Source organism: Anomaloglossus baeobatrachus, chromosome 2 (genome assembly GCF_048569485.1).
Source record: "Anomaloglossus baeobatrachus isolate aAnoBae1 chromosome 2, aAnoBae1.hap1, whole genome shotgun sequence".
Classification (NCBI taxonomy): Eukaryota; Metazoa; Chordata; class Amphibia; order Anura; family Aromobatidae; genus Anomaloglossus; species Anomaloglossus baeobatrachus.
Genome location: NC_134354.1, coordinates 792,040,351 through 792,112,439, shown reverse-complemented (window position 1 = coordinate 792,112,439; position 72,089 = coordinate 792,040,351). Strand labels below are relative to the sequence as shown.

General features: G+C 45.9%; 2 protein-coding genes across 3 annotated transcripts in view; both read right to left on the bottom strand.

The window, feature by feature from the left end:
• The window catches only part of LOC142292360 (uncharacterized), an 85,796-nt gene extending 79,839 nt beyond the window's left edge, over nt 1-5,957 (bottom strand). Inside the window, exons 1-6 of the mRNA XM_075337679.1 lie at nt 5,896-5,957; nt 2,697-2,807; nt 2,416-2,583; nt 2,211-2,334; nt 1,995-2,092; nt 1,577-1,634 (exon numbers count right to left, since the gene is read on the bottom strand). Coding sequence (XP_075193794.1) covers nt 1,577-1,634; nt 1,995-2,092; nt 2,211-2,334; nt 2,416-2,583; nt 2,697-2,807; nt 5,896-5,949 — 613 coding nt within the window. The 5' untranslated portion in view covers nt 5,950-5,957. The remainder of the gene's footprint in view (nt 1-1,576; nt 1,635-1,994; nt 2,093-2,210; nt 2,335-2,415; nt 2,584-2,696; nt 2,808-5,895) is intronic.
• A 31,009-nt stretch (nt 5,958-36,966) lies between these two features.
• Nucleotides 36,967-65,483, bottom strand: LOC142292356 (uncharacterized). Of its 2 annotated transcripts, none has more exons than XM_075337674.1 (7): nt 65,396-65,483; nt 59,002-59,123; nt 58,722-58,889; nt 58,515-58,638; nt 58,299-58,396; nt 57,949-58,006; nt 36,967-39,296 (listed from the first exon to the last, which is right to left on the bottom strand). In XM_075337674.1, the coding sequence occupies exons 2-7, from the start codon at nt 59,077-59,079 to the stop codon at nt 38,113-38,115; spliced, it is 1,710 nt and encodes a 569-aa protein (XP_075193789.1). In that variant the 5' UTR covers nt 59,080-59,123; nt 65,396-65,483; the 3' UTR covers nt 36,967-38,112. The 2 variants fall into 2 exon arrangements, with proteins under 2 accessions (XP_075193789.1, XP_075193788.1); XM_075337673.1 differs by having other exon boundaries at nt 65,402-65,483.
• Nucleotides 65,484-72,089: the final 6,606 nt, after the last annotated feature.

The window sequence follows — 72,089 nt, the reverse complement described above, 5'->3', positions numbered from 1 at the left end:
GCAATGGCATGAAACTGAAAGGGAGAAGATACAGATTAGATATTAGAAAAAAAATAAATTTTGACAGTTAGGGTTGATTAATGCGTGGAAGAACTGCCATGATGTCTGCTCAGGCCACCACTGCTAAACCCCCTCAGGGAGAAAATACCTTTATCAAAATGACTGGGAAAAATTCGGCACTGGTGTCCTTTTGAAAGTCTACCCTAGGGGAACCCGCTCTGGATCCAGAGGAGCCAGACCATTTGAAAAACCCATATAAGCAGTGAATGTGACTAAGAGCATTATCCCCCAAGGCTTATGGAGAGTGGAGAAAAAAAGATGGCCTGGAAAGGGAAAGCCACCTGAGAAATGGCTGTTGTACTTCAAACCTTGTTAGTCCTGTTGTAATGAGAGGATAGTTCCATAGAGTGCTCCAAGAAGCTGGAAGCAGAAGAGTCTTAGTTGAGGGACAGTTACTGTAAGCCCTTGAGGCTGGAAGAGGCCTGTGTGTAGTTGAAGGACTGTTTTAAGGAAGGGATTGTGTTTTATGTCCATCATGGGCGAGTGGGCCTGGATTCTACTTTTTTAAGTCGCCCTCCAAGATTTGGTGCTTGTTGCGCATTTCCCTGCTGGATTGTGGGACTTTGCCACATGAACTGTTGCCCAATTCACATCATACTCTGTTCCTTACCTAAAGTCATGGACTTGGCCCAATCAGCAATACATTTTGCCCCTACAAGGACTGTGCCATAGTCCCATGGACTGTAACTGGAGTTAAGAGGGATAGGGGCGGATGACCAGATGTTCTGACCAGGTCAGGAACATTGAATTGTACTCTTATAGAGGAAGGGCTGCTGCTATGTTGACCTGTGGACCATTGTTTAAAAATTAACTTGGACACCAGGTTCCGGGGTCGAAACGTAGTGGGACTGGAGTCACAGTGAACCAAGAAGAGAAGAACACCATCCATGTTCAGGGAGCAACCATTATTTTAATTATATTTTATGGTGTGGTGTTGCTTTGGTGTCTTAGGTTTATGGCTGTATGGAGCTGCTCGGCCATTAAGCTCCTGGTGGGGCCCAGTGTTTGTGCTGCTGCTACCAGTGGAGGTCTGGATTCTGCAGTTACGGGGTCAGCAGAGCGGTGGAGACTTTTCTGCCCTTTGCGCCTCAACACTCGGCCCCCCGCTCTGTAACGCTACAATGAGGGAAAATAGAGAAGGAAGAAATGTCATGAACAGACTTGTTACCCCGATGGCTCTGCACCACCAGCCACCTTGTCATATTAGCAGAGGTAGACAGCATGGCGAGGGGCTGCATGATAAACCCAAATTAATTTCAATTATACATTTTCAATACTTTCCTCCATATAATTTACATCCCCAGCCTGAAAATATCAGATATTATTCTCTGCCTTGCACTGAAATAAGATGCTGATATTAAATGACGTAACTCCATGGATGAAGAATTCAGAGACATCAGCAGGTTTCTGTCATCTACATCTCCTCCACTGATATTCGGGAGCAGGTTTTAGGTAAAGTCAATCTCTGTAAATTACACGAATAGAAGAAAGCATAGAGTTTATGGAAGGTTCTCACCATTCACCGACATGGATAAGGGATCTTCAAGTCCACTCGTCGTTCCACCAAGACTTTCCTGCAAAAATTCCACATGAGACATAAGAAAAAGAAAGAAAAATGAACTCCAGTTAATCTCTTATTATCTGACAGTAACAACCTCTAGAAGCCACAAGTCAATGAGAAAGAATCAACATTCACGCATGGCATTGTGCTGTTATTTCCTTCTACACAGCAGAACTGACCATTTATTCTCAACCATTATTATTGGCCCAGTGAGTGTTCAAATTTTTGGAAACTTAACCTCTCATGAAACTAGAAGCCATCTGTAGTCATTACCAAACCCAGCGGACATGGTGCCTACACTCCACCGCTGCTAGCGATCACTAGAAAGCTTCACTACATCAGTCTATAGAGGATTTCCAGAAATCTCATCTACCTGATGATTCAGAAGAACATTCGGCTTTTCCTCTGGAGGATCCTGGGAATATAGAGGACTGGGACTTCTCTCTGGTGGATTTCTCGGACTGGACCCATCTATAGGAAATATACACAGTGACTGAATACATCGTCTACATGTGATGATCAGATGATGGGGGGTCCAGGTGACCTCAGACCCGGCCTCTCCTCTATAATCAGGACGGTCTCCTCTTACCCGGAGATGTGAGGGGCTGGAGATTCTCCATCATGACGTCCTTGTACAGATCCTTGTGTCCTTCTAGATACTCCCACTCCTCCATGGAGAAATAGACAGTGATGTCCTGACACCTTATAGGAACCTGACACACAATGAGCCGTCATTAGCAGGCCCCTCCCCCGGTGTTGTTATATAATGTCCCAGCATTCCCGGCAGCGCTCACCTCTCCGCTCAGCAGTTCAGTGATCCTGTGGATCAGTTCCAGGATCTTCTGCTCATGTATCAGTGAATGAGGTGGAGGCTCGGTGATGGCACTTGGGGTCCTGCTCCGTCCTCCTGACACACGGGGTGCCACACACTCCCCAGACGACGTCTTCACTACTGTGTGATCCTGTGTATGGGGGAAACGCCGGTCACTACATCTATTCTGAAGATCCTTCACCTTCCCCGTCATTTCCCTGCTCTATTCCTAGAGATCAGAGTGATGTGATGTAAAGTTCTCACCTCTCCAGTGATCCAGTAGATTATCTCCAGGGTGAGGTCTAATATCCGAGCAGCCATGTGGTCTCTGTCCAACTCCATCCTCAGAGGGTCATCGATGTAATGGGTCATCAGCTATTAAAGTAAATTTTAGGCATAAAAAACTGTAGGAATGAAGAGGAGTGAGTGTGTAAAATTGGAAATACATCTTAAATGTTATATAAAGTGCCCCAGAGATTGGGAAGATGCCTCAGAACATCACTCCATCTTTCTCCTTCTAGACCTGTCCTCTGACCTTTACCATAATTCACATCCGAACTGACCACTAAAAGGTATGTATAGAATCAGCCAGATTAGGCCTGTATAGCACTGGCCTTAGGTTATATAGGAAAATCCTGATAATTTGTGCGCTTTAATGACCGATAGAAAGAACTAAGGAGCAAGAAAAGTGCACCAGAGTGATACAATATAGATAAGGGATATGATCCTCCGATTTAGTGGTGTGATCAGCGCTGCCGGTCACACGAGGGATGAGGCAGGAGAGTTGTAGGAAATATGCGCGACTTATCTGCGCTGCTGAAAATAACCGTTAAAAATGATGCCGGGTACACGAGATGATTCTGGAGGATTATTGTCTACGTGTTTCAAGGTATTCCATCGTCTTCATCAGGAGAAAAGCACATTTTTTTTCCTGATGAAGAGGTTGGAATACCGTATATTATTTATTTTTTTGCCTTCTCTGCTTTTCAACAGCCTTTAAGTTTTTATTTTTTTCACTGACATGGCTGCATGAGGATTTTTTTTTATACAGAAAAATATGTATTACTTTTTTGCACTGTTTTGTGGCACATATTAATTACGGTGTAACTGACCTAAATGTAGATTGGTCAGAGTCAACTTTACCATCAGAGCCTCATCAGTTTTTCTTGTATTAAAAAAAAAACAAACAAAAAAACGTGATGGAGTCTGAAGTAGCAAAAACGTCACTAGAAGTGTGATATGCCGCTGCTGCTTTTTCACACTTAGGCCCGTTTCACACATCCGGCATTTTGCCAGAATACGGCACACTCCAGTACAGTGTTAATACTGTACAATAGCATCGGGGCAAGCTCCAGTCACATGCTCCGTTCACATGACGGCATATGACCGAAGGTAGCCGCGATGCCGTTGTACTGTTACACTGTACTGGCGTGTGTCGGATCCGGTAATCCAGTGAAATGCCGGATGTGTGAAACGGGCCTTAAAGGGAACCTGTCAGGTACAATATGCAGTTCTGGGTGTATATTACTACGGTAATCCCTGCCTAACCATCCCTGTATACACTAGCATAGATAAAGAGATCTATAGAAAAGGGATTTCTAAAGATCTTTTACCGTATGCTAATGAGCACAGGGACTAGTCCCAAGGACGTTATTTCCCTGCAACTAGTCCGCCCTCTTAGTATGTAAGTACACCCACAGGGGCGTGCTAACATGCTATTCAATGCCCACTGCCCAGCGTTAAAAAAAAGGGAGAGAAAGAAAGAGGGGGGAGATGAGAGTGTGTCGCGGGCGGCGGGGCGCTGCGCTCGCTAACGCTCGGGTCCGGCGCTGCGGCTGCTGCTCGGTGGCTCAAGCGGTGGGCCGGATCCGGGGACTTGAGCGGCGCTCTTCGCCCGTGAGTGAAAAGGGGGTGGTTTGTTTGGGGATTTAGTCCGTGACGCCACCCACGGATTGTGGTGAAGATGGGCACCACCACTGCTGGTGACGGAGATCCCGGGAGCTATGGTAGGGAGCAGCTGGGATGTTGTTTTCCCCCTCCGTGGGTAGGGGTTGGTGGTCCCGGGTTCCGGTGGTTTGACGGGGAGGCAGGGTCGGTGAGGTGCAGGGTTGCAGGGACAGCGCGGCGCGGTGCCGGATGGCACGGGTGTACTCCCTCAGCAATAGATGCACAAAGTCTCCGGTAAACCAAACTGCTGGATGTACGGGTCCCGCAGCCGGCTGCAGTGTCTCTCCCCAGACAGGTGATGGTGGCTATCTCTCCCTGCACCTTTGTGTATTGTGATGACTCCAATGGCTTCCCAACGGTAGTCCGCTCCCCGGTATATAGATACCGGTGGAGCCCGTTCTGCCCGCAAGCGCTGGCCCTCGGATCTCTATCCGGTGGCGGTGGCTGTATATCCCCACGGTGTGCGCTGTTGCCTTCAATCGGGACTTAGTTGTTAGGGAACCCCGGGGGGTTCCTGTCACATTCGGATTTGACTATTGACGGCGGCTCCAAGCCTGGTCGGGGTCCGATGGCCCTGCCTGTGTGCTTAGCTTCACTCCGTTTCCCGGTCCGGTACCGGTGGGCCACCGCCCAGCCCCGGTCCTTACGGCTCTGCGGAGTTCCACCAACTCCTGCAGACGGCCACCACTGTCTGCCAACCTTGCTCTCAGTGCCTGGGCTCCAACCCAGACACTTGCAGTACGTGACCTCTCACTTTCACCTCCTGGACTCAACTACTGCTTTCCCGCCTCCAGGCCTGTGAACTCCTCGGTGGGCGGGGCCAACCGCCTGGCTCCACCCCACCTGGTGTGGACATCAGACTCTGGAGGGAGGCAACAAGGGTTTTGTGTCTGACTAATGTAACTGTCCGGGGGTGGGGGTGTGTTTTGTCTGTGGCTACCTGGCTAGTCCAGGGCACCACAAGTGCACAAAGGGGGGGGGGGGAGGTGGCAAAAATAGGCTGGGTGCAGAGAGATGGCGCACGACGGAGGGGGGAGAGATAGCGGACGCAAGGGAGGTGAGGCAGCGGGCGCAGAAAGGAGGGGGGAGAGACGACGCACGACGGAGGGGCAGAGATGGCGGGCGCACGACCGAGGGGGGAGAGACGGCAAGTGCACGACCGAGACGGGAGAGACGGAGCACGAGGGAGGGGGGAGAGACAGAGCACGAAGGAGGGGATAGAGACGGCGCATATTGAGTATTTGGTGAGTTCTTTTACTTCAGTATTTGTAGCCAAACCAGGAGTGGGTGAAAATGCAGAAGTGGAGCCCGAGCTCAGATTATACTTTTCCCTCTGAATGATCCTCTCTCGATTTTGACTTACAAATACTGAGGTAAGAAACTCACCAAATACTGAATGTGTGCACAGGGTCCAAGAGTTATATACTGCACATTACACCCGAGCTCCAGCGCCGGAGACTCCGGGGATCAGTCACTTGTTCAGGGAGAGGAGGGCGAGGAGGAAGCGCACATATACCGGAGACGTGTCACTGCGTCTTCTCTGATCTCCGAGGTTTTCTTTGCACTGCATGTGAGGCAGGAAGTTTGACAGGAAATGGTGAGTTTCAGGCTGTAGACTTCCTGTCCCTGCAGTGGGAGCGGCCATCTTGTTGGTGGGAGTCTCCTAGTTACCAGGACTCCCTGTATTACACATGGTGGCTGCTGCTCCTGAGCTCAGGGACACAGGAGATGGAGTATTTGTGACAGAAGCCATTATCCCAGCACTATATATATACACATACAGCTCCTGCAAAATTGATGAGACCACTGCACAGTTGTATAAAAATCAGCTTCTCTCCATGTCTGACAGCCATTCCATTCCAGTGTCAGTTGAAATTTGGTGGAGGATCGGTGATGGTCTGGGGATGCTTCAGAAAGGCTGGAATTGGGCAGGAATTTGGCAGAATAAACTTTTCTAAGGACGTATGACTCAAGCCGCATACAAGGTTATCCTGGAAAAACAGCTGCTTCCTTCTGCTCAGGCAATGTTCCCCAACTGTGAGGACTGTTTTTTCCAGCAGGACAATGCGCCATGCCACACAGCTAGGTCAATCAATGTGTGGATTAAGGACCACCACATCAAAACCCTGTCACGGCCAGCCCAGTCTCCAGACCTGACCCCATTGAAAACCTCTGGAATGTAATCAAGAGGAAGATGGATAGTCACAAGCCATCAAACAATGAAGAACTGCTTACATTTCTGTGCCAGGAGTGGCATAACGTCACCCAAAACCAGTGTGACAGACTAGAGGAAAGCGGCCAAGACGCATGAAAGCTGGGATTAATAATCATGGTTATTCCATCAAATATTGATTTCTGAATCTTCCTGAGGTAACACATGATTATATTGTTGTGTAAATGATAATGAGCTTGTTTTCTTTGCATTATTTGTGCATTGTTCTGTTATTTTCACCATTTCTCATTTTCAAAAAAAAAAAAAAATACAATATTTATTGCTGGAAATTGGAGACGTCGTCAGTAGATTATAGAATAAAGAACAATTTACATTTTACTCAAAAATATAAAGAGAAAAATCAGAAAAACTAACAATTGTGCAGCGGTCTCTTAAGTTTTGCCAGAGCTGTATATCATCAGAGCGGCAGGTTACACGGCACATGGCGGCACCCAGCTTTCCGTAGATCCTGAGAGGTAATATTAAAACACGCACTGACTTGTTACCCGGCTTCTCTGATCTGATACCGGTGTCCGCACCGCACGATGCAATAACAATCTTCTCTGATTATTGAGTTTTTGCTGCATTTTTTAGCCCTTTCTCCGTATTCGATGTTTTCGGTGCAGATACGAAGCTGATTTTTTTTATAATACAGAAAAGCTTTGATTTCTTCAAACTCCACATAGAAGTTTATAAAGAAAAAAGCATCAAATCCGCAGAGTTCAGAAACGTTTCCTCTCCCCTGACACATCCCCAAAAATAGTAACACCCTCCCTCCTTAAAGGAAGCCGGAAGCCTGTCACCCCCATAATGCATATTCCAGGGGTTGTCCTGTCTGCAGTCCCTCTGTGTCTCTATGTGACTGCGGACTTGTGAGTCCTCCCGGCTCTCGCACTGTGTTCTCCGAGGATTAACCAGTGTCTGAGCCGGGAGCGTCGGTCACGTGACCGCAATTATGCAATATGCATGTTCACGGCCATAACCTGACTACTTAATGCATCCTCACTCAATACAAGCGTCATTGTAGAGTGGACAAACCCTGTAAGCTAAGGTTAGAAGGAAATGGAGGACACAGAAGCGTTATACACTTACTAAATAGAAAGGTTTATTAGTTACTACATACACAAAGTGCGTAGTGCATTAATAAAAAACAAAACAGATCTTGTTTGTAGCACAATATCATAATTACCTAAATATTTACACCCGTGCCATGGTGCCAAAATATCTATGCAAAGCTTATAAAAAGGGCTTTTGCTTGTAGCAACAACCTAACAGATATTGCATTAACAATGGGAGAGAATATGTCGCGCGGCCCACCATCCTGAGCCGTCTACATGTACATGCCCCTCATAGAAAGGCTTCTGCTGCAACTGCAAAGATGTCAGGAAAATCCTCCTAGAACACCTAAACGTTCTGTGGGGTTATCAGCTGTAAGGCCCCTACCAGACGCCCGTGTTTAAACAGGTGCAAGCTACATGTACCGGTACCGAGTTTCATACATGTGACATCAGTGTGATCAGTGTGACAAATTCATGATACTGAAATTAATGTTTTTTTAATGTGTAAAAGATGGGCAAAGCCAGAAAAAATATAGAAAGACTAGCTATAGTACCCGGCATTGCCCATTATAGTAACTGTCTCTCTCCCAGTCTCTGTCTGACTGTCTGTCTCTCTATCTGTCTCTTGGCTTGTCAGTCTCTGTCTGTCTGTTTCTTTCCCTGTCTGTCTCTGTATCTCTTTGTTGGTCTCTGTCTATCTCTCTCTGTCTTTCTGTCTCTCTGTTTCTGTCTGTCTTTCGCTGCCTATTTGTCTGTCTCTGTCTACCTGTGTGTCTGTCTGTCTGTCTATCTCTGTCTGTCTCTGTATCAGTCTGTCTGTCTCACTCTCTCTCTGTCTGTCTCCCTGTCTATTTCTCTATCTCTCTGTTAGTGTCTCTCTCTTTCTCTATTTTACTGTCTGTCTCTTTGTAGTGATCACTATTTTTGCTTTTCTCCTCTGTGCTCTTTTTCTTCTGCCAATACAATTTCCCTTACCCCCTTTTTCTTCTCTCCCTCAGCTATCTCCAAACGGAGGGCTCTAAATTCTTGCTACTACTCTGCATTTATATTACGTTACCATCTCATTACATACCAAGGTGAGCGTCCTTACCATGCACTCTGTGCGGTCACTCCACAAATACTTGTGTCTCACCTCCACCCTGCTACCTTGTAGTATTACCACCACAACTATGAGGTCCCATATATTTAAAGTACATAGTGCTTCAATGTTACAATATCTGTATAATGTACCCTTGCTCCTATGTTTCTGTCATCACTCATGACCCTCCCTGTTGTTCCTAAATTTTGCCTATTGTACCCAGATGAACATACCTATCCAATGTCATTAATTTATCTTTGTTCTTTTGTTTTGTTTTCTCACTTGTAAATAATATATTCAGCCTGTCCGACCTGATGAAGGCTTGCTAGCCGAAACGTCGATTCCTGGCGGACAATTGTACAGCACTTTTTCACTTTTGGCACTAAATAAAATAAGAGAAAAAGGATTTTTGACATCCAACAACTGTATTCCTCTCTTTGTTTTGGGCATATGGGAAGTGGTAGTGTGCCGGAGTTAACCTCCAATGCTAATCTTTGTCTGTCTCTTCCCTGTCTGCCTGTCTCTTACCCTGTCTTTTTGTCTCTTTCCCTGTCTGCCTCTGTCTCTTTCCCCATGTGTCTTTCTGTCTGTCTCTTTCTCTGTCTGTCTTGCTTTCTGTCTATTTGTTTCTGTCTCTTTCCCTGTCTGCCTCTTTCTCTGTCTGTCTGTGCCTCTGTCTCTCTGTCCGTCTCTCCACCGACATCATATTATTTTTTTAAACTATGTTACTGATGCACATTGCATCATTTAAAACGCATTGGGGGGGGAAGTTTAATATCAAAAAATGACATAACAGAATCCCTTTTTATATATTTATTTTTTTAAAAGGAGTTAAATAGTTTGGATATCTGTGTTTCCTACATGAGTACCTGGGACATTTTGTTCTTATTATACCAACACAAATGTTGTCCCTATCTTTAAAAAGGGGAAGAATGTGGACTCAGGGAACTATATTTATTATTATTATTTATTATTATAGAGCCATTTATTCCATGGTGCTTACAAGTGAAAGAAGGTATACGTACAACAATCATTAACAGTACAAGACAGACTGGTATAGGAGGAGAGAGGACCCTGCCCGCGAGGGCTCACAGTCTATGGGAGGAGAGAGGACCCTGCCCGCGAGGGCTCACAGTCTACAGGGAATGGGTGATGGTACAATAGGTGAGGACAGAGCTGGTTGTGCAGTGGTCTACTGGACTGAGGGCTATTGTAGGTTGTAGGCTTGTTGGAAGAGGTGGGTCTTGAGGTTCCTATTGAAGCTTTCCACGGTAGGTGAGAGTCTGATGTGCTGAGGTAGAGCGTTCCAGAGTATGGGGGAGGCACGGGAGAAATCTTGTACGCGATTGTGGGAAGAGGAGATAAGAGAGGAGCAGAGAAGGAGATCTTGTGAGGATCTGAGGTTTCGTGCAGGTAGGTACCGGGAGACTAGGTCACAGATGTAGGGAGGAGACAGGTTGTACATGGCTTTGTATGTCATGGTTAATGTTTTGAACTGGAGTCGTTGGATGATGGGAAGCCAGTGAAGGGATTGGCAGAGTTGCGAGGCTGGGGAGTAGCAAGGGGAGAGGTGGATTAGGCGGGCCACAGAGTTTAGGATAGATTGGAGGGGTGCAAGAGTGTTGGAAGGGAGGCCAGAGAGCAGGAGGTTGCAGTAGTCAAGGCGGGAGATGATGAGGGCATGCACTAATGTTTTTGCTGATTCTTGGTTAAGGAAAGCACGGATCCGTGAGATATTTTTGAGTTGTAATCGGCATGAGTTGAAGAGGGCTTGGATGTGTGGCTTGAAGGATAGAGCAGAGTCGAGGGTTACTCCAAGGCAACGTGCTTGTGACCCGCAACACACATCCGTGTAATTTGTACGTGTGCGGTACGTATTTGCACGTACCGGAGACACGTACACACGGAGACCCATGTTATTCAATGGAAGATGGCACACGTACGTAAAATCACACGGAACGTGTGTCCGTGTCGTAAGTACGTGTGTGCGCTTTTCAACACGTGTCCGTTTTTGGCCGGCAACACGCAGGCACGGACCCGCCTTAGTCTATGGGTCCGTGCCTGCACGGACCGCACACGGAGTATGTCCGTGTTCAGCACGTATCGTCCGTGTCCGTTTTTCATCACGAAATCTGAAACACTTGTTACCAATCTATTAGGTCAATTGTAGGCCATTAATTCTGGCACCAAACATACATTTCCTGTCTCATTTGCACGCCAGACAGCAGCCGGGCACCTGTCCTCTCACTGCAGGGGAACTTTGAGCACAGAGAACACCACAGGTACTGAGCATGGCGCCCAGAATCGATACAGAGAGGCTGATTGGAGAAGTGGAGAGGTATCCAGAGCTGTGGGACACACGTGATGATGGCTATCATGACAGGTTAATGGTGGAACGAGCATAGATGGCTGTGGCAGAGATAGTCTACCCTAGGAATGGATGGTCTCAATGCACCCCTGGAAGGAAAAATAGATATGGTGAGTACAGATATTTGCATTGCTCCTGTCTTTACCTACATGTGCTCATTCTGTAGGCAGAGTATAAACATATTTGTATAGTTTGTTGGGCCAGTATTAATGGGCCTGACTCATTTTGAGATACACTGGAGACTCACAAACAGGAGAGTGTAGTTTTCTGCACTTTTGAAGTATTCATTGCAATTTACTAGTAATGTCAGCGTGTATATATGGGCTTTAAAGTATTTTATGCATGTACAAATGGCATTTCATGGTGGGGAAGCCACTATTAAACATGTTTGGGGTTTTTTTTGGTTACCATTTCTGTGCATTTTCTATTGCAAATGTGCTGTGATTTGTCTATATTTTTGGATTTGTATTTCTATGTTTGGGTTATTATGCATGTTCCTTGGTGTCACCATGTCTGGAATGGTAAATGTAATGTGTAGTGTGTAGTGGAAAATATATGTGGAACATATGGCACTTCATGGGTTTGTAGATTTTTTTTTTTCATGGCTTTCTGTAGGTTTTTTATTTTTTTAACAATTATAAGGAGATGGATGATGAATAAGTGGTTGCAGATGTTTACTGCTGAACTTGTTTTCTCTCCCATGCTTATTGTGTTATTATGTCACTATATGAGTGTTATGGGTTGTTGTTGTTGTCATACACATGGATGTGTGTTCCTATTTCATACAATTGCTGCAATCCAAGACTAATGTCTAATTTTTAACAGCTACATTTGTTTGAATTAGTGACCTGAATTTCCTTTTTTTAATGTTTTTTAACAGTGGATCTTGCCAAACGGCGATGGCGCTCAGCCTGTGACCAGTTCCGCAGAGAGTATAACCCAGTGGCCACCACAGCTGCCGCTGCAAAGAAGAAAAAATATGTCCATTATGAAAAACTGAGCTTCCTTATGCCGATTATGGAAGTAGCAAAGTAAGTTTCTACCATTACATCACATGGTGGTTTTATTTAAAAGGCACACAGTAATGGTTTTTTTTTTCTTCATCAAAGTATAGAGGATAACCTGGAAGATAGCGAGGAAGCCCAGTCAGCAGTATTAACAGCGACCTCTTCTTCTGAGATGCAGCCAACCTCATATCAACCTCCACCAATCCCCAACACCAGCCAGCCAGACGCAGAAGAAATGTCCTCTGATTTGGGTTTGGGCACAAGTCAATCCACTAATGTAATTGCAGGCCAGTCTACAGGGCAACAAAGTGACCCTTCACCAGTTCTTGCAGAGAGTAGTCCACAGCAACATGCAGGCACACAGCCAAGAATATCAACTAATACCATGCGCACAGTAGCCCAATCTATCCGTGGTTGCCGACATAGGCGTTATGAAGATTTACGTTCCCTGCCAGATATCATTGATACTAGAATTATTCACATGATGAATTCACTGATACCAGAGAGTGATGGAGAGAGATTTTGCCGCTCCCTTTCTCCTCTCTACCATTGGTTGCACCTGATAGGCAGGACAGATTGAGGGCGTCCTTAATAACACTAATATCTGCTACCCAACGTGAGCCAGAACCCATTTATTATTTTGAAGTGATAGAACAATGGAGAGCTAATCCACGTGGCCCACACACAAACACCACCCAACAAACTGTGGAAAGCCAAACAGAAGAACATTTTTCTAATTTTCAACTTAATCCTGTAGTGCAACAAACACATATACAGTGTCCATCTTCTTCTATGGTAACTGATGTACAAATTAGGCCAACAGTTGTCCCACACCAAACAAGTACATTAATGACACAAAGGCCATCTCAACAGCCATCATTTGTCCCACAAGTACCCCAACAAACACCAATGCAATCCTCTATTAACTATCCTAGTATTGTTAGTAATGTTCATAGACTACCTCAAATGTTTCAACAACCAACAGCCTACCATGTTCCTAATAATCCACAACAACAGTACTTTCAACAACAGACTTACCCAACTAACTTCACATACACACATACTCAGCCTCTTCCAACACATCAATATGTACCACCTACACTTGGTCTGCCATCTGTACAAACAACTGCCAGTAGTAGGGGTGGGGGACAAGTCATCAAAAGAAATCTGACAGTTGCCCCGCCCCTATCAAAGTGTATTAAACATGCCCCCTTAATCAAATGGTTATCATTTGATATCCTTTTGATATAAAATGACTATCATCCGATATCCTTTTGATATATCCTTTTGATATCAAATGACTATCATCTGATATCGTTTTGATATCAAATGGCTATCATCTGATATTTATTTGTTAGGTTGTTATGTTTCCCCTTAATCCTGTCCTATTATTTATAGGTCCAATAATTGTTCTCTTTTATATAGGTATTTTGATACTGTAATTTTCCGTTAATCAAATTGATATTCAAAGTGTATCATTGATATCAAATTGTCTTACTGACACGATTACCCATTAAAAGAAACTTTATTCCTATAATAGTAGAATGTTCCCCATGATATTGTCAGTAGAATTATATATAGTATAATGTTCCCCATGAGTCTTATTGATACGATTACCCATTAAAAGAAACTTTATTCCTATGATAGTAGATCAGTAGATTTATATATAGTATAATGTTCCCCATGAGTCTTATTGATACGAGTACCCATGATATTAAATGAGAGAAGCCATTTTATTTCATATAATAGTATAATGTTTATTGAACCAAATCCACAATACACAGCAAATATCAAAGCAATTATCATGTGAACAATATCAAAAAATCAATACACTTGCACATCCGCAATACACAAATCAAAGTTGTCGTTACATAGTGAGCCACGTGGATTGTAGAATCGGTGATACTCTTTTTTTAATCCTCAAAGGGCCTTGAGCAATACCTATTGGAGAGGAGTGTAAAGGATGGTTCACACGTCGCGGGGTGAATAGAGTTCGAGATTTAGATGTACCATCAGATTCATTCAATGGTATTTTTAATCGATCTAACTGTTCTCTGGTAGTGGAATTACCCACAACAGTGGAGGGCATATTTAACTCAGCCATGGCCTGCATAAATGTATCCCAGCCCCGAGGTAAATTCCTGTTGGTCAGGGCGTGACTCTGAGTTGTGTTACGTACCAAATCCATCATGTTAGAGCCTGGAATTACACTTCCTTTGAATATAAATTCACTTTTATCATTCCACGATGTAATATTTTTGTTCTGCAACAGTCTGTTTAGTAAAAAATCTGCATTCTTTTTATAGCGCGGATTTACATGACTTACAATTTCATTAACGGTTGTATTATTATCAGGTTCTGAATTCGACAATTGTTGATGATCAATCTCAGGAGCGTTAATAAACTTTAAAGTTGATAATTCCTTTGCATCGTGTTTAGCATGAACCAAGTATCTCTGTAGTACATCACTATATTTTTTAATTTTGATGTCGTCCGGAATGTCACGTTTTTGTAAAATTTCACTAATTTCAGCATCGAGACGATGGATTACACTCTGTCGTATGTTGTCTGTAATAGGGGGTCGTAGTTTAATTAGTTCCTGCTTAGGAACAAGATACATTTTCTCAGTATGTTCCATTATTTACCGGCGAGAAGACTTGTTATTATCGGAATCGCAAAGCCTAAAAGAGGACCTATAAACCCACCGGTCTGATTTAGTATACGTTTCTTTTTCTTTATGCTGTGGGACTTATTACTCATGGCTCTTATAGCTTTACGCCATTTTTTTAGTATATTTTTTTGTCGTTCTTTCAGAGGAATACGGCCTTTTAAGATGTTTAATGCAATTTCCCCTATGGCTGTAATTAAATCATGACTCGCATTGCACAAAATAGATTTTCTGACAGAAGGAGGGGCCTTCACGAGGGTTTTTAAGAGATCCCAGTTACGTCGGATTCTCTCAGACATCTTTACATCACTATGTCCACAGCGTAGAATGTCAGATTTTGCGCAAATTTCACTTTTTAGAAGTATTTTTCTTTTGAACATACACAGCGGGTAAAGCTGGTGGAAACAGGCCTGTCCTCAAGCGAAGATCCTCAGGGGTATCGGCTCTTAAGTCTAGCATCAAATAACCATAAGGTACCTGCGTTGCATCCTCAAAAGCTTCTAAGAAAAAACGTGTTTTTCCTGGATACATCTGTCGCGCTAACGTAACAATTTGTAATTTATCCCGAGGATTATTAAAAAGTACCATGTACTTTGTGTTTAAATTTATCGTCCGACTTTTCTTACCTTGACAAAATATGTTTTGTACCAGGTAGAAAATGCTGAGATTTCTGTGGTGTACATACTTGGTAAAAGCTTTTTCTACTTCACTATTATCACTCGCGCTCTCCATGAGATCATCAACAATAGTCAAATTTACCTTTTCGGGAGGGAATAATTCATCATCTACAAATGTATGAGGCAGACCCTCCACAAATCTGATGATTGGAAAAGAAAGAGAGATTTCGTCATATAGTTTTTGCCAGCACGAATAAAACCAGACAATATTATCAGGCTTATGAGAAAAATGAGTGTCAATATTATATAACAATTGTTTTACAAAATAACTTTTTCCAAAATTAGATGGACCTGCTAGAATGCAGGAGAATGGGTGTTGCAGACGGGTATCCATCACAAGTCACAACTAATAGCCGAATGGTACGGTAGTAAAATCATCAAATAGGCATCGTTTTGTGTAAACACACCTTTGTGTTTTGCGTAATGGTCTTGTCTCAATGTCCCAATACTTTTTATTTTTCACAATTCCTGGCTGTTCAACGATAATTCGTTTCTGTGTTTCAGAATCAGAATTACGCGGGTAGTCCAGAACTAGATCTTTTAGACTGTTGAAATTAATAGATTGGTTGTTACCAACATTTAACGTTATACCCTTCACTTTTAAGACAGTTTTACCAGTGTTGAGTTTGTATCCGTACGTTTTTGGGCCTGCAGATACAAATTCAGTGATGTACGTATCATCAGGTATCTCACTGGTCAATTCCCCCAGGTAATCCCCTAAAGGAGGACTCCACTCACCATCTTTCTGCACAAAAATAACAGAATCTGTGTCATGGTATAGGCACCTTTCCTGCAATTTATCCAGAACAGAGTATAGCTCTAGTCTGGCATACGCTGTTGTAAAACACGCTATAAAAATGTTTGTGTTTTTGTTGACAGTGTGATGTCCCTCTGTATATTTCCAGTCAATTGTGGTTGTCTCATCATCAATAAAATGCAACATTGAAATGTCATAGTACGGTAAAAAAACATGATGAAACAAGGCTTCAGCGTCGCTGATAATGCTGGTACATGATAAATTAGATCTCTGTGCAAACTTTCCCCATAAAGAATTTAAGAAAAGCTTGGAGATCTGTCTCTTTGCAGAGTTCATTCCTATATTTTCAGATCGTAATTGTACACCTTCTTTTTCAAGAAAGGTGTCAATGTACTGTTGTTTCTTGTTATCATCAGTGCACCAGCTGGGATAACCGGAAGCCTCCTGCTTATCCCTAAGGTGTAATTTAATGTACGGCGCAAACAGAGTATCACTGGTATTAGGAAAATCCCAAATTTCATAGATGTGTGCAATCCTATATCCTTTTTCTATTGCCATCTCAACCTCTATTGTGCACCAAGTACCTGTCAAAGAGCGCTCCTCATCACTGTGTGTACAGTCCTCAGTTTGTGAATTGACAGCGCATGTATAGCAAAGGGGGAACATTAATTTTTTGTTGAGTTTTACCGGAAGAACTGGAAAAAATAAATCCCTTGGAGGGTAGACCTTGACTTTGACAAGACCAAAGTAATTTTTAATAAATCCAAAGTTCTCATAGATAATATGAGGATGACCAACAGGATATGTTTTAGTTTTGTTTACAAAGGGATACAGACTGGTGAAATCATAGTAATGTAGCATCTCTCCAGATTCCCGTTGGTGATAAAGTTTAATGGCATTAGTACGGCCCCCATAAAGTGCATCGCGGGGATCTAAGGGTTTGGGGAATTCCATTTGGACAAGAAATGTTTGAAGATTAGAATCTTTTTCAACCATTTCATTCCAAGCATGTTCCCACAGTACTCTCACTGTGTAGCCGCAATACTGCAAGTAACGTTTTTTAGCTAAAAAGGCGTAATATAATTGACCATAGGATGTGTTTGTGACCTTATTTGAGTCATTTTCATTATAACATACAGGACAGCCATGGTAAAAGCAACCCTGAAATTCAAACGCTATGTGACTGTTGTTAACATAGGCGTAACCATCTAAGAAATATTTTCCGACTTGTTTTTCACCTCCTCTCAAAGCATGCTGAATGGTTATGTTCTCTGTGTGTGCTACATACATGAGCCACTGTATAGCGGGGGACGAGAAACGTTTTTTTGTCTTGTGATAATTATCCCCAGGTAAAATGGCTATTGTGTTTTTTGGAAGAAATTTAAACCTGTACATTGCCATACATACAGAGGCCAGGGTCACGAGTTGAAAAGGATCAATGCATCTGGTCACTTCAATCTTTTTCTTTTCCTGTTTACAGTATATTTGAATATTTTTCTGCGTCATCTCCATAACACGCTCTCTATAGAGTTCACAAGAGCGCCTCAGAATCTCAACATCTTGCTTGCAATAAGCTTTTAGTTCAGACTTAAAGTCAAAAGTTGTATTTACCTCGGTCTCATACCACTCCATAAATTCCCCTTTCTCACTAGGCGACATGTACTCTACCCCATAATATTTTACAGCGGGTAGGGGCCCCACATAGTTTTGATTTTCCCCACTTTTTTAACACCGAAGAAAATCAAAACTATGTTATGCCAGACTAGAGCTATACTCTGTTCTGGATAAATTGCAGGAAAGGTGCCTATACCATGACACAGATTCTGTTATTTTTGTGCAGAAAGATGGTGAGTGGAGTCCTCCTTTAGATAAAATAAACTGTGGGAAAAAGGCGCAAAATAGGGTCTTATCCGGTATAACAGATGGAAAAGTGAATGTGCAATAGAAGCACTCACCTGATGGGGTTGTGACAGTCACAACTCCTTTAGTAGCATGAAACAAACGTGGAAGGCAGCAGTCCCGCAACAGCAGAGTAGTTTCGGATGATGGGAGAAAAGCAGGTTAAATACCGCGCCAAACCACAGGAATCAGGATGAAAAAGTAATTCTCTAGTGTTCTCTGCATTTGTCCTGAGGAAGAGGACGGATATGTCCTTGAAACGCGTAGACCTGTGAAAATAAAGAAAAGAGAATTACTTTTTCATCCTGATTCCTGTGGTTTGGCGCGGTATTTAACCTGCTTTTCTCCCATCATCCGAAACGAGTCCTCCTTTAGGGGATTACCTGGGGGAATTGACCAGTGATATACCTGATGATACGTACATCACTGAATTTGTATCTGCAGGCCCAAAAACGTACGGATACAAACTCAACACTGGTAAAACTGTCTTAAAAGTGAAGGGTATAACGTTAAATGTTGGTAACAACCAATCTATTAATTTCAACAGTCTAAAAGATCTAGTTCTGGACTACCCGCGTAATTCTGATTCTGAAACACAGAAACGAATTATCGTTGAACAGCCAGGAATTGTGAAAAATAAAAAGTATTGGGACATTGAGACAAGACCATTACGCAAAACACAAAGGTGTGTTTACACAAAACGACGCCTATTTGATGATTTTACTACCGTACCATTCGGCTATTAGTTGTGACTTGTGATGGATACCCGTCTGCAACACCCATTCTCCTGCATTCTAGCAGGTCCATCTAATTCTGGAAAAAGTTATTTTGTAAAACAATTGTTATATAATATTGACACTCATTTTTCTCATAAGCCTGATAATATTGTCTGGTTTTATTCGTGCTGGCAAAAACTATATGACGAAATCTCTCTTTCTTTTCCAATCATCAGATTTGTGGAGGGTCTGCCTCATACATTTGTAGATGATGAATTATTCCCTCCCGAAAAGGTAAATTTGACTATTGTTGATGATCTCATGGAGAGCGCGAGTGATAATAGTGAAGTAGAAAAAGCTTTTACCAAGTATGTACACCACAGAAATCTCAGCATTTTCTACCTGGTACAAAACATATTTTGTCAAGGTAAGAAAAGTCGGACGATAAATTTAAACACAAAGTACATGGTACTTTTTAATAATCCTCGGGATAAATTACAAATTGTTACGTTAGCGCGACAGATGTATCCAGGAAAAACACGTTTTTTCTTAGAAGCTTTTGAGGATGCAACGCGGGTACCTTATGGTTATTTGATGCTAGACTTAAGAGCCGATACCCCTGAGGATCTTCGCTTGAGGACAGGCCTGTTTCCACCAGCTTTACCCGCTGTGTATGTTCAAAAGAAAAATACTTCTAAAAAGTGAAATTTGCGCAAAATCTGACATTCTACGCTGTGGACATAGTGATGTAAAGATGTCTGAGAGAATCCGACGTAACTGGGATCTCTTAAAAACCCTCGTGAAGGCCCCTCCTTCTGTCAGAAAATCTATTTTGTGCAATGCGAGTCATGATTTAATTACAGCCATAGGGGAAATTGCATTAAACATCTTAAAAGGCCGTATTCCTCTGAAAGAACGACAAAAAAATATACTAAAAAAATGGCGTAAAGCTATAAGAGCCATGAGTAATAAGTCCCACAGCATAAAGAAAAAGAAACGTATACTAAATCAGACCGGTGGGTTTATAGGTCCTCTTTTAGGCTTTGCGATTCCGATAATAACAAGTCTTCTCGCCGGTAAATAATGGAACATACTGAGAAAATGTATCTTGTTCCTAAGCAGGAACTAATTAAACTACGAGCCCCTATTACAGACAACATACGACAGAGTGTAATCCATCGTCTCGATGCTGAAATTAGTGAAATTTTACAAAAACGTGACATTCCGGACGACATCAAAATTAAAAAATATAGTGATGTACTACAGAGATACTTGGTTCATGCTAAACACGATGCAAAGGAATTATCAACTTTAAAGTTTATTAACGCTCCTGAGATTGATCATCAACAATTGTCGAATTCAGAACCTGATAATAATACAACCGTTAATGAAATTGTAAGTCATGTAAATCCGCGCTATAAAAAGAATGCAGATTTTTTTACTAAACAGACTGTTGCAGAAAAAAAATATTACATCGTGGAATGATAAAAGTGAATTTATATTCAAAGGAAGTGTAATTCCAGGCTCTAACATGATGGATTTGGTACGTAACACAACTCAGAGTCACGCCCTGACCAACAGGAATTTACCTCGGGGCTGGGATACATTTATGCAGGCCATGGCTGAGTTAAATATGCCCTCCACTGTTGTGGGTAATTCCACTACCAGAGAACAGTTAGATCGATTAAAAATACCATTGAATGAATCTGATGGTACATCTAAATCTCGAACTCTATTCACCCCGCGACGTGTGAACCATCCTTTACACTCCTCTCCAATAGGTATTGCTCAAGGCCCTTTGAGGATTAAAAAAAGAGTATCACCGATTCTACAATCCACGTGGCTCACTATGTAACGACAACTTTGATTTGTGTATTGCGGATGTGCAAGTGTATTGATTTTTTGATATTGTTCACATGATAATTGCTTTGATATTTGCTGTGTATTGTGGATTTGGTTCAATAAACATTATACTATTATATGAAATAAAATGGCTTCTCTCATTTAATATCATGGGTACTCATATCAATAAGACTCATGGGGAACATTATACTATATATAAATCTACTGATCTACTATCATAGGAATAAAGTTTCTTTTAATGGGTAATCGTATCAATAAGACTCATGGGGAACATTATCTATATATATAATTGCCTTATTCTGTCTGTCTGTCTGTCTGTCTGTCTGTCTGTCTGTCTATCTGTCTGTCTGTCATGCTCCGAAATTGTGTCCTTACGGTGACACAAAGCTGATTGGCCGCTGGGCTCGCCATGGCCCCGCCCCCCCACACGGATTGGCCTCTCGCCCCGGCTCTCTGCAGGCCCCGCCCCCCTCACGCAATCCACGCTCGCTCTTGCCCAACTGACACGGAGCCCCGATTCCCAGGTGAGTACACACACACATCAGATCACACTCACTCTCACACTCACTCTCACACACACCTCACACATCACAACATGCTGGGATATCGCTTGCTTCTACACCGGCTCCGTCAGGATCCCAGCAGCGCCACACATAACCTTGCGATGCTGGGATCTTCACGGAGGCCGTGAAAGCTGGTAACCATTATACACATCGGGTAACTAAGGTCCCTTAGTTACCCGATGTGTATCATAGTTAACAGTGTACACCGGCTCACACTCACTCTCACACACACCTCACACACACATCACATCGCATCCACACATCAAGGTCCTGCAGCGCCGGAAAATACAGACACATAACAGCACACACACATAACAGCACACACATACACACACACAAATCAGATCACACTCACTCACACACACACATCACATCGCATCCACATACTCACAACATCCTGGGATATCGCTTGCTTCTCGGCCTCGATACTGTGCTGTTGTGATCTTCCAGGACCTGCCGGAGGATCACATGGCCAGAAGCATGTGATATCCCCGGATGTTGTGAGTATAAGCGCGTATGTGCGATATCGTCAGTGTCTGTGTGTGTGAGTGTATGCGATCGGGTGTGTGTGAGTGTATGCGATCGGGTGTGTGTGAGTGGATGCGATCGGGTGTGTGTGAGTGGATGCGATCGGGTGTGTGTGAGTGGATGCGATCGGGTGTGTGTGAGTGGATGCGATCGGGTGTGTGAGTGTCGGCAGAGGAGCACGGCGTGCTGGAGGAGGCTGGGAGCAGAGAGGCTGATCATGGGGAAGGCTGGGAGGAGAGAGGCTGATGGTGGGGGAGGCTGGGAGGGGGAGGCTGGGACGAGGGAGGCTGATGCTGGTGGAGGCTGATGCTTGGGGAGGCTGGGAGCGGAAGGCTGATGCTGAGGGAGGCTGGGAGAGGGAGGCTGGGAGGAAGGAGGCTGGGAGGAGAGAGGCTGATCCTGGGGAAGGCTGGGAAGGGGAGGCTGATGCTGGGGGAGGCTGGAAGGAGAGAGGCTGGAAGGAGAGAGGCTGATGCATGGGGAGGCTGATGCTGGGGGAGGCTGGAAGGAGAGAGGCTAATGCTGGTGGAGGCTGATGCTTGGGGAGGCTGATGCTGGGGGGGACTGGGAGGGGAAGGCTGATGCTGAGGGAGGCTGGGAGGAAGGAGGCTGGGAGGAGAGAGGCTGATCCTGGGGAAGACTGGGAACGGGAGGCTGATGGTGAGGGAGGCTGGAAGGAGAGAGGCTGATGCTGGGGGAGGCTGGAAGGAGAGAGGCTGATGCTGGTGGAGGCTGATGCTTGGGGAGGCTGATGCTGGGGGAGACTGGGAGCGGAAGGCTGATGCTGAGGGAGGCTGGGAGAGGGAGGCTGGGAGGAAGGAGGCTGGGAGGAGAGAGGCTGATCCTGGGGAAGGCTGGGAAGGGGAGGCTGATGCTGGGGGAGGCTGGAAGGAGAGAGGCTGATGCTGGTGGAGGCTGATGCATGGGGAGGCTGATGCTGGGGGAGACTGGGAGCAGAAGGCTGATGCTGAGGGAGGCTGGGAGGAAGGAGGCTGGGAGGAGAGAGGCTGATCCTGGGGAAGGCTGGGAAGGGGAGGCTGATGCTGAGGGAAGCTGGAAGGAGAGAGGCTGATGCTGGGGGAGGCTGGAAGGAGAGAGGCTGAGGCTGGGAGGAGAGAGGCTGATGCTGGGGAAGGCTGATGCTGAGGGAGGCTGGGAGGGGAAAGCTGATGCTGGGGAAGGCTGGGAGGACGGAGGCTGGGAGGAGAGAGGCTGATCCTGGGGAAGGCTGGGAGAGGGAGGCTGATGCTGGAGGAGGCTGGAAGGAGAGAGGCTGATGCTGGCGGAGGCTGATGCTGGGGAGGCTGGGAGAGGGAGGCTGATGCTGAGGGAGGCTGGGAGGAGGGAGGCTGGGAGAGGTAGGCTGAGAGAAGAGAGGCTGATGCACACACACACACACACACACACACACGCGCGCGCACTGCACAACACACCACACACACACACACACACTGGGAACCACAAACAACTGCCCTACACAGACACCCACACACACAGACAACGCTGCACACACACAACACCCAACACACAAACACCGCGGCACACACAAATATACGCACATACCGCACAACACACACATTGCTCAAAACATACCTCCCCCCAAAACACACCACACACACACAAACCGCGCAACACACACACAACGCTACAGACACACAGCGCTCCACAAACAACGCAACACACGCAACACACATACAACACCGCTCTCACCCCCCGTCACACCCAGACAACACCCAGAACATGTACAGCGCCTACACAAACACTTGGTAACTACAGACAACAACATCTATATATATATATATATATATATATATAACAAAAATCATACATGAACTACACAATACGTAAATTCTAGAATACCCGATGCGTAGAATCCGGCCACCTTCTAGTACTATATATAATTCTATTGACAATATCATGGGGAACATTCTACTATTATAGGAATAAAGTTTCTTTTAATGGGTAATCGTGTCAGTAAGACAATTTGATATCAATGATACACTTTGAATATCAATTTGATTAACGGAAAATTACAGTATCAAAATACCTATATAAAAGAGAACAATTATTGGACCTATAAATAATAGGACAGGATTAAGGGGAAACATAACAACCTAACAAATAAATATCAGATGATAGCCATTTGATATCAAAACGATATCAGATGATAGTCATTTGATATCAAAAGGATATATCAAAAGGATATCGGATGATAGTCATTTTATATCAAAAGGATATCAAATGATAACCATTTGATTAAGGGGGCGTGTTTAATACACTTTGATAGGGGCGGGGCAACTGTCAGATTTCTTTTGATGACTTGTCCCCCACCCCTACTACTACTGCCTTATTATTGGTTCCAAGTGCAACAACTGTTACTAGTGGAAACACTGATCAGACACTCACTACAACATCTACTGTTGTGCAGCAAACATATTCTGTAGATGTCGATGCAATGGAGACTACACAGGAAAGCATCACTAGCCTAGAGGATTTAGTTGAATCATAATGTGATATTGCATGTATTATTTTACATTTTGGTATGTTTTCTAGGGTTGGAAAACATTTCAAAATGTAACACATTACTTACTCTATATGCATGGGGTCATATTTTTGTTTTCATTTATCAAAAAAAATTGCAATTACTCTATCACTTCAAAAACAATACCTGCCTGTTAGAATGATGCCTTGCTCTGGACATGTTGTTTGGACCATCCATTAGCATTTACTGGGTTTAGGGATAAGATGCACGCACATAAACTACTACACTCACATTCAGACATCTTTATTATTAAAAATCCAGACACTATGCAGTATCTGCATATTGTCTGGTCCCATACTTGTATTCCAATAGCGTCCAACAAATTATGTTTGCGTGACATTATTGCATAATAAAGTATGGTGTTTTGTATGGGCTAAAGTCCCTGACAAAATTGTATATAAAAAAAAATACAGGGTGTTTTGCAAAAGAGAACATACATACATAGGTAAAATAATAATTCTGGACTTATTTTTTCATAACAAATTTGCCATAATTTTATTATTCATGTACATTCAGTATTATTTTTTTAAGAATAACAAAAAATCCTGATGTCATAACAATATTGTTATATCACAATGACTTATGGGGACCACAAACACAACCAACCAACCAAAAAACTACAAATGATACCTTTAAACTGATTCCTCACTTGTAGACCAGAAGTGGACACAGTGTTTCTGACACTACCATTCTCTACAAATGGTGCATTTAAAGCAGGCAACTCCTCAATGTCTTCGTCATTGCTTTCATGTAATCTACAGTAATTATGTAACACTACTGTCGATTTAATGACAGCCTTGACGGTGGTTGGTTGGAGTTGGATGGTGGTTTGATAAATGCGCCATCTTGAGGCCAAAATGCCAAAGGAACGTTCTACATAGCAACGTGCTGTGGCCAATTTGCTATTAAATAGGGCTTTTGATCTGTCCAGCCCCCTTCTGGGATATGGACGCATCAAATGCCTTGACAATGCAAACCCCTGATCTGCAACCATTACAAAAGGGACAATAGGGCCATTATTACCAGGCAATGGTCTTGGTGCAGGCAAACTTAAACTATCAGACATTAATCGTCTTGCTAAACGTGAGCTTCTGAAAATGCGTGCATCTGAGGCACTGCCATAGGCCCCAATATCCGCAAATAAAAAGCAATAGTTTGTATCTACCATGGCCAAAATAACTACAGAAAAAAACTTATGATAATTAAAATATCTTGATGCAGAGTTCGGTGGTTACTTCACTCTAATGTGTTTTCCGTCAATGGCACCAATACAATTAGGAAAAGCTGTTTTCTCCAAAAATTCATCTGCAATGTGCATCCATTCCTGTGTTGAAGGCAGCTGCATGACATGATGCCTAAGGGTCTCCCAAAGCACAGTGCAGGTATGCAGGATAATCTTGCCAATTGTGGACCTTCCCAATAAGAATTCGAAGTGTAGACTGCTGATGGATTGCCCAGTTGCTAGGTAACTGAAATAGAATAAAAACATGACATTACTTTGACTATTCATGTAATTTATATTTCACAACACATATTTGTAACATCCAATGACTGGCGAGATACTGTGTATGTTTTCTTATAATTTCTTTGGTTGGGAAATGCATATGTGATCTTTACTTTCCATATTGGAAAATGATCTAATTTTGTGTTTAATAAACAATTTTGTTTGAGTTAAGCCTCTTGATTCTTTAATCTTGGTAAATATAGAATGGAAGAAGTGACTTCTCAGTTTTTAATTTGATTTTGCAATGTGGTTAAGTGATCAAGATAAGGTTTCCACAAATTCGATATTTTTAAATTTAAATATATCTACAAAATGATGCTTAAGCAACTTCACATGTATTTCAATATAACCGATAAAGCATGAGTATACATGACAACACCTACCGTAAAGTCACCAACAGTCGTTCCTCAGGGGAGATGCTGAGGTGCATAGAGGTGTCCTGATGCTTCAAACGATGGTACACAAGGCCAAGGATGTTGTCAAATGAATTCATGGTGAGATGGCAGTAGGCTTGGAATTTAGGTGGAAATTTCCGCATTTCCCCATATAAAATATTAAAATGGCCATGTGTTTTCCTGAGCTTCACAAGGGGGTGAATCCACATCCTTTTCTCCAGTGGTGGCTCTTCTTCAATCATATGTCGCCTAACCCCAAATCTCCTAGATATCAACCAGAGCAAATACATGGTTGCTTCATTGGAGAGAGACATTTTGGAGTGTGTCTCATGTGAGAAAGAGCTTTGAAGCCATGTTTTTAAGCAAACTAACCAAATTGGGTAGTTAATTGACCAATTTAGCACACCAGGAGCACATTATGAGGGCTAACAAGGTTATTTGTGTGAAAATACGTATAAAAAAAAACGGACGGCACACAGACTGCACACGTACGTATTTCATGAAAATACGGACATTCCACACGTGCACACGGCTCGCATACACCATCACACGGATGCCATACGTACCGGAGAAATGCCCCACAAATACGGAACACGCACCCGAAAAACGGACCGTGTCATACGGACGTTTTTTTTGCAGAAGTGTGTTTTAGGCCTGTGAGACTGGGGAGAGTGAGCAACCATCAAGTTTGATGGAAAGGCTTCTTGGAGGAGATGAATGAGGAGGAGGAAAGACAATGAATTCTGTTTTGTCCATGTTAAGTTTTAGGAATCGCGCAGAGAAGAAGGATGAAATAGCAGACAGACATTGTGGGATTCTGGTTAGTAGAGAGGTAATGTCAGGTCCAGAGAGGTAGATCTGTGTGTCATCGGCATAGAGAGGATACTGGAAGCCGTGGGACTCTATGAGCTGTCCCAGGCCGAAGGTGTAGATGGAGAACAGCAGGGGTCCAAGAACTGAGCTTTGGGGGATACCGACAGATAGGGGGCGAGATGAGGAAGTGGTGTGAGAATGGGAGACGCTGAAAGTTCGGTCGGTTAGGTATGAAGAAATCCAAGATAGGGCCAAGTCTGTGATGCCCAGAGATGCGAGAATCTGTAGTAGGAGGGAATGGTCTACTGTGTCGAAGGCAGAGGACAGGTCCAGGAGGAGGAGGATAGAGTAGTGTCGCTTGGCTTTGGCGGTTAGTAGGTCATTAGTGACTTTAGTTAGGGCAGTTTTAGTGGAATGATGCGGTCGGAAGCAAGATTGTAGCTGGTCAAAGAGGGAGCAGGATGAGAGGTATGAGGACAGTTCAAGATGGACATGTTGTTCCAGTAGTTTTGAGGCATAGCATAAAGCATGAAGGGAATACACCAGTTGTTAGTGATAGATTAGGGCTGGGATGAGGACTGCGGTGATGTTGGGGATGAGGTGCGATGGGAGCGGGTCCAGTGCACAGGTTGTTAGATGTGATCTTGAGAGTAGAGTGGAGAGATTGTTTTCTGTCATGGCGGAGAAGCTGGATTTGGAGGAAGAAGGCTGAGTAGTTGTGAGAAGTGGCTGTGGTGTTTGTGGGCCAAAGCTTGCTCGGATGTTGTCAATCTTCTGCTTGAAGAAAGAGGCAAAGTCTTCAGCTGAGAGGAGAGGAGAGGGAGGTGGTGCTGGAGGACGGAGGAGAGAATTGAAAGTATTGAATAGCTGTTTAGGGTTGTAAGAGAGAGAGGATATGAGGGATGAGAAGTAGGTTTGTTTTGCAGCAGTGAGTGTGGACTTGAAAGTGGTCAGGGACTCTTTATATGCAATGAAGTGCTCAGTGGAATGAGACCTCTTCCATCTGCGCTCAGCAATTCTGGAAGCCCGGCTTAGTTCTTTAGTCTCCCTCGTGTGCCAGGGTTGCCTGTTGATTGTGCGGGTTTTGGTGTGTGTGAGGGGGGCAGCTGATTCGAGAGCAGCAGAGATTATAGTGTTGTATAAAGTTGCAGCAGCATCTGCATCGTGTAGAAATGCAATGTCTGTGAGAGGGAGAAGGGACTGAGAAAGGGCGTGTAAATCAATGTGTTTGATATTTCTGCGAGGGTGTGAAAGTTTGTGGAGGGGGGGTTGAGTACTTGGAGAAGAGAGGGAAGAGAATGTGAGTAGGTTGTGGTTAGACGGGGGAGAGGCGAGTTAGAGAGGTTAGGTAGGGAACAGAGGCGAGTGAAGATGAGGTCCAGCGTGTGGCCGTCTTTGTGAGTAGCTGCAGAAGGCCATTGGGTGAGGCCGAAGGAGGAAGCGAGTGTTAGAAGTTTGGAGACAGATGAGTGGGAAGTGTCAATGGGGATATTGAAATCCCCCATGATGATGGTGGGGATGTCGGTGGAAAGGAAGTGTAGTAGCCAGGTGGTAAAATGACCAAAAAAGGCAGTGGCTAGTTCTGGAGGGCGGTAAATGACAGCCAGCTGAAGGTTGGAGGGGGCGTAGATGCATACGGAGTGCACCTCAAAAGAGGGAAGAGTAACAGAGGGTGGTAGTGGAATTGGTGTAAAGGAGCATTGGTCGGACAGGAGCAAACCAACTCCTCCACCATGCTTGTTGCTGGGGCGGGGGGTGTGAGAGAGTTGGAGACCGCCATAAGAAAGTGCAGCAGGAGAGGCAGTGTCAGAGGGGGTGAGCCAGGAGAGGCAGTGTCAGAGGGGGTGAGCCGGGAGAGGCAGTGTCAGAGGGGGTGAGCCAGGTTTCAGTGATGGCAACGAAGGAGAGTTTATTAGTGATGAAAAGATCATGGATGTAGGATAGTTTGTTGCAGACAGAGCGAGCGTTCCATAGAGCTCCTGTTAGTGGGACTGGGGGAGCGGGGGCTGGGTGAATGGGTATGAGGTTTGAGAGGGTGCGGAAATTTGTGTTAAGCTGGGTTTACACACTGAGACTTTCTAGCGATCCAACCTGCGATCTCAACCTAGCCGGGATCGCTACAAAGTCTCTGGTGAGCTGTCAAACAGGCAGACCTGGCCAACGACCTAACAGCGATCCGGACCTGCAGAGCGACTAGCTGGTCGTTGGGGACGTGTCAAAAAAGCAGGTGAACTTCACCCGACTTCATTTAATGCCGCGCGGCTCTGTCTGTGTGCCGTGTAAATAAATAAATAATTAAAAAATCCGGCGTGCGGTCCCCCCCTATTTTAATACCAGCCAGATAAAGCCATACGGCTGCAGGCTGGTATTCTCAGGATGGGGAGCTCCACGTTATGGGGAGCCCCCCAGCCTAACAATATCAGCCAGCAGACGCCCAGAATTGCCGCATACATTAGATGCGACAGATCTGGGACTGTACCCGGCTCTTCCCGATTTGCCCTGGTGCGTTGGCAAATCGGGGTAATAAGGAGTTAATGGCAGCCCATAGCTGCCAATAAGTCCTAGATTAATCATGTCAGGCGTCTCCCCGAGATACCTTCCATGATTAATCTGTAAATTACAGTTAAAAAACACACACACACGAAAAATCCTTTATTAGAAATAAAAAACACTAACACATTCCCTCATTACCAATTTATTAACCCCGACAAAGCCCTCCATGTCCGGCGTAATCCACGGTCCTCCAGTGTCGCATCCAGCTCTGCTGCATGCAGGTGACAGGAGCAGCAGAAGACACAGCCGCTCCTGTCACCTCCACGCAGCTAATAAAGACAGCCGTGTGATCGGCTGAGCTGTCACTGAGGTTACCTGGATCCAGCGGTGGCCGCGGGTAACCTCAGTGACAGTTCAGCTGATCGCGCTACTCACCGCCGCTCCGGTCAGCTCCACAATGAGGTGAGTAGCGCGATCAGCTGAGCTGTCACTGAGGTTAATCGCGGCCACCGCTGCATCCACCGCTGGATCCAGTGGCGGCCACCGGGTAACCTCAGTGACAGCTCAGCTCATCGCGTTACTCACCTCATTTGCTGGTGATTCCCCCCCCCTCTCTCATACTCACCGATCCCCGATCACCGGCGCTGCACGGCATTCACACTGCTCCGGCGGCTATTCCTTTTTTGAAAAAGCCGGCCGCTCATTAAACAATCTCGTATTCCCTGCTTTCCCCGCCCACCGGCAAATGTGATTGGTTGCAGTGAGACACGCCCACACGCTGAGTGACAGCTGTGTCACTGCACCCAATCACAGCAGCCGGTAGGCGTGTCTATACTGTGCAGTAAAATAAATAAATAAATAATTAAAAAATCCGGCGTGCGGTCCCCCCTATTTTAATACCAGCCAGATAAAGCCATACGGCTGCAGGCTGGTATTCTCAGGATGGGGAGCTCCACGTTATGGGGAGCCCCCCAACCTAACAATATCAGCCAGCAGACGCCCAGAATTGCCGCATACATTAGATGCGACAGTTCTGGGACTGTACCCGGCTCTTCCCGATTTGCCCTGGTGCGTTGGCAAATCGGGGTAATAAGGAGTTATTGGCAGCCCATAGCTGCCAATAAGTCCTAGATTAATCATGTCAGGCGTCTATGAGACACCTTCCATGATTAATCTGTAAATTACAGTAAATAAACACACACCCGAAAAATCCTTTATTAGAAATAAAAAACACAAACACATTCCCTCATTACCAATTTATTACCCACAACAAAGCCCTCCATTTCCGGCGTAATCCACGGTCCTCCAGCGTCGCATCCAGCTCTGCTACATGCAGGTGACAGGAGCAGCAGAAGACACAGCCGCTCCTGTCACCTGCACGCAGCTAATGGAGACAGCCGTGTGATCGGCTGAGCTGTCACTGAGGTTACCTGGATCCAGCGGTGGATGCAGCGGTGGCCGCGGGTAACCTCAGTGACAGTCCAGCTGATCGCGCTACTTACCGCCGCTCCTGTCAGCTCCACGCAGCAAATGAGGTGAGTAGCGCGATCAGCTGAGCTGTCACTGAGGTTACCCGCGGCCACTGCTGCATCCACCGCTGGATCCAGGTAACCTCAGTGACAGCTCAGCTGATCGCGCTATTGCCTTCATTAGCTGCGTGGAGGTGACAGGAGCGGCTGTGTCTTCTGCTGCTCCTGTCACCTGCATGCAGCAGAGCTGGATGCGACGCTGGAGGACCGTGGATTACGCCGGACATGGAGGACTTTGTTGTGGGGAATAAATTGGTAATGAGGGAATTTGTTAGTGTTTTTTATTTCTAATAAAGGATTTTTCGGGTGTGTGTGTTTTTTAACTGTAATTTACAGATTAATCATGGAGGGTGTCTCAGACGCCTGACATGATTAATCTAGGACTTATTGGCAGCTATGGGCTGCCATTAACTCCTTATTACCCCGATTTGCCAACGCACCAGGGCAAATCGGGAAGAGCCGGGTACAGTCCCAGAACTGCCGCATATAATGTATGCGACAATTCTGGGCGGCTGCTGACTGATATTGTTAGGCTGGGGGGCTCCCCATAACGTGGGGCTCCCCATCCTGAGAATACCAGCCTGCAGCCGTATGGCTTTATATGGCTGGTTTTAAAATTGGGGGGGACCGCACGCCGTTTTTTTTAATTATTTATTTCAATGCACAGTATAGACACGCCCACCGGCTGCTGTGATTGGGTGCAATGTGACACCTGTCACTCAGCGTGGGGGCGTGTCTCACTGTAACCAATCATAGGCGCCGGTGGGCGGGGAAAGCAGGGAATACGAGATTGTTTAATGGGCGGCCGGCTTTTTCAAAAAAGGAAAAGCCGCTGGAGCAGTGTGAACGCCGTGCAGTGCCGGTGATCGGGGATCGGTGAGTATGAGAGAGGGGGGGACACTTCAGTCACTCGGGGGATTAGCGGTCACCAGTGAATCCTTCACAGGTGACCGCTAATCAGGACGCTACACAGACGGAGTCGCTGTAAAGTCCCCTTTACACACTGAGACTTTGCTGCACAGCGGGAAACAAAGGACCAAAGAATGGTCCTGAACGATTTGTAGCGATCACAACTTCACAGCAGGGGCCAGGTCGCTGATGTGTTTCACACACTGCAATGTCGCTGGGGAGGTCGCTGTAACGTCACAAAACCGGTGACGTTACAGCGATGTCGTTTGCGATGTTGCAGTGTGTAAAGCCACCTTTAGATTGTGGATGAGGGTTTGAAGTGACAATAGGGATGTGGCGAGGAGGACCAGGATTTGGAGAGATATCTCCAGCAGTGAGGAGAAGCAGTGAGAGTGTTAGTAGGTGGGAGCAGGAGAGGCTGTGAGATGGTCGTGTGTGTCTGCAGACACTGGGTCAAATGTGGAAGAAAATATGTGAGGGAAAGGTGAGATGGGTGGGGAGGATGGAGGGAGAGATGGGTGGGGAGGATGGAGGGAGAGATGAAAAGTTCATTACTGGGTTTAGGGATCAGATGGTGCAGTAGAAAGTGAGGTATTATAGAGGTGAAAGTTAAGAGACACACGAACATTATTTACAGTGACTATGTATGCAGTTACCTTCCGGTCTCTCCCGGCCCAATTCTGGCCTAATTCAATGCATCATACTTATATGGTGCATACTTGTCATGGTGAAAAGTCATGCAGACATATTCCAGTGAGCCTGACTTCTATACCAGGAGAGATCTTTGAACAAATTATTAAACAGCATGTATGCAAGTACCTGGATGAGAATGAAGTGATTAGCCAAAGCCAGCATGGGTTTGTAACTAATAAGTCATGTCAGATTAACTTAATTTCCTTCTATGACAGAATGACTGACTTGGTGGATCAGGGAAATGCAGTAGACATAGTATATCTTGACTTCAGCAAAGCATCTTATTCCATTCTTATTGCACAAATGACCAAGTATGGATTGGACAAGACAACTGTTAGATGGATTCATAACTGGCTCAGTAATCAGAACCAAAGAGTGGTCATGAATGGCTGCACATTCAGATAAAAGAATATCTCAAGTGGAGTACCTCAGGGCTCTGTCCTGGGCCCTGTGTTGTTCAACATCTTAATTAATGATTTAGATGAAGGAGTTGAGGGTAAACTGATTAAATTTGTTGATGTCATAAAGCTAGGAGGGATAACTAGTACTAGAGAAGACACAGAAAGGATTCAGAAGGATCTAGATAACATGGACAGTGACTAACAAAATGGTTTTTAACGGAGAAATTAAAAATTCTACATCTTGGAAATAAAAATGAAAACAACATCTACAGAATGGGAGGATTAAAAGTAAGTAACAGCACTTTTGAAAAAGACTTAGGTTTACTAATAGATCACAGACTGCACAGGAGTCCACAGTGTGATGCAGCAGCAAAAAAAGGCAAGCGCAATTCTGGGATGTAACCATGTCCTATGAGGAATGGCTACAGGATTGGGGAATGTTTAGCTTGCAAAAAAGAAGGCGAAGAGGAGACTTAATAGCTGTCTACAAATATATCAAAGGCTGTCACACTGTAGAGGGATCAGCTCTATTCTCATTTGCACAAGGAAAGACTAGAAGCAATGGGATGAAACTGATGGGAGTACACACAGATTAGACACAGTTTAGATATTAGAAAAACACTTTTTGAAAGTGAGGGTGATCAATGAGTGGAACAGGCCTCCCATAAGAGGTAGTCGGTTCCCCTTCAATGAAAGTCTTCAAAAAGAGACTGGACGGACTCCCACTTGTATGGGAAGATTTAGTGAATCCTGCTATAAACAGGGAGTTGGACCACATGAGCCTGGAGGTCCCTACCAACTCTACCATTCTATGAAACCCCTGATGTTCACCATATTAGAGTTCTCTGTTCCTGGGACAGTTCTCAATGATGATTCAGACCAATGGGTTCAAGGTTTTTTCCTTTTTTTTTTACCAATACAAATCATAGCATGACCCACAAAAAAAACCTTCATCCACACAAAAAATAGTTGTTATGGGTGCCAGATTTTTAATAGTTTATTTTGTAAAATTAGAAAAACACAAAACAAATATATATTTGGAATCTCCTTAAGTCACTCATAGAATAAAGTTACGAAACATCAATGGCACAATCTTTTTCTCAATTTTTGTTTCATTTCTTCACTGAAAACCTTTTATTTTCTGCTTTCCAGTACATTACATGGAAAACTACATTGTCACACCGAACATCTCAGACTATAAAATGTAAAGCCTATTTTTTAGAATAAAATAAAAAAAAAATTGTACATTTTTGTGTGGTGTCTCAATTTTTTCATACAGTAAAGGCCTCTTTACACGCTGCGATATCGGTACCGATATCGCTAGCGTGGGTACTCGCCCCCATCTGTTGTGCGACACGGGCAAATCGCTGCCCGTGCCGCACGTCGTCGCCCAGACCCGTCACACGTACTTACCTGCCCGGCGACATCGCTGTGACCGGCGAACCGCCTCCTTTCTAAGGGGGCGGTTCGTTCAGCGTCACAGCGACGTCACAGCTGCGTCACTGAACTGCCGCCCAATAGAAGCGGAGGGGGGGAGATGAGCGGGACATAACATCCCGCCCACCTCCTTCCTTCCGCATAGCGGCCGGGAGGCAGGTAAGGTGAGGTTCCTCGTTCCTGCGGTGTCACACGGAGCAATGTGTGCTGCCGCAGGAACGAGGAACAACTTCGTTACTGCTGCAGTAACGATATTAGAGAATGGACCCCCATGTCACCGATGAGCGATTTTGCACGTTTTTGCGATGATGCAAAATCGCTCATAGATGTCACACGCAACGGCATCGCTAATGCGGCCGGATGTGCGTCACCAATTCCTTGACCCCAACGACTTTGCATTAGCAATGTCGTAGCGTGTAAAGCCCCCTTAATGCATATTTATACCCCTACATTCATTGTTTACATATCTTAGCACTACAGTCTCTTTTTTGTTAATATATTTTTTAGAATAGGTAAAAATTTTGTAGAATTTCTTTCGGCTCTGTTAGCTGTGTAAACTAATGGATAACAAGACGGCAGTCAGATAGGAGCGCTAGGAAGCAGGAGGACTAGGTGAGTACATTTTATAAACAAACCTTTTATTTGAAAGCCCTCTAACGGCCACTACGCGTTTCAACAGTTGATTGCTGTCTTCATCAGGTGATTAGAGGGTAGGATAATGTAAACAACATACAGTACAGACCAAAAGTTTGGACACACCTTCTCATTCAAAGAGTTTTCTTTATTTTCAGGACTCTGAAAATTGTAGATTCACATTGAAGGCATCAATACTATGAATGAAAACATGTGGAACGAAATACTTAAAGTGTGAAATAACTGAAAATATGTCTTATATTCTAGGTTCTTCAAAGTAGCCACCTTTTGCTTTCATTACTACTTTGCACCCTCTTGGCATTCTCTTGATGTGCTTCAAGAGGTAGTCACCGGAAATGGTTTTCAAACAGTCTTGATGGAGTTTCCAGAGATGCTTAGCACTTGTTGGCCCTTTTGCCTTCACTCTGCGGTCCAGCTCACCCCAAACCATCTCGATTGGGTTCAGGTCTGGTGACTCTGGAGACCAGGTCATCTGGCGTAGCACCCCGTCACTCTCCTTCTTAGTCAAATAGCCCTTACACAGCCTGGAGGTGTGTTTGGGGTCATTGTCCTGTTGAAAAATAAATGATGGTCCAACTAAACGCATACCGGATGGAATAGCATGCCACTGCAAGATGCTGTGGTAGCCATGCTGGTTCTGTATGCCTTCAATTTTGAATAAATCCCCAACAGTGTCACCAGCAAAGCCCCCCCACACCATCACACCTCCTCCTCCATGCTTCACGGTGGGAACCAGCCATGTAGAGTCCATCCATTCACCTTTTCTACAAAGACACGGTGGTTGGATCCAAAGATCTCAAATTTGGACTCATCAGACCAAAGCACAGATTTCCACTGGTCTAATGTCCATTCCTTGTGTTCTTTAGCCCAAACAAGTCTCTTCTGCTTGTTGGCTCTCCTTAGCAGTGGTTTCCTAGCAGCTATATTACCATGAAGTTTTACCCAAGTCCAATTGCTATACACACTTCAGTTACACTGAACCAACACTACTTGGTACTGGTTAACTGACCAAGAAAGAAGTGAATAAATATGATTTTTTATCAATTATTTATTTTATTATCAATGAATTCAAACAAATATAGTATCAAACAAGAGAGCCGCCTGGGGGACACATGGTTCCAGACTATAAATAAATAAATAAACATCCTGCTCATTATGACACAGTGCAATATTCATACCATGTATAAAAATATCAATATTAAACTATTAAATATTACCATCACCCATTCTGTTACCATGCTGTGTCACACATCACGGGACATAAGGTCTATTTATTATTGTTACTACTGAGGGCAGTAGGGCGCCCTCTTTTGACAAAGCTTGTGGCGAAACGTGCGTTAAGGGTGGAGGGGCGCATGGCCAGATAACACATCGTTTAATGTAAGTAAACGCTGCTTTTTGATGGTAACAATTGTTTGCAATCAATACTTAGTAACTGGTGCTGTGTTATACCTATTGGATTGGATGAAACCTTTCTGTTGCGGGTGTGTTTGACATGATGGGAATAGTCATAAGGGCTTAGGGAAATTTGGTGGAATATTGGATAAGGAGATAATATACTACTCTGGATTTTGAAGTTATATCCACTGCCCTCAGTAGTAACAATAATAAATAGACCTTATGTCCCGTGATGTGTGACACAGCATGGTAACAGAATGGGTGATGGTAATATTTAATAGTTTAATATTGATATTTTTATACATGGTATGAATATTGCACTGTGTCATAATGAGCAGGATGTTTATTTATTTATTTATAGTCTGGAACCATGTGTCCCCCAGGCGGCTCTCTTGTTTGATACTATATTTGTTTGAATTCATTGATAATAAAATAAATAATTGATAAAAAATCATATATTACCATGAAGGCCTGGTGCACAAAGTCTCCTCTTAACAGTTGTTCTAGAGATGAGAAGGTGTGTCCAAACTTTTGGTCTGTACTGTATATAGCTAAAAATGGTTACATTTACATATTCTTTCTTTGAGGTAAACCTTTTTTTAAAAACAACCCAGGGAAATGTTTTACCTCACAAAAAGAATCAGCTGTGATCCCGTGCTTCCTCCCTGGCCCAGGAGATGTGGTATGATCAGACTATGTCCTCTACGGTCAGACACGGCCATTACACAGTACACAGCAGGGACACATACTGTATATAAGATTATCTTAGCACAGCAACATTTTACATTACGTCCAATTGTGGAAATTATTATTATTTCAAGATCTATTGATTAAAATTAACTTTGTGGGAAAATCCCTTTAACCCTTTCACAATATTTGACGTAAGTTTACGTCGTGGTTGGTAACACACCGGAAAAAAAAAAAAAAAAAAAAAAAGAGTACCAAAACTATATCTTTTAATAATATTGCTGACAAAAAAGTGAAATAAAAAGAGATCAGAATTTTGACCTGATGAAGGAGATGAATATCATCGAAACGCATTGTTAATAAAATCACCATCAAATCTCTCGTAATTTCCTCTTATTCATGGCAGCGCGGCATTAACACTTCTACACCAGTTTGAATTTGTTTCATTTGATATGGTCAGTCTTGATGCTGCGTATACGTTTCAACATTTAGTTTTTTTTTCTTCCTGATCTGAATTGAACGTACAAAAAAAACCTTAGAAAACGTCTGATATAAAGCAAGTCTGCAAAACAGAGTGCACTACATTTTCTTGATTTTAAAGTTGCTTGAAGTAATCTCAGTTAAATATATATATTTTTAAAAGGAGTTGCATAGTTTTCGATATCCGTTTGCTTACATGAGTATCGGGGAAAAATAAACCCCTGATGTTCACCGTATTAGAGTCCTCTGCTCCAGGGACAGTTATCGATGATGAATCAGGCCAATAACAAACAATAGATATCACTGAGATCAAACCAAATATTTGAGCAGTAATGGTTTTCTGTACTGGTTTTCTGTAAGGCATCCCGAGCCATATACCTGCCATATTTCCTACAATGTCAATATTAAATGTCTTCTACTTTGTGTGACTTCTGATGTTTAACAAGATATGATTTACGGTTATAACATTTCCCACATTCTGAGCACGAAAACGGCTTTTCCCCTGTGTGCTTTCTCAGATGTCGAAGAAGAATGGCTTTATGGCTAAAACATCTCCCACATTCTGAACACGAAAACGGCTTCTCCCCTGTGTGAGTTCTTAGATGTTCATTTAAATTTGATTTTTGAGTAAAACACTTTTCACATTCAGGACATGAATATGGCTTCTCCCCTGTGTGAATTCTCTGATGTATCTCAAGAGTTTCTTTACGCATAAGGCATTTTCCACATGTCACACATGAAAACGACTTCTCCCCTGTGTGGCTTTTCTGATGTCTTTCAAGATGGCCTTTTGCCAAAAAGCATCTACCACATTCAGAACAAGAAAACGGCTTCTCCCCTGTGTGAATTCCTAGATGCTTTAAAAGATTTGGCTTTTGAACAAATCTTTTTCCACATTCAGGACATGAATATGGCCTTTCCCCTGTGTGATATCTCTGATGTTTTACAAGATCTGATTTACTGATGAAACTTTTGTCACATTCTGAGCATGAAAACGGCTTCTCCCCTGTGTGAGTTCTCAGATGTTCTATAATATTTGATCGGTGAGCAAAACGTTTCCCACATTTAGTACAAGAAAATGGCCTTTCCCCTGTGTGAGTTCTCTGATGCCCAACAAGATCGGATTTCTGGGCAAAACATAGCCCACATTCTGAGCATGAAAACGGCTTTTCCCCAGTGTGAGATCTAAGATGGTCTATAATATTTGATCTGTGAGCAAACCGTTTCCCACATTTTGTACAAGAGAATGGCTTTTCTCCTGTGTGAGTTCTCTGATGCCCAACAAGGTCCGATTTCTGGGTAAAACATTTCCCACATTCTGAGCATGAAAACGGCTTCTCCCCAGTGTGAATTCTCTGATGTACAACAAGACTTGATTTTTGGGTAAAACACCTCCCGCATTCTGGACAAAAATATTGCCTTTCATCTTTATGATTATTCAATTTGTTTTTTCCACTTTCAGAACACGATAATATTTGATCAAGTCTATGTCCAGTGCTACTTTTTCCAATCTGTGATTGATTATCTGCTACTTCATAAAAAGGAGATGAAATGAGATTTGTATGTGACCTTCTCATCCAGTCTTCACCTGAAAAAGAGAAAAAAATTCAGTCATAATTAATACCATTAAATTTCTAAATAATAAGTAACAGTCGGCATACAAGTACAAAGTCAAGTTTATAGGCAACAGGTAAGTATGACAGTGACATATCACATATTAGATTATAAATTTGGCTCTATTACAGACAAGTACCTGATTATCTTCTCAGCTTCTGCTAAGTGCTATCCGTCATCGATTTAATAATAAAAACTCACTTCTCTTCCTTGTGCTCTCTGCACCTATCTCAATGAGTATGGGATAACGGGGAACGGGGATCCTAAGTTGTCCCTCAAGCTAGGGGGCTGTATGCTATCCCTAACCTCAGGGACTACCCCTGCATCTGACCAGTCCTGATCTGATTCCCCCTCCCCCCAGGGAGGGACAGGACAGGAGTGTGATGAAACCCACAGATAAAGACAGACAAGGGAGAACAGGTAAAAAAAAACCTCCGTCACACAGCATGCACACAAAGGTTAAGACAATAAGAAATTCAGGAGAAAAAAGCCAGAGCAGGAAGGAGGCTACAAAACAGGGTAAACTCCATAAACGCACCAAGCAATAAGTACAACTTTCACCAAAAAGTCTGAGACACCACACCTCACAGACGAACAAAGACAGACTAAAGCTGGCACGGGTAGAAGGTTACAACCAGCATAAATAGTAGAGGAAAGGATGTGATAGGCCTCCTCAAACATGTGATCAAAGGAGCAAGCAGAGCAGCAGATATTAACTCTTGATATACTGCCTATGAATCAGCACACAGCAGGTCGACGCCAGAGTCTGCCTGTTTTGATCCCAGACACCAGAGAAACCATCGAACTGTGTGTCAGAATCTGGAATCTGAACAGAGCCCGTTGCCGCCATGACAGTCTTCAAAGTTTGTGTAAAACTCAGTGAGACAGTACCTCTCCCGCTAAGAGGGGCCTCTGGACCCTCAGGACTCAGTCTCTCAGGATGGAGGCAATGGAATGTCCTAACCAGTCATTCAGCATGGATATCTGAGGCTTGAACTCAAGCCTCTCCTCAGGACCATAACCTCACCAATAAACTAAGTACTGTAATGAACGGCGAACTAAACGAGAATCAACGATTTAGGACACCTGGAATTCTAATGACCCATCAACTAAGACTGGAGTCAGGGGTAAGGGAAGCAGTGGCGTAGCAAAGGGGGGGCGGAGGGGGAGGTCCGCCCCGGGCGACACGTGTCAGGGCGGCAGCATTTTGGGGTTAAAAAATGCCGCCCCCATCATCACCGCACACACCCAGGTACTACCGCCCCCATCATCACCGCACACACCCAGGCACTACCGCCCCCATCATCACCGCACACACCCAGGCACTACCGCCCCCATCATCACCGCACACACCCAGGCACTACCGTCCCCATCATCACCGCACACACCCAGGCACTACCGCCCCCATCATCACCGCACACACCCAGGCACTACCGCCCCCATCATCACCGCACACACCCAGGCACTATCGCCCCCATCATCACCGCACACACCCAGGCACTACCGCCCCATCATCACCGCACACACCCAGGCACTACTGCCCCCATCATCACCGCACACACCCAGGCACTACCGCCCCCATCATCACCGCACACACCCAGGCACTACCGCCCACATCATCACCGCACACACCCAGGCACTACCGCCCCCATCATCACCGCACACACCCAGGCACTACCGCCCCCATCATCACCGTACACACCCAGGCACTACCTCAGTGACGTCCCCGCTGACAGCGCAATTCACTTCAGTTTCTGTGTGGCGCTCACAGGAGCGGCAATGTTCTACTGACGCTCCTGTCCGCTTCCGATGCAGCAGAGCTGAAAGCGTCGTGGGACCTCACGTATATTACGCCGGACCTGGAGGGGTATTTGGGTTAATAAAGTGGGGAAAGAGGGTTTTTTTTGTCTTTTATTTCAAATAAAGGATTTTTCATTGTTTGTATTTATTTATTTTCACTACAGATTAATCAAGGGGGTGTCTCATAGACGCCTGCCATGATTAACCTAGGACTTAGTGGCAGCTATGGGCTGCCATTAACTCCTTATTACCCCGATTGCCACCGCACCAGGGCAATTCGGGATGAGCCAGGTAGAGTCCCGGGACTGTCGCATCTAATGGATGCGGCAATTCTGGGCGGCTGCTGGCTGATATTTTTAGGCTCAGGGGCTTCCCATAACATGGGGCTCCCCATCCTGAGAATACCAGTCTTCAGCCGTGTGGCTTTATCTTGGCTGGTATCAAAATTAGGGGGGGACCGCACGGCATTTTTTAAAATTATTTATTTATTGTAGTGCAGGATATAGAAGCGCCCACCGGCAGCTGTGATTGGTTGGAGTGAGACAGCTGTCACTCAGCATGGGGGCGTGTCTGTCTGCAACCAATCATAGGCGCCGCAGGGCGGGGGAAGCAGGGAATACGAGATGGAATAATTAGTGGCCGGCATTTTCAAAAGAGGAAAGGCCACCGCAGCTTTGTGACAGCTGTACAGCGCCACGCCGGTGATCGGTGAGTATGAGAGAGGAGGTCAGAGAGAGAGACCAACCGACAGACAGGGAGAGATAGAGAGACCAATCGACTGCAAAAATGCTGCAAAACAATAATCCGTTTTTTTTTTTTTTTTTTACTGTTTTACCGGCGGCAGGCTATTGTGAACGATCAGCTGATCATTCGGCAGCCGGCCGGCCCACAAAAGCCGGGCGATCAGCTGATCGCTCTCAAAAGCCGGTCGCCGGGCGATCAGCTGATCATTCACAAAAGCCGGGCGATCAGCTGATCGCTCTCAAAAGCCGTCTACCGGGCAATCAGCTGATCGCTCTCAAAAGCCGGTCGCCGGGTAATCAGCTGATCGTTCGTCCGCTGAGACAGAGAGAGAGAGACATTGATTTCAATTATTAAACATAAGAGCTGAGCATGCGCAGTGAAAAAAAGAAATTCCGCCACTCAAAAAATGCTACATGCTGTGTTCCTGTCGCCCGACGGTCAGTCGTTCCACGACTGATCCGTCACGCGGCGGATGCAACGCAGACACATTAGTCGCAATCCTTCGTCCATACAAGTCTATGGAAAACAGCGCAAGCCATTAATGGATTGTGCTGTTTTCCAAAGCGGCAGACTGCTACTAACGCAAGTGTGAAAGTACCCTTATCGACGGCCAACGGAGGGGGTCAGCAAATTTTACAACCTCCCTGGGCGGCAAAAGCAGTTGGGAACAGGGGTTCCTGAACCCACATATTTCTTTAACAGAGATCTATGAAAAACATTATAAATCTTGTAAGATGCCTGGAACGCCAGGCGGAAAGCAACCTTGATTAGTGATTTTGTATGGACCAATAAACCTGGGTCCTAACTTCAGTAAAGGTATCTTAAGCTTAATGTTTCTTGTAGATAAGCACACCAGATCACCCACACACAGGTCCGGACCAGGCACACGTCTACAGTCAGCCACATGATTATACTTAGAACCCATGTCACGCAAATGCTGCTGAACCCTCTCTCTCATGTAGACGATAATCATGAGACCAATTGGGTTCTCCCCAGGTAACCCCTGATGAGTGCCCTTCCTGAAACGTACAGAACTGGGGATGACAACCACAGACACCAAAAAAAAAAGAAGATACACCAGAAGATTAATTTCAGCAACTATTGATGGCAATTTCGGCAATAGTAAGGAATGAGGACCACTCTTCTTGATTATCAGAGACAAAACAATACAAAAATTGGTACAAATTCTGATTCACGCATTCTACTTGCCCATTACACTGAGGGGGAACGCCGATGAATGAGATAGTTTAATCCCTAACCAAGAGCGGAAAGCTCTCCAAAAGTTGTCAATAAATGGAGTTCCTCTATCAGACACAATATTAAAGGAGCCTCCTTGGAGTTTGGCAAGCTCATGTACAAACACCTGGGCTAAAGTCTTGGCATTAGGTAACAACAATAAGGCTATAAAATGAGTCATCTAGACTAGACAAGATGGGAGCAAAACTGCAAACCCACGGGAGATCAATCAGATCTTGGGAGAATATTATGCCAAACTATATAGTGAGGGGGAGGGGGGGGAGGAGAGGCGGGAGACTGGTTGAAAAAAGTAAAATTGCCACGAATCACCGCAGAGGACCTGAGTAGACTGAATGCAGATATTACAATAGAGGAAGTAAAGTCGGCAATAGGAGAACTAAATGTACATAAGGCACCGGGACCGGATGGATTTAATGGGGAATTTTATAAAGCGTTGAAAGAAGAAGTGGCACCGACTCTGACACATATATATAATAAAATTTTGGGGGGCACCGGCATATCCAACCATCTCAACACCGCTTACATAAAACTTTTACCCAAGGGAAATAAAAATGTAGACAGCCCAGCAAATTATAGACCTATCTCACTAATTAACCAAGATCTTAAACTTATGGCCAAAGTGATGGCAAAGAGGTTGGCAGAGATATTACCAAAACTAATCTCTCCAGCTCAGTCAGGATTTGTAAAGGGGAGGGCAGCGGTAATGAATGTAAGAAAGGCCATGTTGGTGATGGATGTCGCTGAACACGGGAATATCCAAAGAGAGGAACTTCCGGCCATGATTACACTAGACGCGGAAAAGGCATTTGATAATGTCTGGTGGTCATGGCTGGAAGCAGTGATGGATAGCATAGGCTTCGAAGGAGCATTTAGAACATTCATAGGGGTATTGTATACGAACCCTCAGGCTAGGGTGGCGACACCCGGGTTCTTGTCAAGGTCTTTCCCATTGAAAAAGGGAACCCAGCAGGGTTGCCCGCTGTCTCCACTTCTGTTTAATTTAGCGATCGAACCTTTATCAAGATTACTTAACGGAGGAGAATGTTTTGAGGGCATTAGCATTGGAAAGGAAAAGATACATTCAGCCCTATTTGCGGATGACATAATATTATTTATGAATAAGACTCAGAAAGAACTCTCAAACACAATACATCAGATAGAGGAGTTCCGGAGTATGGCAGGATTTAAACTAAATAGGACAAAATGTGAAATATTGTTTCTAAATAAGCAGAGTACGCAGATGCTGAGAGACTATGGTATAGGGGACAATGTATGTGGTATACCGGTGGCAAGATCCCATATCAAATATCTGGGAATCCAATTGGGACGTCTGCCGGCATCGATCTATGAGTTAAACTATAAACCTTTGATACAGAAAATAGAACGGGAATTAAAGATGTGGGAGGGATTACCCCTATCCTTACTAGGCAGAGCACATCTACTGAAAATGATGAGTTTCTCAAAGTTATTATATCCAATGCAGACTATCCCTATACTATTAAAACATACAGACGTAAATAAACTGAATAAGGCGTTCTCGGCCTTTCTATGGAGAGGAAAAAGGCTGAGAATTAGAGCGGAAAAACTAATGTTGCCATTGGAGAAGGGAGGAATCAAGATGCCAAACATTAGGGGGTATAATCTCGCATGCCTGATGAAACACGTAATAGATTGGTTGAGGAAGACGAATAGATATTCTGACATAAAATTGGAGAGTGAATTCTGTAAACCCTGGGACCTAGGGGCAATATTGCATACGTCACTAGTCAACATTCCACGGAAAATTAAACATTCTCTAGTGTGCAGAGATACGGTGATGGCATGGAAAGCAGTGAGGAAAAAATGTAATTTATCCTGGCGTATCTCCAAATACCTAGATATCTGGAAATACCCAGAGTTCCCAATGGGCAGGGAAAATAAATTATTTTCAGAATGGAGGGAGAAAGGGATAGGGGGGGTAAAAGAGCTGTTACACGAAACAGAACATAGATGGATGACATACCAGGAAATGGTAGTAAAATATGGACTATCCCCATTCCAGATCATACAATATAAACAGCTAGAAAAGGGAGTAATGGGACTATTGAGGGACGTCCGAAAGGAACAGGCGATGAATGACATGGATCAAATTATCATGAAAGATAGTCATGAGATTAATATATCATCACTATACAAAGATTTGAGGGAGACACTGGTTCCACTAAGTCCAGACCAAGTCTTGGGAACATGGGCAAGGCAACTGGAAGATGCAGAGGCAGGAGAAAAGATATTGTGGGGATGGATGAAAATGAGGAGAGAGGTGATCAATGAAGGCTGGAGGGATACACAGTTCAGGTTGATTCATAGATCGATATATGGCTTTAACATCCCAAACAAACAAAAAGTAAATAAATTGGACCACTGCCCCAAATGTACAATGCCAAAAACAGACCTGTTACATGGGATATGGCAGTGCCCAGAGAGACAAAAACTCTGGCAAAAGCTTCAGAAACTTATAATGAACATTTGGGGAGTAGAGTTGGAAATGGACCCAATGCTATGGATTTTTCATTATGAGAAAGAAGTGGGGAAAGGGGAAGGGAGGGAACAGGGGGCCATATTACCGAGGCTGTTTCATAGTATAGCAATGGTGGGCAAAAAGGCTATATTGTGTAAATGGTTAGAGGGAAGTGCCCCGTCGGAAGACGAGGTGATGAGCCAGATCAAATCATTGCTCAGAATCGAACAGCTGGAAGCAGAAAGGAACAAAGATGAATTAACGGGCAAATTTTTCAAAAAGTGGAGGAAGTTTATAGTAAAACAATGTGGGGAGACAGAAATACAGATAATAGTGAACCCCTTTATATATACGGAATGGTATTTACTAGAGGATATTCAAGGTACATTGGGACAGTTGAATCAGAGTTGCAGGGGTGGACCAAGATGAGCAATTCAGAAATACGTGTTAACCATGTGGGGGAGGAATGTGTTGAAGCCATGAGAGTCTCTCGTGTAATGAAAAATGTGTACAGATGCGAAATTAGGGTTCTTAAGATGTTAAGGGGGAAGTTTTGGGTACTAAGGGGAAAGGGACAAAGTTATGACAAGAATTATTTACATTTATGTATATCGGAATGGAGATTAATGAATTGATCTGTTATGAAACTGAAAACTGAAATAAAATTGTGTTTAAAAAAAAAAAGAGTCATCTTAGAAAACCTATCCACCAATACCAAAATGACCATATTACCAGCTGAGGAAGGTAAATCAATAATAAAGTCCAAGGAACAGTCAAAGGCTGCAAACTTCCCGAAAGACTAGAGTGAGATGCCTTAGAGTGCGCACAGATGGCACACACAGGATACCACATCCCTCCAGATTCACCAAAGGAACGCAATATGAGATCCAAAGTACCTTTAACACAAGGGTGACCAGGCCAGGACAGAATCATGATGCTCTCCCATAACCTTAAGACGATGATTCAAGCGAACAAACGACTCGTTCACCTAAATCCCAGGTGGCGCATCTCTTTGAGCCTTATCAATGTTAAGGTGGTGTCACACACAGCGACGACGACAACGACATCGTTGCTAAGTCGCCATTTTCTGTGACGTAGAAACGACCTCAACAGCGACGTCGCTGTGTGTGACACATAACAACGATCAGACCCCTGCTGCGAAATCGCTGCTTGCTCCTGAATATTCCAGGTCATTTTTTGATGGCTGCTATCCCGCTGCGCCATGATGATAAGCTCAGCATCCTTGTGTTTGACACCGCAGCAGCGACGGTCGCGACGACGCTGAAGGCAGTGACGGAGGACTGAAGGCAGGACAAGGGCGTGTTTTTGTGGTGTATTTTGCAACGCCCCTACGACTCCAATTGGTGGTTACAACAGCGTTCCGATTGGTTACCTTGCCGAAGGCGTTACAGTGATTTCATTCTTTAAGTTCCATTCTTTGTTCCACGTAGTAGATTCAAACTGAGTGTTGAAAAAGCTCAGGTAGAATGAATGAAAGCACTACTCCATCTTCCTTTGTTTGGCACGGTCACCCAATCGGGCGCCGCTGTAGTGATCACCAATCGGAACAGAGGGGCGTGAAAAAAGGCAACACAAAGGCGCTGTAGTGATCACCAATCAGAATAGAGGGGCGTGAAAAAAGGCAACACAAAGGAGCTGTAGTGATCACCAATCAGAATAGAGGGGCGTGAAAAAAGGCAACACAAAGGCGCTGTAGCGATCACCAATCGAGACAGAGGGGCGTGAAAAGAGGCAACGCAAAACATGTCTAGGGGTAAACACCACCGCCTCTATCAAGGTCTGAGTCGTCGCATAGCGACGCGTTTGACACCGCACAACGACCGTCGAGGTCGCTATGAACGCTGCTCCGTCGCTGCTTAAAATTACATGTTTGACAGCTTACAAGCGATCATCTAAGGTCGCTGTTACGTCACAGGAAATGGTGACGTAACAGCGACGTCGTTGTCACTGTCGTTGTGTGTGAACCCAGCTTTAGACTCCACATGAGTACTGAGAGACCACACCACCACTCTCTTCTGAAGAATGGGAACAGGCTCCTCACAAGGTTCACCCCTCCCTGGGAAACTCCTGGCCAAAACATTGACTTTAATGTTTTTAGAACCTTGGCGATAAGGAACGAAAAATTAAACCTACTGAAAATTAATTACCATCGAGCTTGTCTAGGTGTAAGATGCTTAACTGACTCAAGGTAAAGACATTTTTTATGGTCGGTAATTACTTTCACAGGATGTGTAGCTCCCTCCAGAAAGTGTCGCCATTCCTCAAACGCTAACTTGATTGCCAGTATTTTCCTGTTACCAATATTGTAATTACGTTCATCTGAAGATAATTTCTTAGAAAAGAAGGTGCATGGAAGCAGTTTACCAAGAGACGGACCTTAAGACGATACAGCTCCCACCCCCACTTCTGACACATCAACCGCCACCATAAAAGGTTACATCAGGCTGTATCAATACGGGTCCGACGAGAATCATTTCTTAACACAGTCAAAAGCATATAAAGCACCCTAAGTCCATTTAGAGAAGTCCATACCTTCTTAGTCATGTCAATAAGTGGTTTTGCTATAGCAGAGAAATTCTTAATAAACTTCTTGTAATAATTAACAAAATCTAAAAAACCATTGCAGAGCTTTAAGGTTCTCAGAACGGACCCATCTCAAAATAGCCTGTAATTTAGTGGGATCCATCCGTAAACCTGCAGCTGAAATAATGTAAACCAAAAACGGACGTTCTTGAACGACGAAGACACATTTTTCTAGCTTAGCGTACCATTTATGCTCTCTGAGAATTTGTAATACTTGTCTCATTGTCTCTCCAGTAAAGGAGACAAACTCTAGCACAGCGCCACCTATTGGAAGTAGCGATCCTAAAAGTCACAAGTGGATTTTCAACAATCCTTTGCAATATGACTCAGGATATATAAGCCAGATCAGAATCCCAATTTGCAGACACGGTGTTTCGGGGTGCTTGCCCCTCGTCAGTGCAAAGTATGGGGGTGTCTGATCTGGCTCATGAGAAAGCTATGTGGGGACCACGGGGGAACACTATTCTCCTTAAGGAGACTTTGCAAGCCAGTCTGGCTGCCAAGTAAGGGGACTTATAGCTGCCACACGCCTCTAAGAAAGATTCAAATTGTCTCTCCAGTAAAGGAGACAAACTCTAGCACAGCGCCACCTATTGGAAGTAGCAATCCTAAAAGTCACAAGTGGATTTTCAACAATCCTTTGCAATATGACTCAGGATATATAAGCCAGATCAGAATCCCAATTTGCAGACACGGTGTTTCGGGGTGCTTGCCCCTCGTCAGTGCAAAGTATGGGGGTGTCTGATCTGGCTCATGAGAATACTTGTCTGTCATGTTCCAAATGAGACCCAAAATCCTCTGAACATATGACCATGTAATCAAGGTAAATGATTATAAATTTCAGTAACAAATGAGAAAACACATTATTAACAAAATACTGAAATACCGCAGACCGAAATACTGCATCACCAGACTTTCAAAGTGCCCCTCCAGCGTATTAAATGCCATTTTCCACTCATCCCCCTGTCTGACCCAATTAAGATTATAGGCCCCCCAAAAGGCAAGTTTAGAGAACCAATTTAGATGTGACAAATCAATGGCAAAAAATCTGTACCGGATGTGATAACCCCTTTACCTCCAACTCAGGAGAACAAGCAAACTGTTTATCTATTATGTTTGCCCCTGATCCACTATCTAGAAATACGGTAATGGCGACATCTATGCCCCCAACCTTAACCCTTGCAGCTATTAAACATTGAGACACCATAGTGGAGGAATTACGTAGACCCAGGTTGGAATTCCCCAACTATCCTGGGTCTGAAAGTTTTCCGACTGAAATTTTTCCTTGGGCACGAAGGGGCAAGTACTGACAAAGTGTAGCTTTTTGCCACAGAAAAAACAAAGTTCTCTCCTTCAAGGAGTAGTGGAGTTTTTCCCACCATGAGAGGTCCTTCCAAGCTGCATGGGTTCATGTGAGGCTTCCAGAGTTAATGTCGGTACAGTAACCCCCTCCCAGAGAGTCTTGGTTTTATGAGACCTCTGCCAGAAACGGCGATGAATATGTATTACTAAAGACATGCACACTCTAGAGACGGGGGGAGTTTCATACATTATCAACGCCTCCTTTACCCTGTCGGACAGACCCTGAAAAAACTGGCTTTTGACCACAGGGTTGTTCCACGGAGTATCAATGGACCAGCGCTGGAATTTGGCGCAATAATCCTCTGCAGGCCAATTCCCCTGTTGCAGTGAACAAATTTTAGACTAGACTAAAGATATTTTGTCTGGATCATCAGAGATGAGCCTGAGTGCTGAGAAAAATCTGTCCACCAAGAAAAAAAACAAAACAAAAAACAGGTGACTCACGGGTAAGCATGCTTGTGGGTCCTTACTCAAGAGCGTGACCACAGCTCCCACCCGCTGTGCCTCACCACCAGAGGAGTGAGGACGTAGAAGGAAGTATAATTTACATGCTTCTCTAAAAAGGTAACAAACCGGCTGCACTCCCCCAAAAATCTTTCCGGAAGGGGCAGTTTGCATTCACATGATTCAGTGATCAGAAAAGATTGCGCCGGCGTGGTGGATTGCCCTTGTTGCTCTAACGTCCCTTTTAGTTCAGCTATCTGGAGAGACAAGGTCTGCAATTGCCTCCATAGCGGATCAACTGGGTCCATGTTGGAATGTAAAGTATAGCCAGCTATAAAGCTACGATGGCTATGAGATAGCGAGGAACCAGGGCTCATAAGCCCGCCCTCAAGTTGGGGGTCCTATACTATCCCTAACCTCATGATGGTGCAGATGCCCAAGTCTCCATCCTGGCCCTGCTCCTGCCCAGTGATCTTATTACCCATCCCCCAGGGAAGGATACGACAGGAGTGTGATGAAACATACAGATAAAGACAGATAAGGGAAACCAAAACTCTGTAACTCAGGACGCACACACAAAGATTAAGACAATAAGAGAATCAGGAGGAAAAACAGGAGCAGTAAAAAAGCCGCAAAACAAAAGGGTAAACTCCACAACCAGACCAAGAAACAAGCACAACGAAGCAAACTTTCACAAGAAAACAAACTATAGCTGGCATCGATGGAAGGATTCAACCAGCATAAATAGGAGAGCAGATGTCATAGGCCTCCCCACAACATGTGATCAAAGGAGCAAGCAGACAAGGAGAGATTAAGGGGTACTTTGCACGTTGCGACATCGCTACTGCGATATCGTCGGGGTCAAATCGAAAGTGACGCACATCCGGCGCCAGTAACGACGTTGCAACGTGTAAAGCCTAGATGCGCCGATAAACGATCGCAAAAGCGTCGTAAATTGGTGATCTGTGTAGTGTCAGACATTTTCATAATGTCGCACCAATAGGAGATACGATGTTGTTCCTCGTTCCTGCGGCAGCACACATCGCTGTGTATGAAGCCGCAGGAGCGAGGAACATCTCCTTACCTGCCTCTACCGGCTATGCGGAAGGAAGGAGATGGGCGGGATGTTTACGTCCCACTCATCTACGCCCCTCCGCTTCTATTGGCCGCCTGCCGTGTGACGTAGCTGTGACGCCGCACGACCCGCCCCCTTAGGAAGGAGGCGGGTCGCCGGCAAGAGCGACGTCGCAGGGCAGGTTAAGTGCGTGTGAAGCTGCCGTAGCGATAATGTTCGCTACGGCTGCTATCACAAGATATCGCATGTGCGACGGGGGCGGGGACTATCGCGCTCGGCATCGCTAGCGATGTCGCAACGTGCAAAGTACCCCTAACTCTTGCTAGCCTGCCTATGAATCAGCACACAGCAGGTCAACACCCAAGTCTGCCTGTGTTGACCCCAAACACCAGAGAATCCATTGGGCGGAGTGTCAGAATCTGCAATCTAAACAGAGCCTGACGCCGATATGACATTTGGCAAAGTTTGTGCAAAAGCTGTATCTGCAGTGACTTAGTGGATAGACAAGCTGATCACACAGCCATGGGTGCGAAGCCTGATATATGACAGTCTCAGCTACTGCTGGTGCCGTCAACACCATCAACTCTGCTGTAATTACCTGCCTACACATCTCTGCTATTCCAAGGTGCTCTCAACTCTCCAGATACAAGGTGTCTGATTACCTTCTCAAGTCTGCTGTTCCTGGGTGCTTTCTCCATTCCAGCAAAAAGGTTCCTGACTGTCTGCTAAACGCTGGTGTTATGTGCTACCCGCACTCCATCAAGGTGCAGTTCACACCTTTAACTATGCTGCATCTACTACCGTGTTTCCCCGAAAAAAAGACGCTGTCTTGTATTTTTTCTGCCCCGAATAATGAGCTGAGGCTAATTTTCGGGGTAGGCCTTATTCTTGGGGAAACATGGTTGGGGGAAGGTTTACCACCCAAAAAACGCAGATCCCCTTTCCCAGGATCGTCATACTTTCCAGACCCCTGGCGTCTGCATGGCTACCAGGTCCTTCTGCGATCCTTGGTGGGCGCTCCCAGCAGATATGCTGCACACCGTCCTCCCCTCCTTCTGGCTGACACTCACACATCAGATCGTACACACACACTCACTCTCATTAACACACTCATGAGATCACACATACAATTGCATGCACTCACACTCCCCACATCAGGTGATACTACTTGCTTCCAGCGAGCAGGGCACTCTGCTTTCTTGTCTCTATGATGCGTTCTACCCGCAGGTCCTGGCACTCCACTGTACAGCATCCCAGGTCCTCATGGTGGCCAGAAGCAATTGATATCGCTGTTGGTGGTGTGCGCAATCTCATATGTGTGTGTGATCTGATGTGTGTGTGTGTGATCTGATGTGTGTGTGCGATCTGATGTGTGTGTGTGCGATCTGATGTGTGTGTGTGTGATCTGATGTGTGTGTGCGATCTGATGTGTGTGCGATCTAATGTGTGTGTGTGCGATCTGATGTGTGTGTGCGATCTGATGTGTGTGTGCGATCTGATGTGTGTGCGTGTGATCTGATGTGTGTGCGTGCGATCTGATGTGTGCGTGCGATCTGATGTGTGTGTGCGATCTGATGTGTGTGTGTGTGATCTGATGTGTGTGTGTGCGATCTGATGTGTGTGTGTGCGATCTGATGTGTGTGTGCGATCTGACGTGTGTGCGTGTGATCTGATGTGTGTGCGTGCGATCTGATGTGTGTGTGTGCGATCTGATGTGTGTGCGTGCGATCTGATGTGTGTGCGTGCGATCTGATGTGTGTGCGTGCGATCTGATGTTTGTGTGTGCGATCTGATGTGTGCGTGCGATCTGATGTGTGTGCGTGCGATCTGATGTGTGTGCGTGCGATCTGATGTGTGTGCGTGCGATCTGATGTGTGTGCGTGCGATCTGATGTGTGTGCGTGTGATCTGATGTGTGTGCGTGTGATCTGATGTGTGTGTGATCTGATGTGTGTGAGTGTGTGTGTGATCTGATGTGTGTGTGATCTGATGTGTGTGTGTGATCTGATTGTGTGTGATCTGATTGTGTGTGATCTGGTGTGTGTGTGTGATCTGGTGTGTGTGTGTGATCTGGTGTGTGTGTGTGTGATCTGGTGTGTGTGTGTGATCTGGTGTGTATGTGTGATCTGATGTGTGTGTGTGTGTGATCTGATGTGTGTGTGCGATCTGATGTGTGTGCGTGTGATCTGATGTGTGTGTGATCTGGTGTGTGTGTGTGATCTGGTGTGTGTGTGTGATCTGATGTGTGTGCGTGTGATCTGATGTGTGTGTGTGTGATCTGGTGTGTGTGTGTGATCTGATGTGTGTGTGTGTGTGTGTGTGATCTGATGTGTGTGTGTGATCTGATGTGTGTGTGTGTGTGATCTGGTGTGTGTGATCTGATGTGTGTGTGTGTGATCTGATGTGTGTGTGTGATCTGATGTGTGTGTGTGATCTGATGTGTGTGAGTGTGTGTGATTTGATGTGTGTGTCTGTGTGTGTGTGTGTGATCTGATTGTGTGTGATCTGATGTGTGTCTGTGTGTGTGTGTGTGATCTGATTGTGTGTGATCTGATGTGTGTCTGTGATCTGATGTGTATGTGTGTGATCTGGTGTGTGTGTGATCTGATGTGTGTGTGTGTGATCTGATGTGTGTGTGTGTGATCTGATGTGTGTGTGTGATCTGATGTGTGTGTGTGTGTGTGTGATCTGATGTGTGTGTGTGATCTGATGTGTGTGTGTGATCTGGTGTGTGTGGATGTGCGTTCCGCCGCAGGTCCTTGATGTGTTGCACTGCTCCCTGTTGGCGTTTGTTGAGTATGATCACGGGGTCTTCTCTCTTCGGGGTGTCCGCTGTCGATAATGAAGTGTCCTGCAGTATCTGTAACGTTTTTAGCTGCATGAACACTTCATTATTGAACCGCGACTAGGGCTTATTATTGGGGTAGGTCTTATAATTAAGCCTTGCTGAAAACTCCTGCTAGGGCTTATTTTCGGGGAAACATGGGACTTTCAGCACTTTTGACTCACGTAATTTCACGCATATCCAGCTTTAAAAACTCCTCCTCCCCAGGTGAGATCGTAACACTTGTTATCTTCATTGTACTGTGCGCCTCTTATTTCCTGGAAACACTATGAAACCTGGCACAGATATTGGTAAAGTGTTGAGATGTACTGACTCATTAAAATTTCCCTTCACTGGAGCGAAGAGGCTGCAGCCGCCCGCGATAATGGCCCAGAGCATCATCCTCCTTCACTATCTGTACAGCGGGCACAATGCAGTCAGGGGGTAACGTTCTCTATTCTCCAAACCCAGGCATGTCCATTAGACACAGAAAGAGCAGTGCCATCCCTACACAGAACACGTCTCCGCCAGGAGTCCATTGGTGGTGGCTTTACACCGCTCCATCCGATGCTCAGCATTCTGCTTGGTGATGTACCGCTGCTGCATACAGGAAACGTTTCCTCCAGAGTCCACTGGTGGAGGCTTTAGACTACCCTGTATGATGCTCAAAATTGTGCTTGGTGATGTATGGCTCGGCATTGTGCTTGGTGATGTATGGCTTGGCATTGTGCTTGGTGATGTATGGCTTGGCATTGTGCTTGGTGATGTATGGCTTGGCATTGTGCTTGGTGATGTATGGCTTGGCATTGTGCTTGGTGATGTATGGCTTGGCATTGTGCTTGGTGATGTACGGCTCGGCATTGTGCTTGGTGATGTATGGTTCGGCATTGTGCTTGGTGATGTATGGCTCGGCCTTGTGCTGGGTGATGTACGGCTCGGCATTGTGCTTGGTGATGTACGGCTCGGCCTTGTGCTGGGTGATGTACGGCTCGGCATTGTGCTTGGTGATGTACGGCTCGGCATTGTGCTTGGTGATGTATGGCTCAGCATTGTGCTTGGTGATGTACGGCTCGGCATTGTGCTTGGTGATGTATGGCTCGGCATTGTGCTTGATGATGTACGGCTCTGCATTGTGCTGGGTGATGTACGGCTCGGCATTGTGCTTGGTGATATACGGCTCGACATTGTGCTTGGTGATGTACGGCTCGGCATTGTGCTTGGTGATATACGGCTCGGCATTGTGTTTGGTGATGTACGGCTCGGCATTGTGTTTGGTGATGTATGGCTCGGCATTGTGTTTGGTGATGTACGGCTCGGCATTGTGTTTGGTGATGTATGGCTCGGCATTGTGCTTGGTGATGTACGGCTCGGCATTGTGCTTGGTGATGTATGGCTCGGCATTGTGCTTGGTGATGTACGGCTCAGCATTGTGCTTGGTGATGTATGGCTCAGCATTGTGCTTGGTGATGTATGGCTCAGCATTGTGCTTGGTGATGTATGGCTCGGCCTTGTGCTGGGTGATGTACGGCTCGGCATTGTGCTTGGTGATGTACGGCTCGGCATTGTGCTTGGTGATGTATGGCTCGGCATTGTGCTGGGTGATGTACGGCTCAGCATTGTGCTTGGTGATGTACGGCTCGGTATTGTGCTGGGTGATGTACGGCTCGGCATTGTGCTTGGTGATGTACGGCTCAGCATTGTGCTTGGTGATGTACGGCTCGGCATTGTGCTCGGTGATGTACGGCTCAGCATTGTGCTTGGTGATGTACGGCTCGGCATTGTGCTTGGTGATGTACGGCTCGGTATTGTGCTGGGTGATGTATGGCTCGGCATTGTGCTTGGTGATGTACGGCTCAGCATTGTGCTTGGTGATGTACGGCTCGGCATTGTGCTCGGTGATGTACGGCTCAGCATTGTGCTTGGTGATGTACGGCTCGGCATTGTGCTTGGTGATGTATGGTTCGGCATTGTGCTTGGTGATGTATGGTTCGGCATTGTGCTTGGAGATGTACGGTTTGGCATTGTGCGTGGTGATGTACGGCTCGGCATTGTGCTTGGTGATGTACGGCTCGGCATTGTGCTTGGTGATGTACGGCTGCAGATGCTCGGCCATGAAGCTCCCGGCTGGCGCAGTGTTTGTGCTGATGTTACCAGAGGAGGTCTGGATTCTGCAATTATGGGGTCAGCAGAGCGGTGGGGACTTTTCTGCCCTTAGCTCCTCAGTACTCATCGTAATATTATGGGGTCTCCACTTCGTGGCTGAGTTGCTGCGGTTCCTTCCACTTCTCAATAATATCACTCACAGGTGATGGGGAAGATTCAGGAAGAAGAAATATCAGGAACGGACTCGTTACCCCGGTAGTTCCTATTATAGGACTGCACTGGTATCAGTGAGCTCCGCACCACCAGCCATTATATCACATGGTAAGAAAGGCAGATGGCATTGTGGTGGAGATTATACTCCGGGGAGAGGGGCAGGATTATATACACCAGGGGCGGGAGGCTGGATCTTATACTCCGGGGAGAGGGGCAGGATTATATACACCAGGGGCGGGAGGTTATACTCCGGGGGAGAGGGGCAGGATTATATACACCAGGGGCGGGAGGCTGGAGGTTATACTCCGGAGGAGAGGGGCAGGATTATATACACCAGGGGCGGGAGGTTATACTCCGGAGGAGAGGGGCAGGATTATATACACCAGGGGCGGGAGGCTGGATCTTATACTCCGGGGAGAGGGGCAGGATTATATACACCAGGGGCGGGAGGTTATACTCCGGAGGAGAGGGGCAGGATTATATACACCAGGGGCGGGAGGCTGGAGGTTATACTCCGGAGGAGAGGGGCAGGATTATATACACCAGGGGCGGGAGGTTATACTCCGGAGGAGAGGGGCAGGATTATATACACCAGGGGCGGGAGGCTGGATCTTATACTCCGGGGAGAGGGGCAGGATTATATACACCAGGGGCGAGAGGTTATACTCCGGAGGAGAGGGGCAGGATTATATACACCAGGGGCGGGAGGCTGGAGGTTATACTCCGGAGAAGAGGGGCAGGATTATATACACCAGGGGCAGGAGGCTGGATCTTATACTCCGGGGAGAGGGGCAGGATTATATACACCAGGGGCGGGAGGTTATACTCCGGGGGAGAGGGGCAGGATTATATACACCAGGGGCGGGAGGCTGGAGGTTATACTCCGGAGAAGAGGGGCAGGATTATATACACCAGGGGCAGGAGGCTGGATCTTATACTCCGGGGAGAGGGGCAGGATTATATACACCAGGGGCGGGAGGCTGGATCTTATACTCCGGGGAGAGGGGCAGGATTATATACACCAGGGGCGGGAGGCTGGATCTTATACTACAGAGGGAGAGGGGCAGGATTATATACACCAGGGCCGGGAGGCTGGATCTTATACTCCGGAGGAGAGGGGCAGGATTATATACACCAGGGCCGGGAGGCTGGATCTTATACTCCGGAGGACAGGGGCAGGATTATATACACCAGGGCCGGGAGGCTGGATCTTATACTCCGGAGGAGAGGGGCAGGATTATATACACCAGGGGCGGGAGACTGGATCTTATACTACAGAGGGAGAGGGGCAGGATTATATACACCAGGGGCGGGAGGCTGGATCTTATACTCCGGGGAGAGGGGCAGGATTATATACACCAGGGGCGGGAGGCTGGATGTTATACTCCGGGGGAGAGGGGCAGGATTATATACACTAATGTCAATGGGGCTGAATGTAAAACCCAAATTGAATGAGTAATACGTGTTGAATACTTTCCTGCATTTCCCCAGCCTGAAAATATCAGATAATGAATCTCTGAGCCTTGTAGAAAAAGAACCTGATGATATTACATGACCCAGCTCCATGGATGAGGACTTCAGAGACATCATCAGCTTTACGTCATCTACATCTCCTCCACTGATATTCGGGAGGAGGATATAGGTAAAGTCTGTCTGTAAATTACACAGATAGAAGAAAACACAGAGTTTCTGGAAGGTTCTCACCATTCACCGACATGGATAAGGGATGTCCGTGTCCACTCGTCGTTCCACCGACACTTTCCTGCAAGGATTCCACATAAGACATAAGAAAAACACTTCTCAGTGTGTCCCCGCTATACATAGGAGCAAGTGACATAAATACACATGAACTCCAGGCGTCTTATAAATGTGATGAGCTCAATACCAAAGCGCAGAGAAAGTTCAGAGAAGGAGAGAAGGTCCTCACCACACGATGACATCTGTCACAGTCTTTATAAAATTAAAAACCAGCGGACACGACGCCTACCCCCACCGCTGCTGGCGATCACTAGAAAGCGTCATTACTATAGAGGATTTCCAGAAATCTCATCTACCTGATGATCCAGGGGGACATTCGGCTTTTCCTCTGGAGGATCCTGGGAATAGAGAGGACTGGGACTTCTCTCTGGTGGATTTCTCGGACTGGACCCATCTATAGGAAATATACACAGTGACTGAATACATCGTCTACATGTGATGATCAGATGATGGGGGGTCCAGGTGACCTCAGACCCGGCCTCTCCTCTATAATCAGGGTTGTCTCCTCTTACCCGGAGATGTGAGGGGCTGGAGATTCTCCATCATGACGTCCTTGTACAGATCCTTGTGTCCTTCTAGATACTCCCACTCCTCCATGGAGAAATAGATGGTGACGTCCTGACACCGTATAGGAACCTGACACACACAATGAGCCGCCATTAGCAGACCCCTCCCCCGGTGTTATTATATAATGTCCCAGCATTCCCGGCAGCGCTCACCTCTCCGCTCAGCAGCTCAGTGATCCTGTGGGTCAGTTCCAGGATCTTCTGCTCATGTATCAGTGAATGAGGTGGAGGCTCGGTGATGTCACTCGGGGTCCTGCTCCGTCCTCCTGACACACGAGGGGTCACACACTCCCCAGACGACGTCTTCACTACTGTGTGATCCTGTGTATGGGGAGACGCCGATCACTACATCTATTCTGAGGATCCTTCACCTTCCCCATCATTTCCCTGCTTTATTCCTAGGGATCAGAGTGATGTGATGGGAAGATCTCACCTCTCCAGTGATCCAGTAGATTATCTCCAGGGTGAGGTCTAATATCCGAGCAGCCATGTGGTCTCTGTCCAGCTCCATCCTTTAATAAATATACCTGTAGATATTCTGTACCCTAAATGGAACTGGAGGAAAGAAAAGGATTGAATGCGAAATCTGAATCATAGAATGGTAGAGTTGGAAGGGTCCTCCCGGTCCTCCGGTCTACCACCCTTCTCACAGCAGGACACAGCATAGATTGAGAAGGCCATTTTTCTCCTTCTAGACTTGTCCTCTGCCTTTTACACATTCAACCTCTCTATAATATCACAAACCTCTCGTCCTCTGATATGTTTTATAAAGGATTATTAGAACAATGACTTCACACATGAAGAATAACTTTCTCGTATAACTTAGAATATCATGGTCCCGATAGAGATGGCAGAAACACAAAGCAACAATTATCAGCAGAAGAACTTGGTGCACAGCGGGAAGCCTACAATGCCAGGATGGACCCCAGCTAACCCTTCCCCATGCTCGGGCGCTGTAGTTCCGGCTCTGGCCATCGTTCCCAATCCCAGGATGGACCCCAGCTAACCCTTCCCCATGCTCGGGCGCTGTAGTTCCGGCTCTGGCCATCGTTCCCAATCCCAGGATGGACCCCAGCTAACCCTTCCCCATGCTCGGGCGCTGCAGTTCCAGCTCTGGCCATCGTTCCCAATCCCAGGATGGACCCCAGCTAACCCTTCCCCATGCTTGGGCGCTGCAGTTCCGGCTCTGGCCATCGTTCCCAATCCCAGGATGGACCCCAGCTAACCCTTCCCCATGCTCGGGCGCTGCAGTTCCGGCTCTGGCCATCGTTGCCAATCCCAGGATGGACCCCAGCTAACCCTTCCCCATGCTCGGGCGCTGCAGTTCCGGCTCTGGCCATCGTTCCCAATCCCAGGATGGACCCCAGCTAACCCTTCCCCATGCTCGGGCGCTGCAGTTCCGGCTCTGGCCATCGTTCCCAATCCCAGGATGGACCCCAGCTAACCCTTCCCCATGCTCGGGCGCTGCAGTTCCGGCTCTGGCCATCGTTCCCAATCCCAGGATGGACCCCAGCTAACCCTTCCCCATGCTCGGGCGCTGCAGTTCCGGCTCTGGCCATCGTTCCCAATCCCAGGATGGACCCCAGCTAACCCTTCCCCATGCTCGGGCGCTGCAGTTCCGGCTCTGGCCATCGTTCCCAATCCCAGGATGGACCCCAGCTAACCCTTCCCCATGCTCGGGCGCTGCAGTTCCGGCTCTGGCCCTCGTTCCCACTCAACTGATTTTGCTTTTCTTTCTTATGTATTTTATACTCATGTAAAGTTGCTTTTGGAGCAACATTTGCAGTTTCCCATCAATGTGCGGCATAAAATCAGGCTGGCCAAGTTGTGTACAGAAGTAAAGAAGAAGGGAGTCTATTCTGAAGGTAGATAGACCCGGTGTCCGAGGTGGAGGAGCGGCAGAGCGAGGAAGCAGCCGAAAGAGACAGAGAGACCGCACTGTAACGCAGCCAGAGGTGGGCTGAGGATTGAAGACCATGACTACTGCCCAGGGCTACGTTACATTTGGTGTAGTCGGCAGGGTGCGGGAATCTCGCATGAAAATGGGGATAATGTGACCCTTGGAGCAGAAGATCTAGCGCCTGAAGTACAGCGGCATGAGATAGCGCCATGTAAGGATCTAATGTTAATGGACTGAGACTGTGACAAAGAGAAAATGACGACTAAGAAGGAGGTGGCATGGGGCCTGAAGGAAAGTGACCATGCCCTACGTGGGTGAAGACGGCACCCAGACAATTTAAAATGTACCTGGCACAAAGGAGTGTCGGCGATGAAGAGGGGAAGAGCTGAAGAGAAGATGTGGCCAGAGATGAAGAGATCCCACTGAAGAGGGCACCCGTGGAAGATGAAGGTGCTGCCGAGCAAGAGGAAGGTATGGCAGCCAAAGAGATGCCTGCTTAGGCTATGTGCGCACGTTGCGTAATTCATGCAGTTACGCTGCGCTTTGTAGCGCAGCGTAACTGCATGCGTCCTGCGTCCCCTGCACAGTCTATGGAGATTGTGCAGGGGCCGTGCGCACGTGGCGTTTTAGAGCGCTGCGTTCAAGAAGTGACATGTCACTTCTTTCCTGCGCTTTGCCGGCATTCCCCGCTCTGTCTATGGCAGGAGCTGCAGGCAGAGCGCATGGAATCGGCTTTTTTTTTTTTTCTCTACGGACATTTTCTGCAGCGATTTGAAGCGCACGTGTGCTGTTCAGATCGCTGCAGAAAATTCTGCACTGACTGTACGCAACGTGCGCACATAGCCTTATGGGTACGGCCCAGCGTGTGAGAGAGGCATGGCTATGGGTTCGGTTCGCAAGACAGACGAGTGACGCGACTAGGCTCTGGCACCGGAAGAAGCAGACCTTGCGACGCGGGATGTTCATGTAACCAAGCCAACTGGGCCATTTTACGAGAGACAGCATGGTGTGAAGCGGGAAAAAAGTGATCGTGATGCAGCTTTCCACTTGATCACGCAGGAAGCGTCGACCACTGAGCAGGCACGGTGGCAGTGCGGAATCGAGTAGGATCGGCACTTGTACATCAACTGTGGCACCACCGTGAACCGAGCCCTGGGCCTGGACTGTAGTGCGCTGCGGATCCAGTGCTGGAACCCGATGACAGCCAAAGGCGGATGGGACGAATTGGAGCAAGAGGAGACTAAAAACCCGGCCCTGATGAAGAGGAGGGTCCGGTGGACTTCCGCAATATGCAATACACCGGGGAGGAAAGGCCAGCCCCGGCCTGGCGTAATCTCCAGATACCTCCCCACACATAATCTCCAGTATATAACCTGTCCTCTCCATACATATCTCCCTAATCTCCTGATAAGTCCCCACACATAATCTCCAGTATATAACCTGTCCCCTCCATACATATCTCCCTAATCTCCTGATATATCCCTACACATAATCTCCAGTATATAATCTGTCCCCTCCATACATCTCTCCCTAATCTCCTGATACCTCCCCACACACATAATCTCCAGTATATAACCTGTCCCCTCCATACATATCTCCCTAATCTCCTGATATATCCCTACACATAATCTCCAGTATATAATCTGTCCCCTCCATACATCTCTCCCTAATCTCCTGATACCACCCACACATAATCTCCAGTATATAACCTGTCCCTTCCATACATATCTCCCTAATCTCCTGATACCTCCCCACACATAATCTCCAGTATATAACCTGTCCTCTCCATACATCTCTCCCTAATCTCCTGATACCTCCCCACACATAATCTCCAGAATCTAACCTGTCCTCTCCATACATCTCTCCTAATCTCCTGATACCTCCCCACACATAATCTCCAGTATCTAACCTGTCCTCTCCATACATCTCTCCTAATCTCCTGATACCTCCCCACACATAATCTCCAGTATATAACCTATCCTCTCCATACATCTCTCCCTAATCTCCTGATACCTCCCCACACATAATCTCCAGTATATAACCTGTCCTCTCCATACATCTCTCCCTAATCTCCTGATACCTCCCCACACATAATCTCCAGTATATAACCTGTCCTCTCCATACATCTCTCCCTAATCTCCTGATACCTCCCCACACATAATCTCCAGTATATAACCTGTCCTCTCCATACATCTCTCCCTAATCTCCTGATACCTCCCCACACATAATCTCCAGTATATAACCTGTCCTCTCCATACATCTCTCCTAATCTCCTGATACCTCCCCACACATAATCTCCAGTATATAACCTATCCTCTCCATACATCTCTCCCTAATCTCCTGATACCTCCCCACACATAATCTCCAGTATATAACCTGTCCTCTCCATACATCTCTCTGTATAATCTCCTGATACCCCCCACACATAATCTCCAGTATATAACCTGTCCTCTCTATACATCTCTCCTAATCTCCTGATACCCCCCAAACATAATCTCCAGTATATAACCTGTCCTCTCCATACATCTCTCCCTAATCTCCTGATACCTCCCCACACATAATCTCCAGTATATAACCTGTCCTCTCCATACATCTCTCCTAATCTCCTGATACCTCCCCACACATAATCTCCAGTATATAACCTGTCCTCTCCATACATCTCTCCCTAATCTCCTGATACCTCCCCACACATAATCTCCAGTATATAACCTGTCCCCTCCATACAGCTCTCCCTAATCTCCTGATACCTCCCCACACATAATCTCCAGTATGTAACCTGTCCTCTCCATACATCTCTCCCTAATCTCCTGATACCTCCCCACACATAATCTCCAGTATATAACCTGTCCTCTCCATACATCTCTCCCTAATCTCCTGATACCTCCCCACACATAATCTCCAGTATATAACCTGTCCCCTCCATACAGCTCTCCCTAATCTCCTGATACCTCCCCACACATAATCTCCAGTATGTAACCTGTCCTCTCCATACATCTCTCCCTAATCTCCTGATACCTCCCCACACATAATCTCCAGTATATAACCTGTCCTCTCCATACATCTCTCCCTAATCTCCTGATACCTCCCCACACATAATCTCCAGTATATAACCTGTCCTCTCCATACATCTCTCCTAATCTCCTGATACCTCCCCACACATAATCTCCAGTATATAACCTGTCCTCTCCATACATCTCTCCCTAATCTCCTGATATCTCCTCACACATAATCTCCAGTATATAACCTGTCCCCTCCATACATCTCTCCTAATCTCCTGATACCTCCCCACACATAATCTCCAGTATATAACCTGTCCTCTCCATACATCTCTCCCTAATCTCCTGATACCCCCCACACATAATCTCCAGTATATAACCTGTCCCCTCCATACATCTCTCCCTAATCTCCTGATACCTCCCCACACATAATCTCCAGTATATAACCTGTCCTCTCCATACATCTCTCCTAATCTCCTGATACCTCCCCACACATAATCTCCAGTATATAACCTGTCCTCTCCATACATCTCTCCCTAATCTCCTGATACCTCTCCACACATAATCTCCAGTATATAACCTGTCCTCTCCATACATCTCTCCCTAATCTCCTGATACCTCCCCACACATAATCTCCAGTATATAACCTGTCCTCTCCATACATCTCTCCTAATCTCCTGATACCTCCCCACACATAATCTCCAGTATATAACCTGTCCTCTCCATACATCTCTCCCTAATCTCCTGATACCTCCCCACACATAATCTCCAGTATATAACCTGTCCTCTCCATACATCTCTCCTAATCTCCTGATACCGCCACACACATAATCTCCAGTATATAACCTGTTCTCTCCATACATCTCTCCCTAATCTCCTGATACCTCCCCACACATAATCTCCAGAATATAACCTGTCCTCTCCATACATCTCTCCCTAATCTCCTGATACCTCCCCACACATAATCTCCAGTATATAACCTGTCCTCTCCATACATCTCTCCTAATCTCCTGATACCTCCCCACACATAATCTCCAGTATATAACCTGTCCTCTCCATACATCTCTCCCTAATCTCCTGATACCTCCCCACACATAATCTCCAGTATATAACCTGTCCTCTCCATACATCTCTCCTAATCTCCTGATACCGCCACACACATAATCTCCAGTATATAACCTGTTCTCTCCATACATCTCTCCCTAATCTCCTGATACCTCCTCACACATAATCTCCAGTATATAACCTGTCCTCTCCATACATCTCTCCCTAATCTCCTGATACCTCCCTACATATAATCTCCAGTATATAACCTGTCCTCTCCATACATCTCTCCTAATCTCCTGATACCGCCACACACATAATCTCCAGTATATAACCTGTTCTCTCCATACATCTCTCCCTAATCTCCTGATACCTCCCCACACATAATCTCCAGTATATAACCTGTCCTCTCCATACATCTCTCCCTAATCTCCTGATACCTCCCCACACATAATCTCCAGTATATAACCTGTCCTCTCCATACATCTCTCCCTAATCTCCTGATACCTCCCCATACATAATCTCCAGTATATAACCTGTCCCCTCCATACATCTCTCCTAATCTCCTGATACCGCCACACACATAATCTCCAGTATATAACCTGTTCTCTCCATACATCTCTCCTAATCTCCGGATACCTCCACACACATAATCTCCAGTATATAACCTGTCCTCTCCATACATCTCTCCCTAATCTCCTGATACCTCTCCACACATAATCTCCAGTATATAACCTGTCCTCTCCATACATCTCTCCTAATCTCCTGATACCTCTCCACACATAATCTCCAGTATATAACCTGCCCTCTCCATACATCTCTCCCTAATCTCCTGATACCTCCCCACACATAATCTCCAGTATATAACCTGTCCTCTCCATACGCACATATACCGGAGAGGCGTCACTGCGTCTTCTCTGATCGCTGAGGTTTTCTGTGAGGTTGTCTTTGCTCCACTGCATGTGAGGCAGGAAGTTTGGCAGGAAATGGTGAGGTTCAGGCTGCAGCCTTCCTGTCCCTGCAGTGGGAGCGGCCATCTTGTTGGTGGGAGTCTCCTAGTTACCAGGACTCCCAGTATTACACACATGGCTGCTGCTCCTGAGCTCAGGGACACAGGAGAGGGAGGATTTGTGGTAGAAGCCATTATCCCAGCACTATATATATATATATATATATGTCGCGGGCGGGGAGGGGACGCTGCGCTCACCACGCTCGGGTCCGGTGCTGCTGCAGCTGCTGTTCGGTGGCTCGAGCGGTGGGCCGGATCCAGGGACTCGAGCGGCGCTCCTCGCCCGTGAGTGAAAAGGGTGTTTTGTTGGTGTTTGGGATGTCGGTTTGTGACGCCACCCACGGTGTGTGGTGAGGTTGGGGCACCACCGCTGCTCTGTACGGGGATCCCGGGAGCGATGACAGGGAGCAGCTGGGATGTTTCTCTCCCCTCCGTGGGTAGGGGATTTTGGTAGTCCCGGGGCCTGGAGTTCTTGTCTGTTTGGTGGATTGCGGGGCCTGACCAGGTGCAGGGTCGCGGGGCAGCGCAGTGCCAGACGGCACGGTGGTCCTTACTCAGCCAGTAACGCACACGGAGTCTCTTGTAAAACAAACGGCTGGATGGACGAGTCCCACAGACGGCTGCGGCGGTCACTCCCGGTCGGTTGGCGGTAACGGTCTCTCCCTGCACCGGTGTTATGTTCTCGGCCCCGATGGCTTCCCACCGGCAGCCCGCTCCCCAGCGGTGTGTTGGCTAAGGGAGCCCCTTTTGTTGCCCGCAGGCTCTGGCTCTTGGAGCTCTAGCGGTAGCTTTATCTCCCTCACGGTTTGGACGGTTGCCTTCAGTCGGATCTTTATTGCTGGGAAACCCCGGAGGTTCCCGTCGCTGACGGATTTGACCGGTTTAACGGCGACTCCTAGCCTGGTCGGGGTCCGTAGGCCCTGCCCGATGGTGCTGGCTTCTCTTCGCTCCCCGGTCCGGTACCGGCGGGCCACCGCCCGTCCCCGGTCCTTATGGTTGTGCGTCAATCTGCCTCTCCTGCAGACGGTCACCACCGTCTGCCAACCGTGCTGTCAGGTGCCCGGGCCACGTACCCGGACACGGCCAGTCAGTTCCTCCACTACCACTTCCCCTGACGCCTTGTCACTGTCTGACCTTCTTTCCCGCCTCCAGGACTGTGAACTCCTCGGTGGGAGGAGCCAACCGCCTGGCCCCGCCCCTCCTGGTGTGGACATCAGCCCCTGGAGGGAGGCAACAAGGATTTGTGTGTGTGTGGCTGGTGTGCCTAACCGGAGTGTGGGGTGTGTTGTTGCAGTACCTGTGATGTCCTGGCTTGTCCAGGGCGCCACATATATATATATATCTATATATACATATACTGTACACATGTATCATCAGAGTGGCAGGTTACATGGCACATGGCGGCACACAGCTTTCTGGAGATCCTGAGAGGTATTATTAGAATACATCATGGTTCCTTTGAATATAATAATGGTGCTTACTTGATTTATGGGATGTATGACTGAGTGCGCAGTGTGAGGCAGTAACGTGTCAGATCGCTGATATCCACCAGACATTTTGGTGTCCATCATCCTTGTGCCGTCCTTTCCTATTATTTTGTACATTTTTTCTGTAGGTCAGCTCATATAGAGGACGGTGGTAGACGGCTCGTCACAGCTAGTCGTGGTTCCTTCCTCTGTTTGGCCATACAGGATTTATTATTGTACATCCAGTTGGAAGACTGTCTCAATGGGGTGCCACAGGGCTCTGTCCTGGGCCCAGTGTTCTTCAATATCTTTATCAATGATTTGGATGAAGGTATTAAGGGTAAACTGATTAAATTTGCTGATGACACAAAGCTCGGAGGAATAGCTAATACTAGAGAAGACAGAGAGGATTCAACGAGATCTAAACAAGCTGGAACAATGGGCAGTAACTAATAGAATGGTTTATAACAGGGAGAAATGCAAAGTCATACATCTTGGCAAGAATAATGAAAAGAGCATATACAGCATGGGAGGAACAGAGCTATCCAACAGCATGTGTGACATCTACAGCATGGGAGGAACAGAGCTATCCAACAGCATGTGTGACATATACAGCATGGGAGGAATAGCGCTATCCAACAGCATGTGTGACATCTACAGCATGGGAGGAACAGAGCTATCCAACAGCATGTGTGACATATACAGCATGGGAGGAATAGAGCTATCCAACAGCATATGTGACATATACAGCATGGGAGGAATAGCGCTATCCAACAGCATGTGTGACATATACAGCATGGGAGGAATAGAACTATCCAACAGCATGTGTGACATATACAGCATGGGAGGAACAGAGCTATCCAACAGCATGTGTGACATATACAGCATGGGAGGAACAGAGCTATCCAACAGCATGTGTGACATATACAGCATGGGAGGAATAGCGCTATCCAACAGCATGTGTGACATATACAGCATGGGAGGAATAGAACTATCCAACAGCATGTGTGACATATACAGCATGGGAGGAATAGAGCTATCCAACAGCATGTGTGACATATACAGCATGGGAGGAATAGAGCTATCCAACAGCATGTGTGACATATACAGCATGGGAGGAATAGAGCTATCCAACAGCATGTGTGATATATACAGCATGGGAGGAATAGAGCTATCCAACAGCATGTGTGACATCTACAGCATGGGAGGAACAGAGCTATCCAACAGCATGTGTGACATATACAGCATGGGAGGAATAGCGCTATCCAACAGCATGTGTGACATATACAGCATGGGAGGAATAGAGCTATCCAACAGCATGTGTGATATATACAGCATGGGGGGAATAGAGCTATCCAACAGCATGTGTGACATATACAGCATGGGAGGAATAGAGCTATCCAACAGCATGTGTGAAAAAGACTTAGCTATACTAATAGATCACAGACTACACAAGAGTCAACAGTGTGACGCAGCAGCAAAAAAGGCAAACACCGTTCTAGGATGTATTAACAGAAGCATCCAGTCTAGATCACGTGAAGTCATTATCCCCCTTTACTCCTCTTTGGTCAGACCTCATCTGGAATATTGTGTCCAGTTCTGGGCACCACATTTTAAAAAAAGACATCAACAAACTGGAGCAAGTTCAGAGAAGAGTGACCAGAATGGTGACCGGTCTGCAAACCATGTCCTATGAGGAACGGTTACAGGATTTAGGATTGTTTAGCTTGTAAGAGAGAAGACGGAGAGGAGACTTAATAGCTGTCTACAAATATCTTACAGGCGGTCACACTGTAGAGGGATCCGTTTTATTCTCATTTTCACAAGGAAAGACTAGAAGCAATGGATGAAACTGATGGGGAGAAGACACAGATTAGATATTAGAAAAAACTTTTCGACAGTGAGGATGATCAATGAGTGGAACAGGCGGCCACGAGAGGTGGAGAGTTCTCCTTCAATGGAAGTCTTTAAAAAGAGGTTGGACGGACATCTGTCTGGGATGATTTAGTGACTCCTGCTTTGAGCAGGGGGTTGGACCAGATGACCCAGGAGGTCCATTCCAACTCTAATCTATGATTCTATATGACTGATACGTTCTTTGACGCTAGTTTGTGTCAGAGATTAATTTTTTTTACCCCGAGACCATTAGATTATTTATTCATCCGAATGAAAAAGATTGCCCTGTGTGACCTTCATATTGTATTATGTGTGAGAAATAATGTGAGGAGTCCGATAATAATAATATAATTGGTGCCTTCCTGTAAATAGAAATACAGTCATGGCTGAAAGTGTCCTCAGACCATTCTCTTCTTCTCTTTCTGTCCTCCATGCTTAGTGCGACACACACAGACACACAATGCAAAGATTGAGGAGACTTCTCCCCTTTTTATCTGGTTTCAGCTGTGATTTTCATATTGCCCACATCGGTTACTACCCACAGGGAAGTGTGAACGGCATCACATGCACATTCTTAGAATAAAGTTGTTTGCCTACTATCTTGTCCTGCTCATATTTGGGGGGTTTTGTGTGAGCAGGGCCGGCTCCAGGTATTTGTGGGCCCCGGGCGAAAGAGTCTCAGTGGGCCCCATGCACACACAGACACGCACATACAGGTACATACACATACAGGCATACGTACATATACATATTTAAAGACATTGACAAAAATACATATAAACAGAGATAAATCTATATACAGTCATATACACTGACATATATAGACACACATCATACACACAGACACATTAGACATATTAATATGGGGAAGCCGGCAGCAGCCTCATTCACCTCCCCCGCTTGTCTCCCATCCAGCTCCTCCCAGGCATGTGTCTGTGGCGCGCTGATTGGTGGCCGTCACTAACAGACATGGCCGCACACAGTGCACATTGACACTGCTGTGTATACATCACAGGAGGGGCGGGGGTCCTACAGTATGTAGATGAAAGGAGAGGCTGGGGGCATAGACATTACTGGGGGGCATACATATTACTGGAGGGCATAGATGTTACTGGGGGTAGCATACAACTATGGGGGGCATACAAATTACTGCGGTGGGTGGCATAGAGCTCTGTGGGGTGACACATACGGCCCTGGGGTGGCAGTGCTTACGGCTCTAGGGTGGCAGCACATACGATTCTGGGGGGCCCATACAGCTCAAGAGTGAAGGCCCATACAGATCATGGGGGGGGTGGATGGAACATACAGCTCAGGAGGGGGAGGGGCGCCATGCAGATCGGCAGGGGGGAGTAACATACAGCTCAGGAGCAGCATACAGATGGTGGGGTGAACACATACAGCTCAGGAGTGGGGGCCAATACAGATCAAGAGTGGGTGCCCATACAGATCAGTGGGGGGGGAGGGGCACATACAGCTCAGGAGGGGGAGCACCATACAGATCGGGGGGGACATACAGCGTCGGAGGACATTCGCTGTGCTCAGTGTGCTGCGCTGCGGCTCCTCTTCATCTGTGGGACTGGAGCACACCGTGCGGTATGGCCTCCCACACATGAACTTCAATGCAGGAGGAGCATGGAGCAGTCAGCCGTGATTGCTGTGTGCCAGTGTGGATTAAAGGGTCAGCAACCGCGCTATCCAGCATCCGGTATTTGTATAACAAAATGTGCAATTGTAATAACTTTCTTTCAGAAATACTTAATTTTCTGGAACAATTTCAAGGGGGCCAACACTTTCGGCCATGACTGTAGACTTGTTATTCAGTATATCAACATTTTCAGACAAACAGGTTAACAAGGAGTTAAAGAGTGAAAACAACTTACTGATTGATAGGGGGTCTCAACAATTACAACGGGAAACTGTCATCCCCAACAGAGTACTTTAATCCTAGTAATGGAAAGGTGCGACAGGTCGGTGCCTGCGATGCCAGATAAACGCGAGGGCAGCGCTGCGCAGTTCCATGGAGGATGTAGGGAGCAGCAGCTCAGTTCTAACAGCAATAAAGGTGTCTGCTGATCGGTTCTGACTCCAACAGATCAATACGTTATCAACTGTTTTGTGGATAACCCAGAGAACCCCTTTAAGAGCAAGTGAGAAAGGCGTCTCCTGTAGCTGACGTAGAAGAGGGTTCAGTGTCCGCTAGAAGTATGCGGGAAAGTGTCCGAGAGGTGAATCTTCCCACACAATGAGGGATGTGAAGCTTTGCCAAGAACTAATGAAGATGGTAAATTATGGTGCAGTAAAAACGAAGACCATAACACGGTGGGAGGAGACTGCACAAGAGGCCAAAAGTGTTCAACCCCGTATGATAAGAAACAGAGGAAAAGAGCGCAGAACAACAGAAATAACACATTGTGGGAGAAAAAGGCCCGACCACTGAGACGTCAACAAAGTTACAAAAACATGTACAGCAGCACTCTAACAAGCTAAAATATCCAAACACTGAATATAGGAATTTATCACTGCATTACTGTATTGGAAAAATGAGATATCTGGTTTACAAATTGGCCAATTCGTATCAGCCCGACAGACTGCGATAAGGCGTATCTTTCTGTCGCGATCCGATCCTAATACGCCTCTATCCAGGTTAAAAAAACCTACACGTGATGAGCAGGTGGGATCCGGCTAATATGAAAATGCCCTGTGCATCATAATGTCACAACATTGCAAAGCACGACGCCTGAATGACGACATGGCGCCAGGGTTCCCTACTTGAAGTTTTAATTTTTCTGGACAGCTTAATAAAAAAAATCATGGACAGGCAATATTTTTTTATGATCACATAAAAATTATAATAAATCATATGTGATCAAAGTCTACAGCCCATAATTCTGATATGAGAAATCAGATTCATTCACTATAAAATGATAATTGCAGCCAAAATAATCTGTATAAGCATCATGGGGTGAGGCACGGTAACCTGAAATAGGGTTGCCTAGACTGGCCCTCAGGCTAGGGACCCTAAGCTGTCCCTTATTCCAGAGATACTTCAGATGGTGAAGAGGTCTGGACCACCAGCATAGCCCTAACTTCTGAACAGCCCTGGCCTAATACTCCCTCTTCCCCATCCCAGGGGGGGCCGGGACAGGAGTGATGTATCCCACAAAAACAGATGGGAAAAGCAAAGCTCAAACTCACTGCAAGCACACACAG

Coding starts and splice junctions, on each gene's coding strand:
- LOC142292356 (XM_075337674.1), bottom strand. CDS start 59,079: ATGGAGCTGGACAGAGACCACATGGCTGCTCGGATATTAGACCTCACC. Junction 58,890..59,001: donor TCTACTGGATCACTGGAGAG/GTGAGATCTTCC, acceptor CCCCATACACAG/GATCACACAGTAGTGAAGAC. Junction 58,639..58,721: donor CTGAGCTGCTGAGCGGAGAG/GTGAGCGCTGCC, acceptor TGTGTGTGTCAG/GTTCCTATACGGTGTCAGGA.